This window comes from Megalops cyprinoides, chromosome 5 (assembly GCF_013368585.1).
Source record: "Megalops cyprinoides isolate fMegCyp1 chromosome 5, fMegCyp1.pri, whole genome shotgun sequence".
Taxonomy (NCBI): domain Eukaryota; kingdom Metazoa; phylum Chordata; class Actinopteri; order Elopiformes; family Megalopidae; genus Megalops; species Megalops cyprinoides.
In genome coordinates this window covers 40,528,308-40,600,396 of record NC_050587.1, presented here as the reverse complement: position 1 = coordinate 40,600,396, position 72,089 = coordinate 40,528,308, and the positions used below count along the sequence as shown (strand labels likewise).

General features: G+C 48.1%; 1 protein-coding gene across 1 annotated transcript; it reads left to right on the top strand.

Moving 5' to 3' along the window:
• The first annotated feature begins 29,932 nt into the window (after positions 1–29,932).
• Positions 29,933–53,993, top strand: LOC118778475 (GDNF family receptor alpha-2-like). The gene is made up of 9 exons (XM_036530008.1): positions 29,933–30,423; positions 32,513–32,827; positions 40,801–40,884; positions 46,452–46,830; positions 49,851–49,960; positions 50,274–50,414; positions 50,780–50,961; positions 52,728–52,778; positions 53,844–53,993. Exons 1-9 carry the CDS (start codon positions 30,384–30,386, stop codon positions 53,991–53,993), a joined length of 1,452 nt encoding a protein of 483 aa, XP_036385901.1. The 5' UTR covers positions 29,933–30,383.
• The last annotated feature ends 18,096 nt before the right edge of the window (positions 53,994–72,089 follow it).

Below are 72,089 nucleotides of genomic sequence, written 5' to 3'. Positions count from 1 at the left end.
GCGTAGCTTAATGACATTATGTTTAATCAATGTTACAGCGACGTAAGTCCTCCCTTGGATAAATCAGAGTGGGATATTATCATACATCAGTTTGTGTTCCAGAAACTACGTGCAGCTGGCTAGCTGTCTAGCTAGCATTAGAGTTTTTCCTCTGAAAACTATCTGCATCAGGACTCCATAATGGCTTCACAACCAAAATCACCTTCAGTATTACCTCTGAACTGAAAGGTCATACTGGTGGACAGATTCCACCGGTCCACAGATCCCATCCATTCCGCATTCCACTGTCCAGTTCCGATAGGATATTAGTTACCACCTTGAATCTGCCCACATGTGGGATATCCATTACAGTGCTGCTTCAAAATAACATGCAAAATATTTCATGGTTGTTTGATTTATGGTTTCACCATTTGAAAATGCGTACAGCAAGGAGTGTTAATCAGCTTGATGTTTTCTTGCAAAAACAAAAGACGAAATCAGGAAAAATCACAAAGAGTAATGAGGGAATAATAAAAATTTCATGAAACTGAACAGCAGAATTTATCTGTAATCTGAAAAGCATGTACCTTACTACTTCTATAAAAGCAAGGCAATTCCAATTCTAAGTTGTGGCCGAACAGAAATACTTCGGAATGTCCTTTATTAACACCGCAGTTTCTGAACGATGTCTCTTTCAGGTGCAGCTATCGAAGATACGCAACGTTACGTCTGTTGTCCAATCCAAATCCAATTAAGCCTCCAACATTCCTACCCCACCTATTCTGTGTGCAGTGATTGCCTTCCGTGAAACTTTAGTCATAAAAGGAGAGCTATTTCATCTTTGATTTTCAAACAGAGTCAGTACACTGTGTCTGATTGCAATCACTCTGAGTTCTCAGACATCACACATACACACACACACACACACACACACACACACACACGCACACACACACGCACACACACATTCACTCACTCACTTTGTAAAGACTAGTCCTCTGAGGATAACTCTTAAATCCATCTTTTTAAAAAGACTTTCATGGTACTGCGACAGTCTGAAGCCGATCCTGAGCAGTGAAGCAGGAAATGGGCACCACGCGTGTGACTGGCTGTTTTTCCTCAGTGTAAAGAAACAGGTTTGATTATGAGAGCAGTATCTGTGGAGCCCGGTGCGTGCTGTAAGCCTGTGTCTCTGCTGCAATCCCGGCCCCCAGCTCCAGGGCAGTGGCGGGGTGGTGTCAGCTTATTGGCGTCTCGCTGATGGACAGCTCTGACTGGTAGCGCAGGCACGGGGTGTGTGCCGGCTCACACAGGACCGATAATCCTGTCAGGCAGGCTGGGTGCATGGAGACAGGATCAGGGGGTTGGGGATTGGGGAACATGCCCACTCTTGTTCCTGTGGGTCTCTGGAGATGGGATTAGGAGGGACTGGGGTATTGCGGAGGATCGGGGGGATTCGGGGGGTATCAGGGGGATTGGGGAACATGCCCACCCTTCTTCTTGTGGGGTTTCGCTGCTACATCCTCCCACCTGGTTGGACAGCAGCCCGGGCAGGGAGCGGGGTGACCAAGCGCCTGCAGACCGCACAGCAGGTATGACGTTAGCATCGAAAATAACCTTTCACTTGTTTTGCTTTTCAAAGAAAACCTCCCTGTCATTCCCAGGTTGTAAAGGTACTAAAATTGCCACGCTTGTTCCAGTCACACTAAAATTTGGATTTGATTATGTGTGTGCGTGTGCCATTTTTTCTTAAAATAAATGACACATTCAAAATGTAACTCAAATTGTATGAATACAGGAAAAAATGTAGCAGTCCCTGTGGACACAGAAATGGTAGGGCAGGTGGTGACACTGCTGACAGACACACACATGCTTCTGCCACTGAAATGATTTCCACTTGTGGTCTCAGACCATTATGTACTTTAGAGCAAAGCTAATGCACTCTGTCCTCTAGCAAAAGCAGTCAGCAACACAGCGCTGTCAGATGAAACGCAGTTTACATTTAAGATTATCGTCATCGCTAGTCTCCTGGATGGAATTTATAACTGCGTAAATACAAAACTCATGAGAATCAGGAGACTCTGCAGGACAGCCCGGCACTGTGCCGCTGCCCAGCGAGCCCCTGTGAAATGAGCACTGGGGCTGAATGTGGTGTAAAAGCAGACTGAATCGGACGGGGAGCCCTCGGTGGGGATGGAGTCCGTGCCTGTGACTGTGCTGTCTTTCCCAGCACAGCTGCAATGTGATGGACGAGTGTCAGGTCCTCTCTGAGGCGAGCCAGGAGATCACTGAGAGACGAAACATGCTCAGGTGTGTCCTGCTACATCAGGGACATCTAACTGAAGCCCTGGAGGGCTGTTTTGTTGTTGTTGTTGCTCCAGCCAATTACTCTGCCTTAATCTCTGTAGTTAGTTCATTACTGGAACTGTGCACATGTACACTCAAGCATTTCCCAAAATGCAATGCAGGAAAACACTAGGCATGTGAGAGTTTTCAGCTAAAAACACATTATTTCATTTCATCAAATGAGGACAAACAGGTGTGAATCACTGGGTTGGATAAGAAATTAGCAAAAACTAACAGACCCACAGAAAAAAAAACTTTTTCACAATAACATACAGGAGAAACCATCTCACACACACCATACACACTAACATACACACCAGGAGACACTCGCGTGCACACACACACACACACACACACATATCAGCTTTTAAAGAGGTCTGTCTCCCCTGAGGGAGGCTGATTCAGCTCACTGTGATTGGCCTCCCAGCGGGGATTACCAGACTGAGACATGAGAGGATGAGCTACATCAGGCCACAGAGAGACAGCCCTGAAGTTTCACTGCGCTTCCCTGGAGACGCTGCAAACAGGTGTGTACAGGTGAGAGGTCTGGAATGCTTTATGCCATAAACAAGCACAGGTCCTAGTCATTATTCATCAGAGATGGAGCAGGTGAAGGCTGCATTCTAGTTGCTTTTACTCCGTATTCTGCCTGCAGCAGAATGCATCGGCTTGCCTTCCGTCCTGACCGCGCTGTGAGAGGGTTTAGCGGAAACAGAAAGTCGCAGGGACTCTGCACAAACGATACGCCCCAGCCAAGCAGGACATGAGCGTATCCACCCGGTAAATTAACTCAATTCCACAAAGACTCGCAAGCACTTGATCCACTAAAAAGCCCCTGAAGTAAGTTTCAGTCAATACCTTTTGACATTTAAGTGCCCCGCTCTCGTTTAAGCCTCAGTGCATCGGCTTGCATTTAAATGAAGGCAATTAAAATGTCAACAGCACACATCACTGCGAAATGTAATAAATACTGATGTGCATCTGAAACAGGAACAGCAAATCGAACAGCTGATGAATGAACAGTCTCAACAGCAGTACATAACTGCGTCTGCTCTGCACAATCTGCTCCCCTCTGGAAGGTCATGTCACAGTTTATCCATCTTACATCTAACAGTGTGTTTTTCCAAATAAGCCCTGCCCTTAAATATCTTCTCATGAAAACACAAGCTCATAACTGCTCTTTCAACCAGACACTGACAAATCATTTAATGGATAAAATAATACATAAGAACATTTTCAGATCAACACTCTAATGGTCAATGACTCATGTCCTTTTCACTAAAATGGCCAACTAAACACTATCCCTGGTGTGCAGGTGTACATATTTATTTTGAGATCTTTTTTAAGACAGTTGTAAAGGGAAGTTCTGATGATTTTCCTGAGAGCACATTGCCTTTCACAGCCTGGCAACAGCTTGATTATGCACAGTAACAGCATACTTTTGCTTTAGGATAAAAAAAACCCCTGCTTTTGACAAAATTCAGTTCCACCAATTACTGTCAATCACATGCTCGTGTATCTGACATAGAGACTGTTCCTGAATGCAGCCTGCTGCGATGTGTGAGTGGTCCGTAGAATAGGATGTCTGTGGATCCTCAGGTGAAGCATTTGATCTCGGGGGCCTGAGCTTTACCCCGCTATTTCCCCCTCAGACCCTCTGGTGTCCTGCTCACACATCCCGCGGTAAACAACCTGCCATGTTACGTAACGCACACAGTTATCGATCACACTCCGCTTGTTATTGACCAATAAAAACAAACACAAACCACCGCCACCCCTCTGCGAGTTCATTCCGGTTAGAGTCGCTGTGTTTCATTTCCAGCTGCTGTGTGTGTGTCTGGGGGAGGCATTCACTCAGGCATTAAGTCAAAGCAATAACCAAAATGGATGAACAGCTCTTTCAGGTCGGAACCACTCTGTAATTCTTCTTTGAGGGTCAGCGCTATCCAATTCAGCTAAATCATGGCCAGAATTGATACGGTCTCACACATGAGAAGGGCATATTAGCAGGATTCAGGCTTAGTGAGCACGGCCTGTCTGATTCTGGTGTTACAGCGCTGCCGTCCGCGCAGCTCCAGTGAGACCGGAGCGGCTGCGTTTTCGGGCTGAGAGAGACAGCGCCGGAGCAGACTGGCCTGTTGTGTCCTGACTGTCTCTCAGTTGTTGTTTTGATCTTCCTGCTGTTTGGCCTCATCTCTCTCTCCTCTCGCTAATCCAGCGCCGAGCCAGGCGGGTGTGCCGTAATGAAGCAGAACAGCTCTCGGTGTGAGCAGCGTTTGGAGAGGCCGCAGAGACGGCCACTCGACACCCCTCTGGCCCTCACTGCCACGTCCCACTGTTCCTCCGGCTCCCACGCCCCAAACCGCCAGAACACAACCTCCCCATTAAAATGCAAATGTGTTTACTGCACAGCTCTGCGGCCCGACGCAGTACAAGCTCAATTACAACTATAGTAATCAAAGCAGAACTCGCCAAGATCACGCCACCCTGCAACGCCGCTACCAAACACATCTGTGCGGCTCATCACAGGAGTAAAACTGGGGGCATCAGGTGGGAGAAGCACGATACATACGGCCGAAACTCTGAAGCTGTCACGCAGAGCTGAGCTGAGCTCAACGCAAACTGACACTGGCTTCTGCCATCGGATACAGAGACCTTCGCATCTGTATCAGGAACCACGGCTTCCCCATCATCAGTCACAGTTTAAGAGAGCTGGTTCAAAACCAGAGGGTTACAGTACAAAGGGAGCTGAAAGCACTGGGGTCTTAGAGAGTGCCCCCGGCCAGTGGCTGTCTGAGAAGAAACAAAACCAAAATAAAACTACTTAGGGGCAACAATATTCCAGGTAGACAGTGCAATGTGTCATATTTTACACTATTTGACATTTTTCTGATGAGGCTGATGATGTGTTTGCTTATTAATAATAATAATATTGATAAGTGATGTGTCACATTTCTCTCTGTCCCCCACCTCATTTTAAAAGGACATCCTCTGATTCTCTGAAGGTATTCCGTTGACAGATCATAACGTGACCAATGAAATTGTGATACAAGCATTAATTAATCACTGAGTGACCAGTCAGAGGGCTTGTCATATCTCACCAGCATGACACCTTTGTTGACATTCCAGTCATGTCCAAACCTTAGATTCCCCTGCGATAACGCGTGATGCTCCTGGTGACATTTTCACCAGGTGAAGATAAACACCGCTATTAACAGCGCTGAAACAGAAGATGTGATTTATCTGCTCTGTATTTTTTTCTCTCTCCCTCGCCTATTATATTTGAGCAAACTCAGGTCTGCGCGTCCGTAAATTAGCACACAGCCCTTAAAAGCTGGGTCTGAATTATAATTCCATTTAATCAGGCCCTCTTTCCAGCTGCTGAAGGCAAAGCCAGCTACGCTAATCTCGCTGCTTAATCAGGTATGCGTTTTTTTATTCGGTCAGCAGTGATTTGGTTATTTACATCTGTTTTGTCACAACTCATCTGCAGTTATGGATTAATCACAGACAAGCCTTCCCATCCGGCTTCACCACCGCTGATCCAGTCTTCCAGCAGTGTTCTTTCAGCACCAGATGCAGCTGTTGGTGAACTAAGGCAGACCGTGGAAATCATATCCACCAAGCTCATCTTTCCATAACTTCACTCGAGAGCACAATCCACTCCATCAGGTGTTTTCACATTATTATTAACAGTATGATTCTTAATTGCTTGTCATTCTTGCTTTTAAGGATGCACAGTCTTACATCACTGTACTGTACACATGCTGCCAGGTAGCCTTCAGTCATCAGCGTTGCTACGGAGACACGCTACTTCACCTTGACATTTTCCTCTCCTGTCATTTAGGTGAGATCTTCCAGTGACAGAGTGGCGAAAGGACAGACTGCCACGATCCGTCTTCAGCTCATAACGAGGATCACAGAGAGGGGGGGGGGGGCAAAGTGGGGGTGGGGTGGGGGGGGGTTGTTGAGACAGTCACAGCCTGGCCATTGAAAAGGACAGAGAGATCCACTTCCTTCTAACAGGTAATAAATACTTCCAAGCAAGGGTAACATTCATTAAAACATCACCACTGTCCTGTCTGATTTCAAAAAGAAGACAAATGCTGGGAAATTTCCAGGGGAGGGACCCAGCTCGATGCGTGGCTGTATGCAGAGGGTGTCAGCTGCATTACCTGTTCTACAGAAATCATGACTTCCTCAATATTTCAACAGTTTTACATTTCCATGGACTGATGGATTGTTAATTGTTGCTTATAAATGTACCTTTTTTGTATGTATTTATGTTTGTCCTTTACTTTCAATATATGGACAGAAGTATTCGGACGCCTGACCATTACATTGTAATGACATATAGTCCTTGCTTTGTGCACTGGGGCACAGTCATGTTGGAATAGAAAAGGGCCTTCCCCAAACTGTTGCCACAAAGTTGGAAGCATAGCATTGTCCAAAATGTCTTGGTATGCTGAAGCATTAAGATTGCCCTTCACTGGAGATAAGGGGCCTAGCCCAAACCCTGAAAAACAGGTGTGGCCAAATACACTATATGGACAAAAGTATCTCTATATCCTTGTATGTATGTTTTCTCTGACTCTACATAGCTGCACTTAACATTGTCAATGATGTGGCATAAATAATAATTTAAAACTGTTTACATCGTTGCTTTGGCAACACTGCTTTTGATTGTCCAACCAATAAAGCTGCATAGAATTTAACTGGACTCAGTAATGAAAGAGAGAGAGGAAATGAAAAAAGGGAGAGAATGACAGAGAGAGGGAGAGAGAGAGAGAGAGAGAGGGAGAGGGAGAGGGAGAGAGAGAGGGAGAGAGAGAGAGAGAGAGAGAGAGGGGGGGGGGGGGGAGGGGGAGAGAGGGAGAGGGGGAGAGAGGGAGAGGGAGAGAGAGGGAGAGGGAGAGAGAGGGAGAGGGGGAGAGGTCTGAGGTCCTTTTTTCACTGGAGGTGAAGCTGGAGATTATATCAGCAAGGCCAGTCTTGGAAATGGCCAGGGATGCTCAAAGGCAGAGAATGCAGCTCCAGGGAGACAGAGAGAGAGGGAGAGGGAGAGGGAGAGAGAGGGAGAAAGAGGGAGCGGGAGAGAGGAGGGGCTGTTTGATTCTACTCTGACACCACCTGAGAAACGTGCACCTGCGGCTGCAACCCACTCAGGAAGAATTCTACACCCTGAGCATTCTGAGAAACTGATTCCTTTCAATCAAACCCAAGACAAGACAAGCATCTCTGTGCTGGTCTTCAAAGGACAATCTTCAGGTTATGCTTTGTACTAGCTGATTTTTCTCTCATCATTCAAAGAGTCTGACTTCACTAACTTACCTCCAAGCCTTCAAGACTTGAAAACGTTGAATTATTGACCACACTGAATTATTTTATTTGAGGATATTGACCTAGAGCATTCAGAAACTTTCTTCAGCTGCGGTCTGCAGTCCACCTAAAGGAGAAAACCTTCAAGAGAAATAGATTTGGTCTCATGAGGATGGCTCACGCATACCGCTTTGTGCTGTGGAGAGCTGACCCGTAACAGATAAAGCACCTGATGAACTCCTCTGTGGTGGCGGCACAACAAACAATAAATCAAATAAAAATCTACTGTCTGGTCATGCTGCTCTCGCCCGTCGCTCCGAGCGAGAGGCCAGCAGCAGATCATCATCTGACGGTGCAGGCTGGTGGAATACAGACTGTGTGTCTCTGAAGTGATGAGCTTCGTTAGGAGAATATTAGAGGGAAGGGAGATGAGATGGTAGGCCATTTTTACCATTTACAGAAGTATGGAAAATGAGTTGACACTTTTCCACTGTAACTCTGTATCTGTAGCATATGTATCTCTAGCACATAAAATAATTAAATAAATAGCACAAAAAAACTTTATAGTTCATTTTTTTCTTCCAAGCATGGTGCTCAAAGAGATTTCCAAATAGAAAAGAAAGGGGATAGCTTTAAAGAATGGGAAAAGATAGATGGATTTTTAAAAACTAGCGCTGAATCATACCAGGGTTTAATACATGTCCTTCTGAGTAAAATGAAGTGTGAAAGGGGTGGGACTGTTTCATGGGGGGCGGGGGGTAGGGGGTCATTAATAACTGCAGGAGTTTAGGCCTTCTCGGATTTGTAGACAGCAGCTGAGATTTCCTTGAAGACGGATTTTTCCAGAAGCAGGGAGCTTTGATGGACAGAGCAGCCCCTCTCACTTGCTTCCTGTTGTCTTCATAGCTGTAGCTCAAAGCCAGCTGAGTCCAGGAGCATCAATTATCTCCTCCTGTCAAAACATACGGGAGCGCAGTTACCTTTCCTTTTATTCAGGATGCTCTGTGCTTTAGGCCTGGGGTGAAATATGCTCCAAAAACTGGAGGAGGAGAATATCTGCGTATTCTCATGTGACAGAATGGCCCCAAGACACACAGAAAGAGCATTTCAGTTCACAGAATTAAAGCTACATAAAGCTATAAAGTACAGTTCGTAAGCCCTGTATAAGACATTCATAAGAAATAGACAACCATTACAAAATGCTTACCACGGAGCAGTGACACTACCATGACATACCGGATCAGCATGTCTGTGTTATGCTACTTATGACATGCATTTTGACACAGCACACTTCACGACGATCTGCACTGACATGCAGCACTTATGAATGTGTGATGAAGGGCTCATGAAGATTTTATGATCTTCCAATGTAAGGCCCTTCACAGGAAGTCTACTCTACAGTCCAAACTACATTAAAATACTTCTTCTTGGAAGCATGGCTGTGGTAGGTCACATTTCACATTTCATCCACGCTCTCAGCCACCACTGCCAGAGACACACACCAAGTTACATTTGGCAAATAGTGATACATGTGCTGACAATAAAAAGGTGTGATGAATGTACACATCACAAACAACGGTGTAAATGAAAGAATCTCACCAGGCAAATCAGGAGTGCTTTGAATAAAATTAAGGAGGTGAGAGGTGAAAGGTCAGAGGTCAGGTGACGGCTCAGAGCTGTTCTCTTGTCGTTTTCCTTCCTGCCACAGGCTTAATGTGGAATGACTAGCAGCACGCCTGTGTTTTGTCAGATGAAATAAAAGGGCAGACATGAGTTTCTGCATCCACACATCTGCCTCTCAGAGCTGCTCACAGCAATGCTGCTCAGGTGTAAAACCATCGCTGTGAATACTTTATCACACCGAAGCTGCACTGCTTATTTATGCTGCGATCTCACTGTCCGAGCTGGACGTACTGTGGGTGTTACAGCATGGGGGGGGGGGGGGGGGGGGGGGGGTGGGGGCACTAGGGAGTGCTATAGCTATCCCTACAAAAAGCTTAGCCACAACATAGCAGTAGCATAGTAGCGGCAGTGTAGCATAGTGGTTAAGGAGCAGGACTCGTAACCAAAAGGTTGCCGGTTCAATCCCCCCTGGGACACTGCTGCTGTACCCTTGGGCATGGTACTTAACCCGCAGTTGCCTCAGTAAATATCCAGCTGTATAAATGGATAACATTGTAAAGAACTATAACCTATGTAAGTTGCTTTGGATAAAAGCGTCTGCCAAATGAATAAATGTAAATATCTTTTGCATAACATTGAAATTTTCTATGTATTAAAAATACAATAGAAAAATATCAGACTAAATTTATTACAACCTTCATTTAAGTGATCAAATAAGATTTTTCATGTAGATTCCACTGTGGTTTTAGACCCCAGCCCTCTGGCCCAGGAATAGCTGATATTCTACATTAAAAACATCTACAAACAACACATTGTTTTATGAATGAGAGGAGGTCATTTTCTTCTGTCAAGGTTTAATGTTGTCACCTCAAAACAAGCATGCACGCACGCACACACACACACACACACACACTCCACCCCTAACAGCTGAAAGCCAATCACCGTGTCGAACGGGGAGGGGAAATACCTGTTTCAAGGGTGTGCAGTGTGATGTCACAGCGACCTGCTACAAGCAGCAATAAGTGCCAAACAAAACCAACCAGACAAACAGACAGAGCGTGTTCGTGTTGCCCTCCTTTTCCCTCTGTTAGGGTTAGCCATGTATGAACAGGGAGAGCTCCAGGGGAAGCCAGGAATCGACCCGGCCGCTTGGCTAGAGAGAGACCTCGCTGCTGTGAGCACAGCGACATAACATACCCTACTGTAACCTTGACTGGAGCAAAAAACAGCAAAATCAATAGAGAAACCAATCAATCATATCACAACACACACAATCACAATGACCCTGCGGAAATCAACAGCCAATCACACGACCCTGTGGAAATCAACAGCCAATCACACAACCCTGCAGAAATCAACAGCCATCACATGACCCTGTGGAAATCATTAGCCAACGAGTCTCCAAACAAAGGAGTCGAGTCCCTGTCTCCACAGGGGTCTCTGACATGTGTGCCTGTGGGCATATGTGGTATATCACACTGGGAAGATGTTAATGAAGTGTTTATTGTACTAAAGCCCGCACAGCATTCAGCTCCAAACGAACATTAGTTTTCTTGTAATGTACATAGTGATAACACTGAGAGAATTCACAGTACAGTCTAAATGCCTCATTGTGTAGAATGATTCCTTTTGTGGATATGATTTATGACCTATGATTTATTTACATAGAGCTGTAGAAAATCTCTGTGTGGAGAACCGTGTGAATCTCTCAGTCTGATCGGCAAGAATCCATGCGAGAACATGCAGCCAGAATAAAGTATGAAATATGGCCAGAAATATACCGTATTATTTATATCATACATAAATAATACAGAGAAAAACATACTCACTTGGCTCACAATGAGCAATTAAAAGAACATTGGATATAACAGAATTACAGATGAAAGCACTACCAGCCTACATCTGAGGTAGAAATGATTGGCTGCTTATCTGTCGGGGGGATGAGGACAACCAGAGAGAGCTGCTCGGAGGATGCTTTGGGTGATGCTTTCTTTGGCTCCAGGTGTGAGCTGAAACAAACAAAGGCCGCTCTGGGTCACACAGCAACTTTAGTGCCCTCAGTGTCCTTTCCAAATGTCGGGCTGCATAGGAGAGGAGCCCTTATTCTGCCCATGACCTTTCACCTGGGGCACTGGCATTTTACACCGCTGCATGTGACTGTCCTGTTGGTTATGCTTTTGCAGCTTTGCAGGGCCAAAATATGAATGATGGAATTCAGTGAGATGTTACTGTTTTGTGCAGGACGATGTGGGCCCAAACTGGAAGAGAGAGAGGGGTGGCCCTGAAAGTGAGCAGGTTATTTAAACGTGATTATTACCTCCTAACTGATTTCTATTCAGTGCAAACTGCAGTCGCGGATAAGGGGAGAGGGATAGAACGGCTCTTTTAGCTCTTAAAGCTCTATAAAGTCGGAAATCAATTAACAGCATGACGAGCTTAGACAGAAACCTTCTTAAGAAGCTGTATGATTAACTACTTCAATGCAGAACTGCCTCTACAGGCAAAATTAGAATTCAGTATCTTTTGGGGACACAGTATAATACGATGAGTCCCTTAAAAGGGAACTCGAAATGAATGCACAGCCTATTAATTAATATTAGTATTAACATTAATTCTGGTTAATTTAAACACACAATGAAAGGGCGGTGGATGTGTTCTTTGGCAGGAATTCCTGTCTGAAGCTTTGACAGCAAAGCAGGTGTGACAGCAGTTGCTGATTCTGAAAGATATTAATTCACATTTTTCATATTATTCTTCTCATGTTTGGCCACAATGATAAGTGAGCTACGAGCCCACACACTTAACAGCTGTATTCAATGAAAGTTGGAAACTCTGGAGATTAACTCTTTAACAATTACAATAGAATTTTTTTTAACCTTTTTTTTGCTTTTTCAATGTGTCGATCATTACCGAGGGTGAATGCATTTTGCATAAAAAAGCTTAGGAAGAAAAGCTTATAAAGTCTCCAGCGAGGATCTGAGCTGGGCCTCTCGGTTCGGCTGAGCGCGGGCGCATGATGATGGGGTCGCGGCCGCCGCGGGGTCGGAAGCCCCGGCCCCTCCAGGCCGCCCTGCCGCGGAACGCGCATCACTTACAGCGCGGTAATTAGCGCTGTAGCATTCTGCATTCTGCATTCACCATAACGGTGCTTCTGGAGCGCTTCCTGGCGTTCAGGGCTTTCAGAGGAGACGGCAATCAGAGCCTTCTGAATGTGAGGTCAGCGTCTCTGCTCTCTGCTCTGATTCCCAGAACTGGAGCACTACCTGCAGTGTATTAATTATTAGTGACCCCAGGTCTTTGCAGAGGAAAATGCCATAAATGATAGACATTATGATTACATTGTGTGCTTCCGAGAACGGTTTCAGGCACGGAACCTCGTTATGCACCCCCCTGGCAATGTCATCGCTCGAGGATGCTGTTTCTAATTAAATCTGACTGATTGTTGATTGTTCTGTCGCAACGATGAAGCTGCCTTGGGGTCAGACTGTCATTTATATGTATAAACCTATATATAGTTTTATAGTCATTTACATACCTCCATCAAAGCCAACTGACGCTGTAGAATAGGGCCACATTCCTTAGTCTTTGTTTGTGCACATCACCCCCATCTCTCACAGACCCTTTCAGTTGAAACCTGCCCAAACCGATCCTGCTGCTCCCCTTATCAGCAGGACCCCTGCAGGTAACCCGAGGCACAGGCACACCCCCAAGGACGACCCCCAGGTCACCATTTGTCATCTGACCTGTCTGTATCCTTTGGCCACCAATAAGAACCCCAACAGGTCCAAGGATACGGGACAATATAAAAGTAGTGGTGACCTCCCCCGCCTCAGTACCGCAACAATACCTGTGGGGTGAGGAACTGGGGAGACCAAACCCTTGGTGACCGAGTATTGTGTTGTTGTTGTGTGTGTCTGTGTCTGTGCCTAAGTAAGTATTATGCCTGAGTTCAACTGGTTGTATTACAGTTGTCTGTAGATAGAGAAGGGTGATATGAATTCATATCCAATGTGTATTATGTGTGTACGTTAAATAAGATCATGTTTGTCCTTCATGTGTAAATGTTCTTATTGCCATTGCCAGTTCTGATTTATTGTTCCTCCTGAATCTTTGCAGGAAACCACACACACAAACAACACACACACATCCACACATTCCACACCCACTCCATGAAAATACTCAATAAAACTCTGAACCTGGAACCTGACTCCTGTGCCCTGACATGACACCCCACTGTGACAGCAACATTAGCCTGAACCCAGTTTACGGGTGAAACAGCCCCTTCAGTTTCAGATGCACTGGTGGAATACGGACAGAGCGGCCGTTATTGCGGCTCGTCAGGTTTCTCCTGTCAGTCAGACCCACGACGTCGTTTTGCGTTTACATCACGGGCAGGGAGAGCGCGTGTAAAAAAACTCTCCGCGTCGTAATTGCCTGCTCAATTTGTACCTCCCGCACGTAGTGCTTTTTATAGCGAGTTGAGATTCTGTTCAGGGGGTCAGGTTATAAACATGTGTGCTGCCGGTGTTCTCCGCCTTATCTGTAAGATCTCAGGGATCAATCTGCCCATACGAACGGCGCCGGGCGATGTGTGCAGCCCTTGAAATATTTATTGTTTCCACCACTGCTACGAGCAAGGTGTTGCGTTTGCCCCAAACATCATTCTCTCTCTCAGACACAGAGACATTAGGCTGACAGGCAAGGACAGACAGAGTGCACTGGGAATTATTTTACACACACACACGTCTATGTATATGTGTACATGTGTGTGTGCTTGTGTGTGTGTGTGTGTATGCAAAATCATTACGGTATGCTGCTGACTGCTGCTTCCTTCTCAAAGCAGATGGCTCAATTAGAGCTGTGGATAACGCCAGCATATGTGTGCAGTGTGTGGAGAGGTCGCAGTGTGGTGCGCCTGTAACCAGAGTACCAGGCATGGGATGGCAGTGTGACAGGGCTGTTTTCCCTGCTGACACATTACACTACATCCCTATAAAGCTCTAACTACATCACCCCATCGCCACGGGAACGGCGGGAGATCCTGGTGCTGTAGATGTTTCACTCCTCTTGCCTTTTCTCTCCTTTTCTCCTTTATCTGTCCTCCTGCGATCCTCCTCATTCCCTGCCTGCTGCTGTTTCCCCATCATCACACTAAGACCTGCACAGCACACGCAAGACAGACCTTGACAGGTTTATTGTTCTATCGCTTAATTTGTTATTTTTTAAGAAGCAAATGTTCATGTATTTTAGTTCTTTTTTTTTACTAAACCCTTATCAGTGGCATGTTACCTGCTATTTTACCCTGCGTCCCTGTTCTTGCACCTCTGGTGAGCACTGTATGTATCTTGTGATGACAGACTTGTAAGCCTTTCTGGATCAGAGTGTCTGTCAGATAAATAAATAAGTAAATCATTGTTTTGACTGTGTGATAAGACATAAGAGCACCAAGGCAGGACACATTGTGATGGGCATTAATTTAGCTTTCATGTTTTTGTTTGCCATGGCAACAGTGTTTTTTCCGGTTTTGCCTCTAAGTATCGTGTTCCCAGGCTTTCGCTCGGCGCTGTCTGCGGCTCGGCTTAATGAAGCTCTTTTCATTGCAGGGATAATCTCCTGTCTCTCTGTGTGCCAGCGGCTCTGCTGTTTAACTTCATGAGAAAAACACATCATCCCCAGAACAACAGCAGCTTCTCCTCTGCTGTGATTAACACGTTAATACTGAAAACTGAAGCTAATGGAAGCTTTTCCTGGCTTTTAGCTGCTGTTACAGCGGCTCTCGATACGGCGGTTGACCGATGAGCCGAGAGCAAAAAGTAACAGCTAAACGGTCCCTCAGCCTTGAGGTCCTGGATCCTCATGCGCTGGCGGCCATTCCAACCCAACTCTCAATTCATTAGATTTTAAATTCTTTCAATTTTGTTGTGAGAGACATGTTTGTACTTATATGAAGATAAAGTGAAGCTGTTTGTGCTTAATAACAAATTCTGCACAGCTGTTTCATTTAAGCATAACTGAACTGGTTCTAAGCCTCACGGAACACTTGCTCTTGTTTGTATTACTAATGTGTTGAAAAGATTCACATAAACAGAAATAACTGACATAAATACATCACACCCCTCTGTCATAAGAAGCCACATTTCCAGCTACCAACATCTGGAAAAGCAATAACAGCAGGGTGATGTCAAATGAGGACCAGCCTTCAATCACCAGCTCAATCACAGAGCTGGAAGCTGCAAATCTGGAGAAGAGCCAGGACAGAGGCTCCCGTGCCCAGGGTTACTGCTGGGGTGAGATGCATCGCTTGCCTTTCTTTTAGAAAACACAGCAATGCAGGTTAAGTATCTTACTCAAGGGTGCTACAGCAGTAGCCTACCAGGGAACCTAAAAGCTTCCGATAAACATGCGTTTTAATGTAATCACTACACATTGGTACTTGCAGTGCTATTACTTGTAATATAATGAGAGATTTTTATTCACTTTGTGTGCTAAGGGTTTCAGCCCGCCCTATTTTCCAAGGTTAAATTGTTGTATTTAGATGAAAGAGGTCTCGTTTTTTAAGTTTTAAGAAAGTTCATTCTGGTCCAGCCAGTCAAAGATTTTTTTTTTTCAACTAATCAGACTGCTGCTTTATGCAGGGGACAGAGAGGCTCCTACATGCAAAGATTTAGCAATCATTTTATTTCTGGGAAGTAAAATGAAATTCTGAGATGTAAAATGAAATTCTTGCAAACGTCCACAATTGTTTTCATTCCATAATCACTTGATGATGTAATAAAGGGAAAACACCGCTGTAAGCTGCTGTTTGTAAGTGCAGATCCAATTTAGGAGTGTGTGCATAGCAGCGAGCTGAGATTTTGTTGAAGGCTTGGGACAGGCCCACTGTGGCCAACTCAAAGATACACCTGCTGGTGGGGTTTGTCTTTCTTCATGGCGAATAAGAGTGAAGATTTGCAGCAGGTGGTGTGCAGCACAGAGGTGAAGCCCAGGCTCAATGTTCTTCAGTCAAAGCCTGCATCTACACAAGCAGCCAATCAGAGCCAGTCATGGGGTCAGCAGTTTAAATCAGAGGGGGGTGGGGCTGATGAGTGTGTGATCTCCAGAACAAAAGCTATGCTGTAAAGAAAATGAAATTTTAATTGCTTTGCCGGCCTTTTTAGCGTTTTATTATTCGATTGGGGGCAGTTCGAAAGTTATTGGAGATGGAATCATGGTGCTAAATCATGGCTTAGTGTTATAAGGCACTAACACGGAAGATTTCTTAATGAAAATATTAAATCATATTGCATTAAGAATGGACAGTTATGAGCTATTAGAATAGAGATTTGGATTAAAAACCTTTCTTTTTTCAAAACATATTCTCAAAATGACCAGTCATTTAATCAAATGACAAACTTTTTACTGCCAGAATCAATGATGGGCAGGGAATTAGTCAATCAGAAATGATAAGCCATTTAACGTGTCCATTCAGAGGAAAGAGCCTATGCCATTTATTGCTTATCCATCCCATAAAAGCAGCCATTTACTGAATCTTTATTATCCTCTTTATGCAAATGGAAGCCATGACCACTGTGGAAAACCCCAGAAGCTTTTCTCAACCAGGAAACGGACTGGTCCAGGAGTAATCTGAGTGAGAATGATTCTGAGAAAAGGCCTACTGTCCTGGAGGGCCGCGGAGTCTGCTAGTTTAATTCCACCTCCTGCTGAAGCAGTTTAAATGAAGTCATGATGTTCCAGGACAGCAGCGTTGTGTCATGGTGAGGGGCAGGACTTCTCCTACTCTAAGGTTACTGGCCTGATTCTCATTCGAGCCACTGCTGTGGTGCTCCCGGGCAAGGTAGCTATCCTGAAAACCCCCCATAAATACTCAGCTGTATAAATAGATGTGCGAAATAAAACTGAAAAAAAACTGTACCACAACAAAGAGGAATAAGCAGAGAAAGAAAAGCATTGACAGAAATAAAGTATTAATATTACTTAACCTTAGTGAAAGGTTAAGTCTTCAGTTTAGAACACTGCACTGCTGAATCTGTTGGACTAAAACACTGAAAGTTTTAGCACAGACCACTGAGTTCATGCTGCTGAACCATATCTGAACTGGAGTGACCGCGGTCACAGGTCCTCCAGGAACTCAAACTAGACTAACCTTTCCAGTTCGAACAGGCTTAACGTTAAGGACAGCCAGTCCGGTTTTAGTCTCGTAGTGTAATTGCCTTTGCCAGGCAGAGCAGGTTGCTGTGCACGCCGCTATGAGCTCGGACCTGCAGTCTGGTCGGTGGCAGCGAACAGGATCTGGCAGCAGCTCCTCTGTACCCAGCTGGCACGGCTGCGTTGGCAGCAGAGATGCCAGCCCTGCACGACCAGGCTGTTCACTGGCACCCAGGAGACTCCGATCCATCATATTACAATGCAGGTTTGAGGGAGGAAAAGGGCGAAAGAGACAGGGGGAGAGAGCGTAGCCGTGGGTGCGGGGGGTGGGTGGGCACCGGGCAGGGGGTGAATGAGGCCTGATTACTGCCAGCCACATCGTCACTCCCAGCGGGCACAGAGCCCTGTTTCCACTGCCATGGAATTAGACACTCTGGCGTCACAGAGACCTCAATGTCAGCAGTGTACAGAGAACAGAAAGGGATTAGTTCATCTTAACCCCACCCGTTATGTGAGAGAAGCAGAAACTGACCTGGGGTCAGTGCTTCAAGGCAGCATGTAGAGGTAGACAGGTGGTGAGTGTGGCACAGAGTGGGTAAATCTAGCACAGCATGTTCTTTAGTGTTATCCCAAATCCTTTCAAATGTCATCATTACATACCCCACGGCCATGACCCCAGGTCCCCCTACCATGTGCTGAATTTCCGGAACACTACATGTGATCTGTGTTACATTTACATTTATTCATTTGGCAGACACTTTTATCCAAAGTGACTTACAAGTGAGGTAGAGTACAACACAAGCGAAAAAACCATACAGAGTCAACAATATTACAGGCGCTGCAAGACCATGTTTCCGTGGTTAGCCACACAAAACCTTCATCATCTGTTGCTTCTCTGCAATGGCGGTATTGCTTAATTATTCCAGAGAAAACATCCACAGTTTGAGAGACACTGCTGAAAGCATTGGAGTCCATTGCCAGCAACAGTTTCTAAAACCTCAGGATGTAGTCTGACCATCACAGCAAATCGAACTGTAACTCAGATATTCCTACAAACACATGCAGTTCCAGTCCCTGATGAGGATGTTTACCGTAAGCGCTGGACCTCAAACATCCCAGAAGGCCCCTCTCAGAGTCCCAAGGCCACTTTCTTGGAAGTGTTGGAAAAGTGTTTTCTTTAAGCCTGAAGATATTAATACGAATAATTTGCTGTCTTCACTTGCACTTCTCTTGTGTTGGAAGTCTCTCTGGATAAGAGCATCTGCTAAATGAATGTAATGTAATGTAATGTAATGTCCTAGTAATAGCTGTAGCATTGCGACAGGCTAAGCCCCATGAGTTGAATGGCAGCCCAGATTCTCCAAAGATCTCAACTTTCAGTGACCACATTCGTCACAACCGAGCCTTCACATCATTTCAGGGCAGTTAGAGATACAGTTTTCCTCTAACATCACAACATCAGTTTACAGGAAGAAGATCAAATGGGGGAAGAGAGGTCCCACAGGCGACATCTCAAGAGAAATAACTGTCTCTGAGAAACCAGGCAAAAAAAAACAGGATAAATCCTGTTAGACACTCAGAGGCCATGTCTCACACTCACTCATATATGTGCTTCATCATCATCATCATCATCATCATCATCATCACCATCGTGACAGGATGAAATTGTAGTGATATCTGGTTGGCACTAACCTACGGCCACCTCTCTTTCTCAGATAAGCACACACCTGTGTTTGCAGAGAGCCCCATTACCTGTGCGGTGACAGCCCACTGCTCAGCCTCTCCCAGGCCTGGGTTTCAGGCACACTGTTTCCACCCTCCCTGACTGTGTGTGCATTTGCTCTGTCCTGTTCGCGCTCGCGCCCCTCCTGTTTGCGTTTCTAAACCAGGATGCACGCCGGCCGAAATGAGAGCTGGCACCCGGGCGGCCGGCGTGCGGCACGCAGGGAGCCCTCAGACCGCATTGGGCTGCGCAGATGTAGCGTGAGATCACTGGGACACCGCGAGCAGCCTCTCCCGCGTTCTGCAGAGCTAATCGAACTCGACGTGAATTCCACTCGGGTGCCGACTGCTCCGTGACAGCTGTGTCATTTCATATTCAACGTGTTGAAATGGGGAAGTTTTTTCTTTCCAGTTTTTCAAGGAAAGTTTTGTGAAATGATTCAGCTATTTTTTTGGATTTACCTTGTTTTGCAAATGCTTGCACTTTATCTAATCTCTCAAATGCTTCGTTTTTGAAAAACAATACTCAAAATTTTATCATGCTTATTTTTGATTTCTCACTATATATACATGTTATAGATTTTATGCATTTGGGACAGAAGAACAATAACCTAACAGAGGCGCATATGGTGATTGACTTTGTTCTTCTAATGTACCCGTCTGAAAAAGCGTTCTGGAATCTCAGGACTTCTACAGTACGTTGCATTACAGGCATTTAGTAGATGCTCTTGTTCAGGGCAACTGACGTAGTTTACAGTTTTGTATGTTGCCCATTTGTACAGCTGGATATTTACTGAGGCAATTCAGTGTTTGGTACCTTATGTAAGGGCACAATAGCACTGCCCCAGCATGGAATTGAACTGGCAACCTTTCAGTTACGAGCCCTTACCACTATGCCACACTGCCGCCGTTGAATTATGGGTCTCCACTGTTCCTCAGCTCTGAGATGGAGAAAGGCTCTGTGAGGTGTGCAGGTGTAAAGCGTCCCAAAGCGGGAGCGTTCCTGCTCTCCTGTGACTGGAGCATTTACACACCTGCTGCAGCGCGGTGCACACCGGCCCCAGCGAGCTGCCGACTGCAGCTTAACATGTGGCAGGGAACAACAGCGGCACCTGGGCGCAGCACCGCTTCCCCTGCGAACGCAGACATGGTTGTGGCGGTAATCCCGCGGATGCTGGGTGTTTGGGGGGGGGGGGGGGGGGTTGCTCAGCAGGTAGGTGAACGTGGTTTAGTTTTGTTCTCTCCTGGGGAGAGTGCAGTGTTGGAGGACAGATGGGCCGAGCCAGGCGCAGTGTCATATTTCACAGGCGGCTCTGGTTCTCTCGCTGCTCTGACATTTTCAGATGCATCGCCGTGGGAACGCACAGTGGCGTGACAGACCGGGAGGTGTGCGGACCGCTGTCTGCGCAGACGCACGCCGCGGCCATTTGCCAGACTCTCACAGCGGCCGCCCCACGCTCTGTTCTCCTCGGGAGGCCTCCGTCAGATCCCTACTCACAAAGGAAATCAAAAACTTACCAGCTTCCCATCAAGAATTTGAATTTGATACTGCTTTGTGCTGCAGCGGGTATCAGGTGCTTTCATGTGCAAACATTCTGATCTGCTCTGTGAGCCTCGAAGCCAAGCCTCCTCCAGCCAGCCCAGTGACCTGCCATGGAACCATGGAAACGCAACCATGGAAACTGAAGAAAACAAAACCATTCTGCCACCTCTCCTCCTCCTCCTCAGGCAAACAAGCTATGCCACAGCAACTTCCCTGTCTTTGGTCATATTCTTCTCCCAGCACCGCCACTGAAGCACAAGAGCAACACTGTGCTGACTATGAACAGACAATGTGCGTAAGCGAAATGGGTCAACATTCCACAACAAATAAACACACCTGCCTCAGTTCTCCATACTGCCCTTTGGCCACATTTGGAATTACATCGGACAGCGACTGAGTGAAGCTTGCCTCTCTCTGGGCCAAAGTGTTCCTGGAGTGTAGTTAGGGGTGATACAAGCCCCGGCCACACCCTCGTCCAGCTGAATCCAGGCTGGTGTAGACCAGAGGGCACCAAGCAGAGAGCACAGACAGAACTTCAGGGTTAGACAGAGATCTGGGGACGCTGCTTTACAATGGGTTTAAAAAGTAAACCACGCTAACAGGTCTATTCGTCACTTACTCTGAGCGGGAGTAGCATCCTCTAAGCCAGCTTAGATGCAGCTTTGACACCGTAATGAGTGTGTGTAATGCTGCGTTAAAGAGCATTTTTAAGCTGTATTGCATCCAATGAAAATGCAACTGTGCGTGAAGCCCAGGAGTTGCAGGGCGAGTTGGGTGAGCTAGCGGGGCTAGCAGAGGTAGCGGGGTGAGCTCGGTGAGCAGGTGGGGTGGGTGTGAGTGGATTAGCATGTGGGTGGTAGCTTGAGGGTGGAGAAAGGGGGGGAGGGATGGGGGAGTGTTTCGTTATTGGCAGCCGGAGGATATAACAGTCAGAGGAGATGAATGCTGTGGAGCTGCCAGTGCAGACCTGTGAGAGCGGGAGCAGGGGGCTGTTTCCCCGAGGGCACGGTTCACAGCCACAGACCCACAGAGCTCCTGGGGACAGATCAAAGCTCCAGCCCCCGGCAAAGGCACTCGCAGCCAGCCACGCAGCATACGCAGGCAGTGAGTGACGCAGCATACGCGGGCAGTGACGCAGCATGCACAGGCAGTGAGTGACGCAGCATACGCAGGCAGTGATGCAGCATACGCAGGCAGTGAGTGACGCAGCATACGCAGGCAGTGAGTGACGCAGCATACGCAGGCAGTGACGCAGCATACGCAGGCAGTGAGTGACGCAGCATACGCAGGCAGTGAGTGACGCAGCATACGCGGGCAGTGAGTGACGCAGCATACGCAGGCAGTGAGTGACGCAGCATACGCGGGCAGTGAGTGACGCAGCATACGCGGGCAGTGATGCAGCATACGCGGGCAGTGAGTGACGCAGCATACGCGGGCAGTGAGTGACGCAGCATACGCGGGCAGTGAGTGACGCAGCATACGCGGGCAGTGAGTGACGCAGCATACGCGGGCAGTGAGTGACGCAGCATACGCGGGCAGTGAGTGACGCAGCATACGCGGGCAGTGAGTGACGCAGCATACGCAGGCAGTGAGTGACGCAGCATACGCAGGCAGTGAGTGATGCACAGCGGCATGCAGTCACACGAAGCCACACAGCCCCCCGCATGCTGCAGCGGGTCAGCCATCAGGCCATTCCATTACACTGCGCTGCACTGCGTAGCTTAGTGTCAGTATCATTTTAGCATTTTAACTGCAGTTGACTATATCAGGATAAACGCATATATTGAATGAATACATGTTTATATGGAGTGAGAGTAAATTGCATGTTTAGGAGTGCTTCCTCCTATGGCAGTTACGGCTGCCAAAACAGCATTTGCATAAATGTATTTCATCATGGTGAATATGACTAACTGCCCCACCGCCTGTGATAGTTTTAATGATGCCCTCATACAGATGTTCTTTTAATAGGGGACAAATGAATGACCAATAATCTGTTCAAGATGGCTGCATAATAATGCACTGACTTCCTCAGCTCAGTAAAAAACTCATCATTATTTTAATTCATGATATGATCATTTTTCACAATCCTGTCAACTTACTGAGAGAAAAAGCGGAGTAGATCATTCTGTTATGGTTGAGATCATATGACCCAGTTCCATTAACGTGAGCAAACAAATGTCTCTCTAAAACTCAGAAAGGTGGAGAAAGAGAGAGAGAGAGAGAGCAGGAAGGAGAGAGAGAGAGAGAGAGAGGGATAGCGAGAGAGAGAGCGAGAGAGAGAGAGAGAGCGAGAGAGAGAGAGAGAGAGAGAGGGAGAGAAAGAGAGGGGGAGAGAGAGAGAGAGAGAGAGAGGTGAAACCGCATATAAAGAACACCTGTCATTAATCTGAATTTACAGGCTGTGTGCACAGAGCAGTCAGTCCCACAGGAGTTTTGCACCCATTCAGAGTCTATGCTGACCAGAAATACTGATCCCTATATCACCTGGATGGGCATAGAGTGAACACTGCTGATTAGACTGGCACATCCCCATCCCTAGTATTAGTGAATCTCTGCAGCATCTGCTCTAAACTGAACAAGAAGTAAATGCTAATGGTCTGCATTGTAAGACACTTGCAGTGTTCATAATTACCAGCTGTTAGCATACCATGTAGTATTCTTGTTTTTATCCTCACTCATCTTCAGGAAATGTCCATAATGCATAAATGAGGGTGCTTTTAACTTTCAATAGCCCCTTTAAAATGTATTAATGGCACTTACTTTAATAAGAACAACATCATAATTTACACCGTCACACCATCACTTACTGTCAATATAAGAAAATGTGTTGGATATCATCTGTGCCGATAACAAAGCTGTGCTTATTAAACACTTGCATTTATTTTGAGACAATAGAATAGTCAGCTGTGTGTTCATTTCTCATCCCGTAATCATTTCTCTGTGGCATAATTAAACAGCCACGCAGGTGAGAAGCAGGAGAGAGAGGAAACACATTACCCATCCTGCCTCAGACCACCACGCTGTGTCCTCCTGGTGCTGTGAATAACCTCAGGGACTGTGCACTCAGAAGGAAGCAGAGCTAATTCTTTTTTGCTTCATGATGCTGGTTTCAAAGACAGATTTATCCACGATTGAAGCAGTACTGCACTTTCAAATTTCTGGAAGGGTTTTTATAGAGTTTAATAAGCACACAGAGCCACAATGACATCATTTGCCTGCAGTAACAGTCTTATCTTACCCAGGAAATTTACAGTTACAATTACACATGCTTAAGCCAGAGACACGCCTGGCTAAGAACAGGGGCAATTGAGGTCAAATGCATTACACAATAGCAATAATGGATTTGAACCAGCACCCTTCTGGTTACAGGGCCACTTCCTTCACTGACTCCTACACACACACACACACACACACACACACACACACACACACACACACACACACACACACACACACACACACACACACACACACACACACACACACACACACTCTCTCTCTCTCCTTTCTGAAGCACATGAACTCAATCTCAAAACCTGTTTTTACAGCATGTGGAATGCACAGTGTGTCTAGGGATTAGGCATGTTACACGTATGATTTTACATCAAATTAAGAGATAGACCAGTTACACCTTTGTTCTGCAGCTTTGGGACTTTTAATCGCATCTTTTCTCCTCTCCGGCTCTTTTATTCATAAAGTCAACAAGCGCATTTGTTTAAGCTGTCATCCACTGAGGAAAACAGAGGAAAACAAACTGTGTTTATATGATGTGTTTATGAGCAAAAATGTGTTTATATCCCAGCGTTGGTCCCAAGAGTGAACTACATTAAAAAGCACTTTGAGGGGGAGTAGTTTATTTTCCCCAGTTTTACGGAAACTGTACAGACGCGCATATGAATTGGTCTGCGAAACGCGCGCGATGGTGGTGATGAACAGGCGTCTGCGCGCGAGGCGCTCCGTCGCGGAGCGGCTGTAAGTGTCGCGAAAAGAACGGAGTAAATTTCTGCCAAGGACACTGTGCAGCCTGACCGGCCGCTGTGCTGCCTGACCGGCCGCTGTGCAGCCTGACCGGCCGCTGTGCTGCCTGACCGGCCGCTGTGCCGCTGTGCAGCCTGACCGGCCACTGTGCCGCTGTGCAGCCTGACCGGCCGCTGTGCAGCCTGACCGGCCACTGTGCCGCTGTGCTGCCTGACCGGCCGCTGTGCTGCCTGACCGGCCACTGTGCCGCTGTGCAGCCTGACCGGCCACTGTGCAGCCTGACCGGCCACTGTGCCGCTGTGCAGCCTGACCGGCCACTGTGCCGCTGTGCAGCCTGACTGGCCGCTGTGCAGCCTGACCGGCCGCTGTGCTGCCTGACCGGCCACTGTGCCACTGTGCAGCCTGACCGGCCGCTGTGCCACTGTGCAGCCTGACTGGCCGCTGTGCAGCCTGACCGGCCACTGTGCCACTGTGCAGCCTGACCGGCCGCTGTGCAGCCTGACCGGCCGCTGTGCGGCCTGACCGGCCACTGTGCAGCCTGACCGGCCGCTGTGCAGCCTGACCGGCCACTGTGCCGCTGTGCAGCCTGACTGGCCGCTGTGCAGCCTGACCGGCCGCTGTGCCACTGTGCAGCCTGACCGGCCGCTGTGCAGCCTGACCGGCCACTGTGCCACTGTGCAGCCTGACCGGCCGCTGTGCAGCCTGACCGGCCGCTGTGCGGCCTGACCGGCCGCTGTGCGGCCTGACCGGCCGCTGTGCAGCCTGACCGGCCACTGTGCAGCCTGACGTGTGACAGAACAAACTGTTGCAGCCGACCGGTAACGCGAGAGTGATGCGTTAATACCACCTCACCGCCCCCTCCGCGAGGATCGCCACTTCGAGAGGCTTCGTGACCGCCTGCGCGTGCCGGTCTGCGCCGCGATCAGTTCGCGATGCCCGCACTGTCACTGTCAACCCTCCTCCGAGAAGCACGTGGGTTACTCATCCGGCTTCGCCGGACCCCATTGATGTGCTGATTCGGGGCCGTTTCAGTGAGGCAATGAGAATTGCGTTTTTAAGGCTACCATGGGCTCTTTTCATGGAAACAATCATAAAAAAAACTATGTTACAACGTAAAAACGTTGCAGCACAGCTTTCACAATTCTGTTAGTGTGCAATATGACAATATGTTTGGATGACTGATTGCATGTCAGATCAGAGCTTGTAATAAATATGGCGTGGAAATTTGATTTAGCATGTATTTGAAAATGAACCACAGAGAAGGTGTTTGGTTGGATGAAGAAAAGCACTCCTGACATTAGTCCTCACAAAGCAGACTTGCATACAGTACATCCAACCAAACTCTGGGGTTGACTGTAGGTGCAGAACCACCTTTGCTGCCAGAAATACTGGACTGACCTAAGAAGCTCTGTATTTTTTCTGTATTTTTTGTTCTTTGGCATAATGGCAGGACAGCAAATTACCCTGGAGTCAATCAATCACTGTTCTTAAATATGACTTACAGAGAAATGGAAATGTGACTTTTTTCAATGCAAACACTTTTTATCATTAGTCGTGGTACTGGAGTGCATGCCGGCTCTGGCCCTTCCACACGAGTGCTGGGTTTCACTGATTAATAGCTATTGACTTTGTGCACAGCTAAAATCATTTTGCATTATCAACATTTAAAAAACAATGCTTCTGAAATGGATCAGCTCAGAGATACCTATGAATAATGCATGGCCACTCGCACATACACAGATTACTGCTTTCCAAGGATGACACAGAAAACACAATAATTACAATATCAAAGTCAAATCGACCCAAATCCCAGCACATATCTAGATTCATGAATTATTTAAAATGTATTATGAATTCCATTAATGGTACTTCCTCACCTAAATTAAACTGTGTGTGTGTGTGGGTGTGTGTGTGTGTGTAAGTGTGTCCTCCTGTAAACGTTTTTATCATTAATGGTAGTTCAGTAAAACAGGATGCCAATGCAATATGACGCTACCCTCTTCAGTGTATACTGTGATTGTAGAGCCATGTGTACATTTTTAGGTCACCACTGCTTTGATGGTCATCTATCTTTCTTCCTTCCTAATCAGAGAGGTTTCTGACACAGGTATCGTGTTACATGATTGTGCTGCATTGCAGTAATCTGCTTTAACTCTCAGCTGTGGGACGCACCCTCTAGTTTTACACTGAGCAGGTGAGGACCAGTCTGTATAAGCAGACGAAGGCCCTCCGCTCCACTCTGAACCCTATGGTCTGGTGTGCTGGCAGCAGTGGTCTGTAACACACATCTGTCACTTGTACAAGCTTAGCAGGCCAACAGTGTTTTGGGTTTGTTTTGTTTTAGTTTGCTTTGTTATGGTTCTTGGTTAGGCAGGGGTGGGGAATTTCAGACTGGCCTCCTGTTGCAGGGAGGCCCGGGTTCCTCCTTTTCACTCTTTTATTCATTTGGTTGCTGCTCAGCCATGCCATTCCACTGAAATTAACACTCACTGCTGTAAATAAAAACAATTAGTGCCAGTAAAAATTACATTTTTTTTACATTTATTCATTTAGCAGATGCTTTTATCCAAAGCCACGTACAAGTGAGGCAGAGTACAACACAAGCAAAAAAACCATAAGAAGTCAACAATATCAGAGGCAAACATAGCGCTTGACTTTTTTGATTCAGGTTTTTCTGCCAGGTCTCTGATTATACAGTCCATTACTGCTAAAAGTCAATTCTCTGGTTGCTGCAACCTGGATGGTCTGGGGCCACAATACTCACCACCACTACATGCAGCCAGGGGAGAAAACACAGTGGAGGAGAACAGTCATAGTTAAGTAGCCGGGGTTGTGTTAGGTTTGATGTGTACAAACATCCCTGCTGACATGTCTGCATGGGGGAGGGGCCGGGAGTCATGTGATCTGCCTCAGGAACTAATCAAAGAAAACTTGCATGCGGTGCCATGTTTCCACTTTTCAAGTTTAATTGTTTTACCCCTCATTAATGATTTCAGTTACTGTGGGAGAAATGAATTGAAATAAAATGTTTTACTGTGGCTAAAATAGACATTCAGCAATTGTTATTGTTAAGAGGAAATTCAAATGTTCAGCTAATGTTACCATTAAGAGGAAGTTTGAAAGCGCGGGTTTCATGGTGCAGCCGGACTGGTGTTCGGGAGCTGCGTCACCAGCCCTGCGTTTTCCAGCCTTCTCTCTGCCAGCCAATACACAGCCCGTCTCCAAATGCATTATTTACTGCACTGTTATATGTAAATGCTGTCCTCATTTTAGCCCTCAGCGTCCTCATTTAAATCACCAACAATTTACAGCTTTCCCCCCGGTTCTTAGTCTCTGTGCGGAGGAGAACAGGCGAAGGCGAAGGCGAGCGATGTTTCTATATTACTCTGAGAAGCGTATCTTCCCGCACCAATTTATCATTTGCTGTCAGGAGACCCTGGGTGTCGCGAAGCCCGGAGAGCCCAGTGCGAAGGGAGAGTCTGGTCTCCAGGTTTGCTTTCAAACGCTGCTCAGTATCGGCCGCTGCCACCTCTGCGTCCTTCACTCCGTTCACAGCAGGGGCGCTTACTCAGACTCCTTTGAATCTCACGGCTGGCCTCCGCATGGCTTATATGCACATGCTCGATAGCATCCGAACAAAATGGTTCTCGTTATTTCTGATTCTCTCACTGACTGCCAACGGTGCTTTGCAATTTTCCCTCGAGCCTCTCACATTTATCACGCGTGCTGCTGATCCACTGGATCGTAGAGTGGAACTTTGCGCGAGGGCAGTGAGCCACGTGCTGCTTGTGAGCGCGGTTGTTTTATTCAAATAAAAAAAAATCTCTCATTTCGAAACTCACCAGATTTGGGAAATTGAACGTAAATGGTAAAAAGCCTGGCGTGCAGCTGGAAGCAAGCGTTTCTCTGTGCAATGTGGGACTGCCGACCACAGGCGAGGCAGCGCGCCACGCAACGACACCACGGTCAACCTAAAGCTTTCCAACTGATAATTCTGAGGGTCGACACATGACTAACAAGCGATTGGCTCCCTGGATGATTTAAACCAACAGGCTGCACTGCTCAGGCATATCCGGAGCAGTCTCCGTGGTGAGGCAGAACGCAGGTGGCTCGAGGCTACGCGCGTTGTCCAAGCCAGCATTGCTCCACCACGAGACACTGTATCTGCTGTCGGGGGTCCGTGACAAAGCCGGTCCTGCAGCCCCAGCCGCGCCGATCCTCCAGCAGCGAAGCGCACTCTTTACCCCGGAGGGTCAGGTCTGTTCAGCGCGCGCTGAAAACCTGCCCCATCAGCTGGAATCACAGCGCCGGACGGCTGATCACATCACCACGCCAGTCAAAGTCAACGTGACACGTTTTAATCAGTGCTGACTAACACCGTGCTGCAGCTAAATGGTGTCAAACACGTCACCAGGAAAACTGTAGTTAGTAAAAAGCAGGGCTGGTGTTTCACAATTTGTGTGAAGTAACGTCCTTCAGTGTTTGAAGGGACGTCCACTGCTGACATCCTTTTGGCAGCACGCGGATTTTAGCATACTTTGTGCAGTCGCTCTGCTAGCGCGTGCCATGCGCACTTTTTGTTTCTGCACGCGGACTTGCTCGCTGAGGGCAAAGCGCGTCACAGGTAGATTAGTGTAACCCCCGCATGTCTGTTGACGTTGCTTGCGCCAGTGCACTCTGGGGTATGGATGCTATTTGTTCATGTGAAGCCGAGCACTCCTCATTTCGCTTTCTCTGACGTGGATATCGGAGCCAAGGGACCGGGGCTTCAGCTGCTGCCCGGGAGGGAGAAACCGCGCTAGATTCACTTCACGCAGGGAAACGGAACGGATAGCAAAGCTTAACAGAAGACAGAGCAAACTGCATTTTCCTGCAAAACGGTTAACTGCCTTTACAAGTTAATGAATATAAGTGAATAAAAAAAACGCTTCCCCTGTACGCGTAGCAGGGGTGCGCGCAGCACGAGGACGGCACGACTTTCTGAGTGAGCGAAAATGAAAAGAACCGGATTAAATTCCGCCTCGAATTTCGCTTTCTTTGTGGATGCTTGCATTTCCTAAGGAAAACTATTCTCTCTATCCTGTGCGCTTTTGATCATTTAAGAGAATTTCCCTCGCCATAGTTTATTTCCCAGTGTGTCTCAGACTAATTACGGAGCCGATTCGATCCCTTTATTCCGAGTACATATAGGAACAGTGAGGAAAATAAAGTTTTCGCCTTCAGCGGCAGCCGCCTGTTTTCCGTGCCTCTGCCCATGTAAAAGTTGGCTGTGTTGGGGATATAGGCTCCAGCCTGAGTGATCTCCCTTCCGTGGGGACGCGCTGAGCGGCGAGCGACGGAAATCCGGGCGCAGAACGGAACGCGCGCTTTTACATGTTGGAGGCAGCGCGTGTTTGTAGTTTGGAGACCCGCGTTCGCGCCTGCAGTGGAGGGGATGGTGCAGTTTATCCGCTGCGTTGCATAACGCTTCTCCTGGAATTGGCCATTGCACGGGATTGCTCCTTTACTCGACGGTGAAGTTTTCCCGAATTGTGGATTACAGCAAGGCTGCGACCCACAGACCACCACAGGAAACGATGTGGAGGTGTTCAGACTTGCATACCGTCGGAACCGCACCGGGGTGCTAACCAAGCAGCGAAGGCAATCACAATTCTATGAACGAGTACGAGTTTGGAAAGGGGCGTAATTGTTTCCAGCTGGCCGGACTGGAGTTCTCTTTGGATTTATCATGATTGTTTTGCATTTTTTCAGCGTCCTGGTTATATTAGGTGAGTGGGGCTTCTATTTATAATGAAGATAAAATCCCATATTTGTGCAACATAGACCGAGAAAATAACTCACTTTCACAAAAAGGCATCCATTCCAAAAAAAAAACCTTTTCCAAGGTCATGTGTATTTAAGCCACCGAAAGATTTCAGTCCCGTTTGACGCTGATTTATGATTAAAACAAATGTAGTAAAGTGAAGAGAACATTTTCTTGCGAGATGCCAGTGGTATAGTACAGTCACACACGTTGTGCTTCAAACTATCGGAGTACACAGCGAAGTACAGACGTAGTGGTTTAATTGTAGGTTAATACCTGGAAAACACATTTATCTACTCGTCCTTAAAGTCTGAATTTTAATCTCAAACCGCTGCTTGACGGTGTGCGTTTCACTTTTTTACGTGGACCCTAGAATAATTTGTCGGAACACGATTGTAGAAAACGCTGCTACGGAGCTCAGACGAGGCTGGAAGTGTCCATGGTGCTGAAAAGTAATACAACGTTAAGCAGAGGACGTAGGTGACGGTTTTTACTCGGCGAGGAGCCCTTTCTTAATGAGACGACAGAGACATCCTTCTTTTGGTCACATTCAATTGGGCAGGCTCACTTTTCACAGTACCAGTATTACTCAGAGGACTCCCTCTCCCGTGTCTGTTCAGGGCAGGGACCCGGGACAAGCGGCTCTCCGAAACCAACAGATTGTGACGTAGTTAGTATTCAGCTCCGCCTTGTTCTCTCACACACACACACACACACACACACACACACACACACACACACACACACACACACACACACGCGCGCGCGCGCGCACCCCTGCCTTATTTGCCCTGAAACTCACACAAAGCGAAACAGCCAACACCAACATCCGTGCACACATACACTTTCACCCATACACAAGAAAGCGCGTTCACACACACAGATTTTTTAACAGTTTCCTGGAATACATTTGCATTACATGCATTGCGATTAGCTGTTTGTTTTTCTGAATTAGTGCTGGTAAATTCTAATGTACCCCAGTGATAACTCCACGACTTACAATCTTCAACAGTTCTTTTTTCAGGCTATAGGTGGCGCTCACGCCCAGCTGGTGGTCTCTTAGGATCCAAGGAAAGGCTATGCCTGACCAATATTTGAATCAACATGATTCAAAGCCTTTTTTCATATTATATTGACTCTTTAATGACAATGATTGGTGCTGATATAAAACTCTCTCTACAGTATGCCAAGCACAAACACGGATGAATGCATGGGGTACGTTTTTATAATATTTATTAAGCATCTCCTGAAAACACTTTTGTGCCTCGTCTTCTGCCAGAACAGGAGTGGGCATTTGATTATGTAGTTTCTAATTCAGAGCATATGAATCTCAAACCGAAACACCTCTACTCACAAATCAGACTTTAACAAACATCCTCTGAATATTTACCAGCGTGTAGCCGAGTTCGGTCTCACTCTGCGCATTCCATGTGAGATTGCTTTAAGCTTTGCACTCTGTCTTGTCCTTTGCTTCTTTAGCACAGATTTCAGAACTGCAGTGGAATTCAGTATTCGAACAGACATAAAGCATCTGGTCCAGGAGCATTTCAGTAATTACGCTTGTATTTCTTCCCTGTCATTCCATATCCCCTGGAGGACATGGTCTCCATCTTGCCTGCTTTGTGAAGTCTGAGCGGAGCTTCTCAGCACACATCTCCTTCTCACAATAAGCTATGTGATGGACACAAGACTGGGGGCTGTGGTCCATCGGAATCACCGAAACCTGTTTGTGCTGCTGTACTGTTGATCAAAGCCCATCTTGGTTTGATGGTGATGAACGGCACCCTGATAGTTTGTTCAGGTCAGAATTAATGAGGCCCTCTCAGGCATGGCTGGCTCTGACCACCACATTCACAGAAAGAGGGCAGACCCTGTTCCACTCACTCACAGCTGCTCTCGAGGACCCCTCCCAAACTGGGATGCACAATTCAGGAGGATACATTTTGCCTGCCATCCCCTTGACTCCCCCCTACCAACCAACCAACCAACACAAAATGACACATGAAATAATGTAGCCTTTGTAACCTAAGCTGTCACTTCTTCTGCACCCCCAGGGAAAGCGGTACAGTCCATGGCCCCCTCCTCTGCCCTGGCGGTGGAGAGCACCCAGGGCTGGCGGGCCGCGGTGGACTGCGTGCGGGCCAGCGACCTGTGCAATCAGAACCCGCAGTGCAGCTCACGGTACCGCGTCATGCGGCAGTGTCTGGTGGGCACGGACCGCGCTGCCATGCTGGCCAACCGCGAGTGCCAGGTAGCGCTGGAGGTGCTGCAGGACAGCCCGCTGTTCGACTGCCGCTGCAAGCGCGGCATGAAGAAGGAGCCGCAGTGTCTGCAGAGCTACTGGAGCATTCACCTGGGCCTGGCTGAAGGTAGGCGGGGCGGGGCGGGGCGTGTTCACCTGGGCCTGGCCAAAGGTAGGCGGGGCGGGGCGGGGCGTGTTCACCTGGGCCTGGCTGAAGGTAGGCGGGGCGGGGCGGGGCGTGTTCACCTGGGCCTGGCCAAAGGTAGGCGGGGCGGGGCGGGGCGTGTTCACCTGGGCCTGGCCAAAGGTAGGCGGGGCGGGGTGAGGCGGGGCGGGGCGGGGCGGGGCGGGGCGGAGCAGGGCGGGGTGTGTTCACCTGGGCCTGGCCGAAGGTAGGCGGGGCGGGCCGGGGCGTGTTCACCTGGGCCTGGCCGAAGGTAGGCGGGGCGGGGTGGGGCGGGGCAGGGCGGGGCGTGTTCACCTGGGCCTGGCTGAAGGTAGGTGGGGTGTGTTCACCTGAGCCTGGCCGAAGGTAGGCGGGGCAGGGCGGGGCGTGTTCACCTGGGCCTGGCCGAAGGTAGGGGGGGTGTGTTCACCTGAGCCTGGCCGAAGGTAGGGGGGGTGTGTTCACCTGAGCCTGACCGAAGGTAGGCGGGGCGGGGCGTGTTCACCTGGGCCTGGCCAAAGGTAGGCGGGGCGGGGTGAGGTGGGCCGGGGCGGAGCAGGGCGGGGCATGTTCACCTGGGCCTGGCCGAAGGTAGGCGGGGCGGGGCGGTGCGGGGCAGGGCGGGGCGTGTTCACCTGGGCCTGGCCGAAGGTAGGAGGGGCGGGGCGGTGCGGGGCGGGGCGGGGTGTGTTCACCTGGGCCTGGCCAAAGGTAGGCGGGGCGGGGTGAGGTGGGCCGGGGCGGAGCAGGGCGGGGCATGTTCACCTGGGCCTGGCCGAAGGTAGGAGGGGCTGGGCAGAACAGTGCAGGGCGGGGCACGTTCGCTTGGGTCTGCCCGAATATAGGAAGGGTGGGGAAGGGCGATCATGTTCATCTGGACCGGGCTGAAGGTAGGGAGGAAAAGCAAGCAGGGACCGGGGGGAGCAGGGTATATGTGTGAGTGTGTGGAGGGGCATTGGGGGGGGGGGGGGGGGGGGGGGGGGGGCATGTTCACCTGGAAGTGGTTTTACTGGGGGAGCACAGTGCCAACAGGCCCTGCTGAAGTACAGCAGGATGTAACAGAGTGAAGTGGGGAGTATAGCAGGATAATGCAGAATATAGTGGAGTATAATGGCATATACCTGAGTACAGCGGAATGTGCCACAGAGGACGGAAAGGTTGAACCATGATCTGCTTTATCACTTGAGTGCAATCCTGAGGTAAACAGCCCCACAAAATGGTAGCCTGTTATTTGATGCATTTAGGCATGTGTTTGTGTACATCATTGATTTACTGTGTGATTAGTGGGGCAGGCTGATGTAGCCACAGCGACATTCAGAACTCTGATCTGCTCCATTATCTCTGGGCGGGTCCCTCTCCCCAGAGCTGCCTGTGAATAAGCTGCCTCAGCCCCTGGGAGGGTTAAGCACACATTTCAAGCTTATGGACATCAACACAATGCAGTAAGATATGTAACCATCAGCAACCACAACAAAAGACCCTGGTGATACAGCTATCAGAGAGAGAAAGAAAGAGACAGGGAGCAGGGGAGGGAGGGGGAGAGAAAGAGAGCGCGAAAAGAGAGAGACACAGTGTATGAGAGAGCAAAGAGACAGAGACAGAGAGAGAGGGAGAGAGAGAGAGGGAGGAGGGAAGAAGGGAGAAATGGGGAGAGAGAAAGCAAGGAGGACAGAGAGAGTGAGGGAGAAAGAGAGGGAGAGAGAGAGAGAGAGATGGGGAGAGAGAAAGCAAGGAGGACAGAGAGAGTGAGGGAGAAAGAGAGAGGGAGGGAGAGAGAGGGGGCTCTTATGGCTACCTCTCCTCTCAGGCTTGGCATTTCAATGAGGCATTGTGGCCGGTCTGTGCCCACTCGAGGGCCTGCTGCGCGAGGAGAATGGAAGGGGTTTGTCTTCCCAGCGAGCTGTAGATGCACAGACTGCGAGTCCCCTTCATTAGAGGTGTGTTCCCCGTGCCCGGCGGCTGAGGGCCCCTCCCCCCTCCCCCGCTGCGCCGTTCCGGCCGGCCCCGCTCTCCTGTCCTGCTTTCGGCAGCGGCGCTGTGGCGGCCGGCCCATTACCGCGCCTTCCTGCCGGCCCTTTGTTCTCCAGCCCGCTGAGCGTGTTTGCTGTGCCAACACAGAGCTTAAGCCTTCTGTCTGCAGTAGCAGCAGCTCGCGTCTGAGCGCGGGGGGGGGGGCTGGGGGTTGGGGGGGGCAGTAATTATTCCTGCTTTTGCGAGGCTCAGCCACCTCACCAAACACATTCAGAACACAGTCTGCACAAGCCACTTATGGGTGGTCTGTGTGTGTGTGTGGGTGCTGGGTTTGGGTTAACAAAAGTTTCATAAGTCCTCTAAATTAAATGCAGTAAAATGTAAAAACAGCTTTTTAAGACCTGTGTTTTGGTTTTGTTCACATTTTTGTGAAATCACAGGAGAGGATGTAACTACTGTGCACAGCCATCTGCAGTGAGGACAAGAACAGAATGTCATGCCTGAAACAGAAATTTACAGAAAATGTTTTTTCCCCTTTTCTCAGAAAACAAGTTACAACTGCTTAAAAATGTTGCTCACAGTTAAGCAAAGAAAGCTCTGTGCTGAGAGTTAAGCACAGAAAGCTGTGCTGAGGATGAAGCTGCCTGCCTGCTCAGGTCGACAGCCCTGCATGGAGCCCATTCCTGGGAGCCCCCCCCCCCCATTACTGAGGGTTACTGTGGGTTACTGAGGGTTACTGAGGGTTACACCCCATTACTGAGCTCTGCTGGGAGAGCCAGGTCTCACATTCCAGTGTTACGGGTAGCATGCCGCGCGCTGCGTGTTTGGAAAATAGACTGCAGCCAATTGGCGATTTGGCCAGGCCTGTGATCCTCCACGACCTTGTGACCGACCTCTGGTTACCTTGCACAGTCTTAATTAAACCATCAACTGGCACCTGCAGAGATCAGCTGACTGGATTTCGGCAAGGAGGGCTCTGTTCGTGGGCTTGCAATTTAACACAGAGAACGAGGGAGTTTGGAGTCTCCCACCTGCCGTAATTCTTCTGTTTTCATGTCTCACTTAGTCTCAGCTTGTTCTCATCCTGCATGCTGTTAATGCACCATCTGTGTATTCACAGGGAACATTGTCCCTTTCAGGACCTCCATTTACAATAACACAAACAGCAAATCCACAGATTAAAACACTGGTATCAGCCTTCAGATCCGGAGGGATGCTTTAATGACAGTCATACAGGCCTAAATAGTCCCTGTAGACAGATGTTTTTTCAGCATTATGGATTCACAGAAGCGGAAGAAAACACCCACTGCATTTCTGAATCTCTGCCAGCAGCGGCATTATGATTGGGAGAGAAGAGAGGGCCTGCACAGTGCGAGATCAGAGTTGGGGTTGAATGGGAATCTTGCAGGAGCCTCTGTTAGCCTGTGGGCCAGCAAATGGTCCATTAGCCCAGACCTCCCAGCAGCCTCAGGGAGCATTAACCCTCTGTAGAGCAACGTCCATCAGATCACATTACAGTCTCCTGCAGACTTTAGTCTCTGTCAGAGACGCTGACACAGAAACACCCAGCAAACGCCATGCTCATATGATGGTGTGATAACACAGTGCCAGTGAGACTGAGCTGCTGCCACAAACCTGTGCCTCCTGACCCAGGTGAGACCAGACACCATAAACCTGTGTCTCCTGACCCAGGTGAGACCAGACACCATAAACCTGTGTCTCCTAACCAGGTGACACCAGACACCACAAACCTGTGTCTCCTAACCAGGTGAGACCAGACACCACAAACCTGTGTTTCCGACCCCAGGTCCGATGGCTGCAAAGCGCATGGATAGAGCTTGACTGAGCTGTTCACTCAGCAGTAGTCTGGGTTTGACATCGTTATAAACCCATCAGCTATTATTGTTTTGTGAAAGTAAAATGCCTGATGTAGTCCAGCTCTGCTTTTCCCACCCCCTCCCCAACCCCCCCAGGCCCTCAGCCATCTCCCCTCTACTTCCTCCCCGCCCTGGGCGACTCAAATTAAGTCTTAGTTATGGCTGAAGAAGCAGCCAGGACAGAGATACTGAGTCACTCAGAAAGAAATGAACGTTAATGTCAGGAGCACAGTTTGGATTCCGCTCCAGGCTTCCTCTTCAGCTGGGAGGGAGGAGGAGAGGTAGGGCCTGCCTGCTGATCAGCAGTTTACTGTCAGTTTGATTTCTGTCACACTCAACACTGAGGCCCCTGGGAACAACACCTGAACTGCTAACATACCTCACCCTGAGCCACACGTGCTAACGGACACATTCAGCGATAAATACACTCTCCCCTAAGCGCTAACGGACACATTCAGCGATAAATACAGTATCCCCTACGCACTAACAGACACATTCAGTGCTAATACACTCTCCCCTAAGTGCTAACAGACACATTCAATGTTAATACACTCTCCCCTACGCACTAACAGACACATTCAATGCTAATACACTCTCCCCTACGCACTAACAGACACATTCAATGCTAATACACTCTCCCCTACGCACTAACAGACACATTCAATGCTAATACACTCTCCCCTAAGCGCTAACGGACACATTCAGTGCTAATACACTCTCTTTTACAGAGCATAGCAGAACATTCCCTGTTCACACTCAGTCCTGCCCTTGGTGGAATAAGATGGAGCTGAACAGAAATTACCCCATTTTAGTGAGCAGGTACCGACTCTAAGGACAGGGTGGAGTCCAGAGAGGAGACGTGAGAGCCAAAGCCTGTGTTTCACACACAGGCGAGCTCGAGCTGATGACCCGCACGCGAGTAACACTAACGCCGTCAGAAGGGACTTGCCGATTTAGCGCTGCTGTTTTCACACGGCCTCCGACCCGGATGCGAGAGAGAGAGACAGACCCAAACAGGGGGTGGGGGGTTCAGGCTCCCCCAAACACACCAGGGAAGCAGCCTCCTGCTCCTGCTGGGCCCTTCAACCTAATCTCTGCAGACGCCCTCTTCTCCAGCCATTTATTAATTCATTTATTGACTTTAACTTTGTTCACTTGCTAGCCAGTTAATGAGCTGCTGATCTGTGGCTGCCGGCCAGGTTAAGCGTCTTGCTGAAGCGCACAGCTGCAGCACTGAGCTCTGAAGGTGACCCTGCTTTCTCACCTGTGCCGGGGCAAGGAGAATTCCTGTTAGCCTCCGCACACGTCCTCACGTCCTCACGTCCTCATCCCCGGGGGCAGAGCCGAAAAGGAGCAGAACACGGCTCACAAAACAACCGCGGAGGGCCCCAAGACACCGGGCACAATTTCTTACTTCTTTAAGGCAATAATCAGGCGCGCGGTAGCCGTGGAGATGGGATGGAGAGTGACAGGAGCGATGGATACGTGCGTTTTCACCACTGCTTATTACGCGCTGTCAGGTGATATGGATGGCTGCAATTTAAAATGTAATAAAAAGCAACTGAAATTGCTGCTATTCTCCATGAGAGAAAATGTAATTTGTTTCTGCGGGACATTATCCACATCCAGAGGAATGCTCACTGTTACATGCGCGCAGGAAAAGAAAAAAAAAAGAGCAGAAAGATCTCAGGTTGCACTTTGCACATAATCATAGACTCCCAGAACCAATGCACACAGCTTGATAAAAACGATCTGGATAAAATAATCCCCCATAGCTCCAAGTAAGACTGCATAACTACTCATTTAAATGAAGAAGAAAGTGCTGAGCTCACAGATTGATTACCACCCTCCTCTCTTTACTGCTAACGGTTTCAGTTTCCCGCTCAGCTGTGGGAGTGAGACAGGGAGTCGTGCTTTTAATGTGGACAGCAGAGAGAGACATCTGTGCATTCATACATCATAAGCAATGAATGTGTTCCAATTTCAGCACGTATTACATGTACATTAAAATAATATATGTAGGCTCAGTGATACCTACACTGTGCTTTTAGCTGTGGGTAAATTCAGAAGAAATATTTATGAAAATGTATACATATATAAAAAGTTCTAAGCTTCCATAGGGATTTTCCTTAATCCTTCCCAATGCTATTATAAGTTACACTTTACTAATCCCTTTAGCGTTCCAGTCTCCTGTAAAGGCAAATGGAGCACTAAGCTCCTTCAGAAATCTCTTCATTTTTCTATCCTGCATTAGAGTCCGTTTCTTGATCCTGTAGAGTCTTTTTTTAATGCAGTCAGCACAATCCTCTGCTCTGTTGGGGTTCAGACCCTCAGAACCCCAGCGCAGAGACGCCCGACCGCCGTGGCGGACACACAGTCCCGACGCGTGAACCCTCAGCTAACCGGAGCAAAACGCAAAACGGAACGAGAGCGTCGCTCAAGGGGCTGTTTCGCCATCAGGTCGTTTCTGCCACTCACAAGCCTAATGGATCACGTTGGAGGTTCTTTAACGCATTAAATACGTTCCACTGAGGCAACACATCAAACAGATGTTTTGCTTTGGCTAATTACCTCGTTACAAACAGAGTGGCAACAGCTGTAAACCTCGCATCTCTCAGATGGGAGGAGTGCAGATGCTGCACCACAGACAGAAGAGCAGTGTTCAAACACATTAACCAGCCCAGTCAGGTCTGGGTACCAACACGACCAGTCTACCGGGATTAAACAAACACGTTTTCCCATGATGCACCACAAACACATCAATTCTGACTGATGAAGTCCACTGAAAGCAGCCCTTTCCCTGTTTCTTAGTAACCATTCCCCGACATTCTGCTACCTCTCCCCAGCCCCCCTCTGGGCAGACTGAGCCGAGACTTTAACGTTGACATGGTAAATGGTTGTTCAGAGGGGGGTTTTGATACTTGACTGATAGCCCCAGTGTTACACGCTCTGTTCTCAGGTTAGGCAGTACCTTTGCACACTCGGTCTCCCCAGACTAATACACCAATAAAGAATGTAACAGACTGCTAAGGCAAAAGGAAGATTTAGCATTTAGCTGAGATCTCTCTGGCATCTGTACCTGTGGAGATGAACAGGTCTCAAATCCCTTTAAGACCAATGCTGCAGCCTTTGCAGCTAATGGCAGTACGGAACATTGTTACTAATAAATAGAACTGGAAAACAAAACAAAAACAAGGCAATAAAATCAAGCAATGAATCGGCTCTCCTTAAGATGCATCGCGAGAGACCTCCTTCAGGGCCTACCCTGCGAACGAGAGGAACTCTCTCCACTGAGTTTGTGTCCCCGTCTCTCCAGAGGAGGAGGAAACGGAGAAGGAGCGATCCTCTCCCTGGAGTGCAGTTTCTGTGTGCTGCGCCGTAACTCCTGCCAGGCCTGGCTCTCTCCTGCCGCAGGTCAAAGGGCAACAGAACGCTGTCGCAGGAAATGAGTCCATCAGCTGCAGACTCGGCCCCGAGCTCGGCTGAGGCTGCTGGTTTCACACGTTAAAGGCCTTGGTCTCCGGCGAGCAGGACAGAGACGCGGCAGGCCATGCGATCGAGCAGGAGTTGCCACAGCGTTGCTTAACTGGCCTGCGAGTCCGAGGGAAGCGAGAGAATAATATTCATCTGAGCGACCTCCGCAGCCCAGCAGAGCTTTGACTGGGACTGTCCGTCTCATCCCTCACGCGGGTGACTGATTACGCCAAACGATAATCAGCTCGTTCCCCGGGAGATGAGGCCACCAGACAGGACCTGACTGCTGTTTTCAGGGCTGTTCATTTCTGTTAACACGCAGACAAGGAATCCAAAGGATCGTTCTACTTATTAAAGAAAATTCATCCACCGATCAAATGTAAGAGGACTTATAACAAAAGGCACAGTCACACAGAGGTTCAGAGTGCAAGTTAGGATACAGATGTGCCACGAAGTGAAAGATAAGGGCGATGAGAGGAGGCCAGAAAGCACATGACCCAGAGCGATGGTAATAAAAATAATGAGAAGTCTTTCCTTCAGGATGCACTCGAATGTGAACACACAGCTGTCCTAACACAACGCTCAGCAGCTTCTCTCTCTCTTTTTCTGCAGAAGAGGAGTTCTATGAAAACTCGCCCTATGAGCCCATGACTGTGCCCCACCCTGACGCCTTTCGACTGGCCTCCATAATCTCAGGTAAGCCCCACCCACGGAGACCGCCGCCTGTGTGGAATATTTCTGAATATCATGAAGCACATGTGCAGATAACCTCACCATAAATGGTGGCGACACCATGCTAATAAACTGCATGCTAATAAACTGCATTATACTGCATTATGAGCAGCTCCTCAGAATACATTGTATCTAAATATATCTAAATGAATCAACTATTTATGTACAATTTAAGTACTGCGTCCTCAAACAGACCTTGCTCTCAGCTGAGAACTGTCTCATTGTGGAACTGTACACATCCTGTCCCCGTACTGTCGCTGTACCTACTGTATGCACTTTTGTAAGTCGCTTTGGATAAAAGCGTCTGCTAAATAAATAAATGTAAATGTAAATGTAAAAAATATATATATCATATTGTGAATTATCAGGGCATGTGCTTACATGTAGCTATAGTATATGCAAAGCTTGTGTGCAAAGTGTTAAATATGACCATTATAACAGCAGAGTGTACTGTGACACACAAGAAGAATTTCCAGGGTGCAGGACTGAGTGCTGCTGATAATTAAGCAGGAGGGCATTGTGGGTAATCTGCACAGGGGCATTGTGGGTAATCTGCACAGGGGCATTGTGGGTAACCTGCACAGGGGCATTGTGGGTAATCTGCACAGGGGCATTGTGGGTAATCTGCGCAGGGGCTTCTGAAGTTAGTGCTTTCAGTCTGTTAACATCAGCATCTCTGAAGCATTTCATCATTTCAGAACCACCGTGCACAAGCTCAGGTATAACTACCGCTGAAATTAAAAGCCACAGACTGGAAAATTGACGAGCTGGGTGAGCTTTCAAATGCGTGCGCTGGCTCTAATTCTTCTTTTAAAATGCAGTCAGTCTGTCTGTTCGCCGCCGGCTCTGTAAACATGGCACATCGCTAAAAAAGACTGATGCCCCAAGAGGCACTAAAAACGCCACGCCCGGAGTTTTCAGTGTGCCGCGGGTTTCCAGGTGAGCGATGAGAGTGTCTGAGGAGAGTGTGAGGGATTAGAGAGGCTGTGACCAGCGCTGAAACTGCAGACACCCAGGTACCGCTGTCTGCTCTAGAAGAAGCGTCAACTTAGATACATGGCTGACCCCCTCACTTCCTTCAGAGACGCTCTGCGGCGTTAGATACGTGGCTGACCCCCTCACTTCCCTCACACAGAGACGCTCTGCGGTGTTAGATACGTGGCTGACCCCCTCACTTCCCTCACACAGAGACGCTCTGCGGTGTTAGATACGTGGCTGACCCCCTCACTTCCCTCACAGAGAGACGCTCTGCGGCGTTAGATACGTGGCTGACCCCCTCACTTCCCTCACAGAGAGACGCTCTGCGGCGTTAGGACAGACATGGATGATGCGTGTGATTGGCTGTCCTCTGGTCTCCCAGCAGGGCTGTGGAGTCAGCCTCAGATCCTGACACTCGGGTCTGTGAGACAGCAGCTCTCAGCTGCTCCACACAGCCTCACACAGAGAGTGGCTTTATATTACAGCATGTCAGAGCCATTAGACGGGTAATTTCCGCAGACTGTCATTTCCAAAGCTGCGCTTCACATGAACAATTCCAGCACCAGAGCAATATTTCCTCCGATTTGTTTTTCTCTACATCATCCCACCATAATCACTGGTCAGCTGGTGTAGATGTTGTTGTGGCTGCTTTTCCTGTGTTTGCCCCATGCGGGTTCCAGGTGAGAATTCCCGAACAGGGATTTGGTGCATGTAAACGCTCACCTGAATGAATCTGTGTGGCACGTCTTGTACCGGTGAATGAAAAAATGTGATTTTTCACCTTCACACGTCCAGAGTCCACCGAGACGTTCCTGAAAAAGGAAACTCTGAAAATATTTGGTCAGACAGGCCAGGCGTGCTGGAGCTGGAGCTGGAGTCCCCTGGGCTGCACTTTCCTAACACAGTAAAACTTTCATTGGACTCACTGACTTTGTTATATATACTTTCATATGAACCTGAGTAGCTGAATGCCTGTGCTAACAGTAAGGTTAAATGTTGCCCTTGAAGACGTGTTTTTGCTCTCATTAAGCCTTATCAATTGTCCTGCCTCACCACACCTCTGATTAATGAGATCAATAACGCAGGAGCGCAAACACCTCTGTGAAATCAAGGCCACTGATCGCTATTCAGGTGAAATCTCATCCCGCAACTTTGTCTCCATCAGCCTTTTGTCCTGATATCAAAGGCGCGGCCTTGGTTCCGCCTGTATGACGAGCAGGCTGCGAATATGACAGACTGCTTATAGCTTACCCTGTGAAAGGTCCCCATACCTCTGTATAACAGTGTGGTGCAGAGTCTTCCTTCAGAAGATCTGGGGTCAGGAGAAACAGCAGTGATGAAAGAGAATGGAGAATGTGTGGAGGATAGGGGCGAGTGGGGTGCCCTGGAGATGAACAGAGAACATTTCCGATCGATCACTGAAACCAGAGGAGGACAGTGAGCATGGACACTCTCCGGGCGCAGGGGTCAGAGCCGCCTCTGATGGCATTAAAGAGAATCTGGAATCAGGACGAAACCGTCTGCAGTTACACTGAAACAGAGCTTTGGCTTTATTTATATCCCTCCATGCCGCCAGTTTCTCTGCCCATTTCAGCTATTAGAACTGTGCTCCATTCACCACTGTCATCCATTCCTTATGTAACCAAACAGAACAATTACTGCGCCTAAAAAGTCAGCTTTCAGGCTAAAGGTGGACATTTCCAGGATGTGTCCTGGTTGATGGCAGAGGGCAAATTGATGTTTATGGGACATTTGAGGGGAGACAAATTTCCCCAGAAGCATTTCCTCATGACTGAATGATTGTAAAAATAAATATCAAATCAGTAAAAAACAAAAATCCAAAGGAAAAAAGGAAAAAAATCAAAACCCAAATATATACTTCACTTCCATTTTACGTTTCTTTCACATCTTCAAATATGACTGTTCCTCTAAGGAATTACATAACCACAGAAGATCCCAGGAGAGCTCCAGGAAACAGACTTGCAGTAATTCTGTGGATAGGTCTGTGACTGTGACTCTGTAGTAACACTGATGATGATAGGTCTGTGACTGTGACTCTGTAGTAACACTGATGGTGATAGGTCTGTGATTGTGACTCTGTAGTAACACTGATGATGATAGGTCTGTGACTGTGATTCTGTAGTAACACTGATGGTAATAGGTCTGTGACTGTGACTCTGAATAAGGATAAGATGAAGACGAAGGGTAAGGTTAAGAGTAATGTGTGACCTTGGGGGCGTGGGGAGGGTCAGCTAACGCAGCACTGGGGGTGTGATGTGTATGCTCAGCACCGCATGGCCCTTGAGTGCAGCAGGGGCGGACCAACACCCATCCACTCCTGTGCACCCCCACGCAAACAGGCACCCCCAGACGCCAGCGCCCAAAGAGAGAGCAGATCACAGCTCCCGTCCAACTCCCTTAGCTCAAATGAAACATATGTGAGAGAGTGTGAGATGCAGCGAAACAGCGTCTGTCAGGGAGATGAGGGTCTGGCCCTGATGCAGCGAAACAGCGTCTGTCAGGGAGATGAGGGTCCGGCCCTGATACACCGCTAATTGGCCTCAGCATTCGCTTACAAACAGAACGTGAATCACTGCTGGCGCGTGGGAGGAGACCCGGGGCTCGGGCCGTGTGTCCCCGGGACGGCCGTGTGCTCTGCAAGCTGGGGCACGAGCCGAGGAGGAGTCTGACAGCCAGCCCGAGGGCGAAGGCTAAAGAGCCCCTAACGAGCTTGCACGCGGGGCGAGATTCAGCCAGGACTCGGACAAACACGCTCCTGACAAACGACACCCCCGATTCCGATGGCCCGTCCCGGTTTGAACCTCACAGCCTATATAAACGCAGTCACTGTGTGTGTAACAGAGCAAAGCTCTGCATGTTCCTGTGAGTCTGGGAGACAAACATCATGCATGCAGGAGCCCAGCCGCCTTAGCACAAAACACCCATTGCATTAATCAGAAACAGCTCTGTTTCACAGGACAGACTGCGTCTGCTGTGAGGGGAACTTAGCCATATCAATAACGGAAGCAGGGCTACAACACAAAGCACACACTAGAGCCCAGAACACAACAGCCCAGTTTGTCAGAAATGACCCCTGCTCACCCCCCTTTCCTTTCCTTCCTCCTGGGCAACTTCCATATCTTACATTACATAACTCATCCATTTCCTCCGCTGCAGTATTAAGGTTAGGTGCCACACAGTGGATTTGAACCCGCATCTCAGATCCATCATGGCTATGCTCCACTGTGGCCCCAGATTCAGCCTGTTTCCTGATTATGGTCACACCGGGGAAGAGGCAGCATAGGAAATACGCTAAATGTCTGTTTAAGATTATGTCCCGTTTCCCATTTCCTTTTGGAGTTGCTGCGTTGAATGTTAACGCCAGTGTGTGCTTTGAGGGGGGGTTGGGGGGATGAAATGAAATCAGTTTAGAGGAGGTTGTCCGACACGGTGCTCACAGCTCTTTCCCCGCGCCTCGGCGTGTTCTCTCCTCCCTAATTACAGCAAACCCTGGAACGCAGCCTAATTATGTTTCAGGTAGAGGCTCCTGTCTCCTCTGCCGGGCTCGGCCATCTGTCTCAGCCTGCTTCATGCGTAAATTAACCCTGGGAGGGTTTCATTAGCCGTCCGGATCCCTCACGACTCCCCGCGCATGAATATCAGGCGCCAGCGGAGACGGCGGGAGTCTACGGGGAGCCCCTGACCTTGCAGACCCGCCTTTCAGCGGGTCTGGGGAAAACTGCAAAAACGCTTCCCGTTCCTCTCCTCGGAGGATGTATCCGTTTGCTAAATTCTCCACCTGCCCCCAACTAAAAAATGCGATTTATGAAAATGAAACGCTACAGTGAGTGCAATTACACAGCGGCATGCTCATCTGTATTCTCGCAGAGAGATCGGCAGGACTCTCAAGGGTACAGGGGGTTTTTATAAAGAGTGAGTATTCAGAAGGAGGTGTGAGATGACTTTATTTATGACTTATGCATTATTGGGCCCTTGACTGCACTGAGTCACATGCATGGAGCGTTACACTGTGTAGTTAATAGTGATCTAAATAGCCTATTTTGTAACTTCCTGTTTTTATCAAGTCCTGTGACTGCCGTGTGCCCCATGGGGGGCCTCTTTGCTACTTTCTGATCCCTCTGAGGTTCCGTAGGTGGGAATCTCTCCCTGCCCTTCAGCACCCTCAGAGCAGAAGGCGAGCTGTCCTGAGGCCCTCTCCACGCACTCAGACATTGCCAACCGATTCCACGAGAAGCCAGGCTCTGCTAAATACTTCACCAAGCTGCTTAAACTTCTGTGAAGCTGCATTAAGATGAAACCTGACACCCATTTCAGACATGTGTCAGTCACGAGCAGCTTGACTTTACAAAAGAGATTCATGAGTGTAGTTTTTAAAACAGCCAAGAACGTGAAACTCATGTCAGACCCCTGGATCTGCTGATGCGCGATGTCAGAATCTCACAGCCTTCCTGCTGATGCACCTCAGTTTGAAACGCTGAACAGGAACATGGTCAATCTCACGCACCCTGCCCCCCCCCCCCCTTCTCTGGCAGGTATGGACCCAGGGAAAGGGGGCCACTGCATGGATTCGGGGAAGCCCTGCAACCCCTGCCTGGACGCCACCAAGGCCTGCAACCTGAACGAGGCCTGCAAGCGGCAGCGGAATGACTACATCAAGGCATGCCACCGCGGCGCGGGCCAGCCGCTGCCTGCCGAGCCCTGCTACCGCAAGCGCTGCCACCGCGCCCTGCGCCAGTTCTTTGACCGCGTGCCCAGCGAGTTCAGCTACCGGCTGCTGTTCTGCACCTGCCGCCACCAGGCCTGCGCCGAACGTCGCCGGCAGACCATCGTCCCCGCCTGCGCCTTCGAGGAGAAGACCCGCCCAAACTGCCTGGAGCTACGCAGGGTCTGCCGCTCAGACCTGCTCTGCAGGTAGGCTCACCTGTCCTCTCTGTCCTCTCCCTCAGGGGAGCTGGTAAGCCAATGCCCGTGTTGGTCAGCGGTCTCTGCGGTTTTCAACACCTGTGGACAGGTGAGGTCACGCCCAGCGGGTTATCTGTGGTATTATCTGCCAGTAAGCTTGTGTGGTAAATTTGAAGCAGTATGTACTGCTGTTTCACAGCCAGAGAAGAATAGACCGTACTTTACATGTATTCTAATTTTGCAATTACACAGACTGCAGTTATACTGTAAAGCATACACCAGCAGGGCCCCAGCAGGGAATCCAACCAGCAGAATCTCACCAAAATCACACTTCCAGACTGTAGATTTACTGTAAATCACAGACCTGCCTCTGTATCTCTGCCGGGAGATTCCTGCTGCATCAGGAGGAAACAGTCAGAGTGAGGAGGCTGCCTGCCTGATTGGGAAGCTGGTGTTTCATGAGGCCGAGCGTTACTCCGGCTTCACATCACAGCATTCCCGTGTCCTTCAGCGACACACCTGCCTCTCAGTAACCCGCGTCTTCATCACAGCCGAGCAGAGAGAAACGCAGGCAAACGCCCGGAGATAATTGGCTTGTAAGTGTTATTGTGCCAGAGTACTTCAAATACCTAAAGTGAGTATGTTCAGCTGTGTCGCCAGCCAATAATTGGACATTACTTCTTGAGGCAGTTTGTGAAGATACAGAGGAATATTTTTTCCTGTTGGCACACTCCTAAAGAGGGATTCCTCAGCCGAACAGCGTGCAGCTGAACTCCTGGAGTGGGTTTACACACCGAGCGGAGCTGGGTGTGTATGAGAGAGCGCATGCACCTGGTCTTCGATTACGTATAGTAATCGAGTGTATAAAGCAGTTCTCCACCCTGTCAGGAGCTTTCTTCCTCAGCTCCCTCCTGACAGCTCTTTGCTTCTGGCCTCTGGCATCCTTGGAGACGCTCTGAGCCTCGCCAGCTCCTCCCCCCGGACTCTGCTGTCTGTGCTGATCTGAACCCTCAGTGAACCCATCAAGACTTTCAGTGCAAGCACTGCTCCGCTCAGCCTCCTACCCAATCACAGAGCCCAGGCTTAGCCCCCTACCCAATCACAGAGCCCAGGCTTAGCCCCCTAACCAATCACAGAGCCCAGGATTAGCCCCCTAACCAATCACAGAGCCCAGGAGGACAGGAGGACCTGTCCTGTGTGTGCGTGTGTGAGAGTGTGTGTCTGTGCGAGAGTGTGTGTGTGTGTGTGTGTATACGCGTGTGTGTGCGTGTGTGTGTGTGTGTATGCGTGTGTGTGTGTGCGTGTGCGTGTGCGTGTGAGTGTGTGCGTGTGCGTGTGCGTGTGAGTGTGTGCGTGTGCGAGTGTGTGCGTGTGCGTGTGCGTGTGCGAGTACGCGTGTGTGTGCGTGTATGCGTGTGAGTGTGTGCGTGTGTGCGTGTGAGTGTGCGCGTGTGCGTGTGCGTGTGCGTGTGAGTGTGTGGTGTGAGTGTGTGTGAGTGTGTGCGTGTGTGAGAGTACGTGTGTGCGTGTGAGTGTGTGTGTATGCGTGTGTGTGAGTACGTGTGCGCGTGTGAGTGTGTGCGTGTGCGTGTATGTGTGTGAAGGAGATGCGTGCACCGGCCGTTGTGTGGTTCATCATTAGGAGGCTGCACCGCAGAGGCCCTCCCTCCTCTGGAATGATGAGAGAGAACATGCGTCTCTGATCTCACTCCCTTGTGTGCAGTGGTGCTGCATGCGAGGCATTTTTTGCCGGTCATGAAAAAGATGTTGGAATTGGATTCCCTGTTTGCTGTGGTTGTAATGAGCACAGAGAGTGATTGACAGCTCCATTAACAGCCTGGTATGCAGCGACTGCGGTCAGCAGCTTCAGCGTAAGAGGTGCTGTCAAACACACACGACTCACACACACACACACACACACACACACACACACACACACACACACACACACTCACACATACACTGACACACACTTACACCACACACTCGCGCGCACACACGCACACACACACACTCGCATACTCGCACACACACACTCACACACACTCACACCACACACACACTCACACCACACACACACTCGCATACTCGCACACACTCGCATACTCGCACACACACACTCACACACTCACACCACACACACACCACACACACACACTCACACCACACACACACTCACACACACTCTCACACACACTCTCACACACACACACACACTCTCTCACACACACACACACACACACACACACACACACACACACACACACACTCTCACACACACACACACTCTCACACACACACACACACACACACTCACACAGGCTTTTGATCGCTCCATGGTGAGAATATAATTGCAGCTGTCAGACTGCAGGTGCTGTGATTGAGCAGGACAGACAGACAGGGGGCCGCAGCAGATGGCGATTCTTTGTTCTCTGTGCGCGGTTCTCTGTGCGCGGTTCGCTGTGGGCGGTTCGCTGTGGGCGGTTCTCTGTGTGTGGTTCTCTGTGTGCGGTTCTCTGTGTGCGGTTCGCTGTGCGCGGTTCTGCAGACAGCAGAGCTGGGACAGCAGGATCTGCAGACTCAGACAGACAGGGCCTTCCTGACCTGCCTCACAGACACAACATCTCTCTGAGTCAGAATACCCAGCACAGCTCCAAAACTAACAGGAGGAGCTTTTAAATAATGGCCCCCTCCCATTCTCTGGGACGTTCAGAGAAAGACTCCCCTCCAGCGAAGCCCTGCACACTCTGGTTTGTGTGGTAGCGCAGGTGTGAGGGATCTGGATTTCTGACCAGAGGGTTGCATGGTTAAACCGGGTTAAATCAGGGAACAATCCAGCAGAGATGTGTTCGCTTCTGAGTGTTTTAGGCCTCGGCACTGTCCACCCTCACCCCACAGATCGCTGTTCTGCTGGTGTTTCTCTGTATCCATGTGGACTCACAGATCGCTGTTCTGCTGGTGTTTCTCTGTATCCATGTGGACTCTCAGATCGCTGTTCTGTTGTTGCGTTTGCCTTTATCTGTGTGCAGGTCAAGACTCGCTGATTTCCACATGAACTGCCAGTCCACCCCCTACACCATCACCAGCTGTCCCAACGACAACTACCACGCCTGCCTGACCTCCTACGTCGGCCTCATTGGTACGTTCAGAAGGGGATTTACTTTCTCCCGTTAATGAGTTAGCTTTTATTCAGAGGTATGTGCTTCACAGTGCACAGCCGCAATGGATCTGATTAGATTCACACACTCTGAAAGCACACTGTCTCTAAGTGAGAGAGAAGCCCTTCACTGGCCTCTCCAGGGCTGCAGATGTGTGAGCTCTCCCTCAGAGAGGATGAGGAAGTGCTGTAACGAGCGCTTCACAGCAGCGTAAGAGTGAGCTCCTCGGGACCTGCGCTGATCTCTGCTGTGGGGTCCCCTCGACACCCCTCTCCCTCCTCTCTCCCCACACAGGAACCGATGTGACCCCAAACTACGTTGACGCCAGCTACACCAACATCAGCATCTCCCTGTGGTGCAGCTGTCGCGGGAGCGGGAACCATGAGGAGGAGTGTGAGGCCTTCCTGAGAGACTTCAAGGACAACAGCTGTCTGAGTGAGTGTGGAGACCGCCCCCTACTGGCCAGTGCTAGTCACTCCCTCATCACTTTACACACTGCTGTCCCCTACAGGCCAGCACCAGTCACTGCTTCATCACTATACACACTACTGACCCCTACTAACCCAGAGACGCCAACATGCTACAGGCACATTCTGCCCTTCGCAACTGATCCTGGATCAGAATCAACTTTAAATGGTAGCATTTAGACATGTAGGTGGTAGAGCTGATCTTAGACCTGCAAAGGGACAGGCTCAGGACATTTATCGGTTTAAATGTAAGTTTTTAGGTGCACCTGTCTCAGGCTCATGGGCTTTCACAGGTGTGGTGAGAGGTTTCTCTTTTGCCACGTATCCTTGCAGGAAACGCGATCCAGGCCTTCGGTTACGGGCCCGACGCCCTTCCCAAAGTCACGCCCCCACCAGCGGCTCCCACCACAAGCGCAGGCCTCGTGCCAGTGAGTGTCTCCAAGCAACCGCTCAGCTCCAATGAGGTGAAGCCGGGTGGTGATGCCTGTGTCCTCTCCACCTGTGCCAGCCTGAAGGTAAGCCTCTGTTATACTGCTTTTATACACCTCTTATACCTGTTATACCCATGTTATAACATATGTCATACAGCGGTTATACATCTATTATACCTCTCTTATATGACAAGCAGACAAAGCCAGCACTCACAATGCCTGGATTATTATATTTAAGATTTCTGTGAAGAAAGGTCTCACTATTATGCATGCATGTTTTGGGAAAAAATATGTGGATGGACAGATTTCAGATGCTGATTAAATGTTTCAGGGGTCACCTGGACTCGCTGAGCACCGGTCTGACCATGATTACATAAGCACCACATCACCTCTGTAATCAGAGGAGGGCAGACAGAGGACAGAGAGTGAGTGACACTGATGAGTCTCAGCCTTGGAGAAAATCACACAAGAAAAACTCAAAAAGGAACCAACGTGCACTTATCACTGTACCCCTGGGGCACTCCCAGGTGTCATTTCACTGTAGACACTCCTCGCAACCTGCAATCAGTCTAGCAGTGAGTGCAACACCGCGAGTCATAGCACCTCAAGGAGTCTGAGCACCTGGAGGAGTCATAGTCTCTCATCCAAATCTGGGTATTCACATGTACCATCCCCGTGCTTGCTTCTGAAACATGCATAGCACTGCGTTCAAAATATCCGTTTCCTTAAGATAAATACAAATAAATGTTCTCTCCCTCTTTCTCTCATTATACACACAAATACAAATACATATGTGTGCATGATTGTGTGTGTGTGTGTGCGCGCGTGTGTATGTATGTGTTTGTGTGTGTCTGTGCGTGTATGTGCATGTTTGTGCATGTGTGTGCATGTGCGTGCTCATATGTGTGTGTGTGTGTGCGTGAGCATGTGTGTATGTATGTGTGTGCATGCGTGTGGTGTGTTCATGCGTGTGTGTACATTGTGATGCAGCTCATTACCAAGTCCATGGTAATCAGCGGGTGTGAATTATTTATGGTCTGCACTCGCGTGTGTGCTGTGGAACATTAGAGGCCTGCAGTCATTCCAAACAGATTCCCCAGGCCGCATGTGAGGCAGGCAGGGAATTGCGGCCTCTTTCCTTCAGCCCTTACAGCCTTAGATAAAACAATAATCACTATTCCATAAAACACAGTGTACAGTCATGCAATATTCAGAAAGATCATCGCACACAACAACTGATGCTGTTCTTGGAAAAAATAAACATGCGTAACTGGAACTTGAAATCTTTCATTTTATGGGAAAATCAAGAAGGCCCTGAAAATGCATCCCAAGGAAGGTTCATAGTTGGGCCCCTTAAAATACACTGTCAGTTGTGTCATGGTTTTATGTTTTATGTTTTCAAGACGAAAGGATGTGTTCCTTTACCAGAAATATCCAAACCATCCCATGTTGTGCTTAACTGCACCTCAAAAGATGAAGCGATGCCCTGATTCCTGAAGATGAATTTGTTATTGAGAAAGGGCGGTTTGCTCATCAGAGCTGGAGGGCTGTCCCTCTCACGCAGTCACTGCAGACATTAAAAAGAAGGAGTGCTTTCTCCTTGATGGGTACGGTATGCGGTGATCACGCAGGTTGATGAATGCTGAAAGAAACCCGCTGTGCATTGTGCCGCGCATCGCAATGCGGTCACGCACACACGGCCCTGAATGCGAGCGTCGCAGGTCATGCGCTCCTCCCGCTCTTTCAGAGAGACGCCGCCGCTCTGAGAACGCAAAGCCCTTTACCCCCCCGTGATTCCTGCATGCTAATGGCCGTCTCCTAACAGGCTTTTGTCTCTGTGATTTATGCAGGAGACTGGCTCAAAGTGCAATTCCGCCTCTGGCTCCGTGTGTGAAGACACGGTAAGCAATGAGGAATGCCATTCATACAAACACAGTCCAATCATACAAGCACCAATCACTGCACACAGCGCTCATCATTCACCAATCACTGCACACAGCGCTCATCAAGCACCAATCACTGCACACAGCGCTCATCAAGCACCAATCACTGCACACAGCGCTCATCAAGCACCAATCACTGCACACAGCGCTCATCAAGCACCAATCACTGCACACAGCGCTCATCATTCACCAATCACTGCACACAGCGCTCATCAAGCACCAATCACTGCACACAGCGCTCATCAAGCACCAATCACTGCACACAGCGCTCATCATTCACCAATCACTGCACACAGCGCTCATCATTCACCAATCACTGCACACAGCGCTCATCATTCACCAATCACTGCACACAGCGCTCATCAAGCACCAATCACTGCACACAGCGTTCATTAGCAGCTCCACTTATAATAGCAGTCTTTGAGTCCTGTTCTTTGGCTAATTCAGCCTGAACAGCTGCAAATGACGACTGTGACGTTCAGGTATAGGTATAGCTACAGGTGTAAGCCTAAATACAGATGTAGGTGAAGATGCAGGCTTAGGTGTAGATACAGGTGCAGATATAGATGCAGATACATATAGGTACAGGTATAAATACAGGTGTAGCTGTATATGTAGGGACATGCACGGATGTATGTCTTACAGGAATCCACTGGCTGGGAAGCATGTGATTCTGTTGAAGGGCATCGCTGTTAACAGAAATCCTGTTAAGGATTCCCATCCCATGAGCCAGACTGCCACGAGAACTGGCTGCAGACGGTTTCCTCAGAACACCTGGGTCAGCAGCCTGACACACTACATGCGTGTCCATGTACCGGCTCACATGCACCTCACACACGCATGTACCGGCCCACATGCACCTCACACACGCATGTACCGGCTCACATGCACCTCACACACGCATGTACCGGCTCACATGCACCTCACACATGCATGTAAACGCAGCTCCACCACAGGATGTCTTCCCTGGGGGCTCTGCTGTGGGTCATTTCTCTCACCTCTCTCTGTCTGCTTCCCACACAGACACTACTGAGGCCCAACATGGAGAGCTCAGAGTCCCGGGGGTCCCCTAAAATGGAGGACGAGGAGGAGGAGCACTCGTCCGGCACCCACCTCTGTTTCCGAGCAGCTATGGTGTTCACGTCCAGCCTGATGGTCAAGCTGGCCCTGTAAAACCTGCCATGTTCCCAGGACTGATCGCCGGGCAGGGGGGAAATATTCTAAAAATGTAGTCATTTTCAGGAGCCGTGATATCACTCTCCCGCTTTCGGTCTCCAACGCTGATAAAGACAAAAAAAAAAAAAAAAAAAAAAAACTCGGACAACAACAACACATGGAACATATCTATCAAAGCCATCTTTAGCAAAGCTGCAGCTGTGGACGAGAGAGAGAGAGAGAGAGAGAGAGAGAGAGAGAGTGAGAGAGGGGGAGAGAGAGAGAGAGAGAGAGAGAGAGAGGGAGAGAGGGGGAGAGAGAGAGAGAGAGAGAGAGAGGGAGAGAGGGAGAGAGGGAGAGAGAGAGAGGGAGTGAGAGAGGGAGAGGGAGAGAGGGAGAGAGAGAGGGAGAGGGAGAGAGAGAGAGGGAGTATGAGGGCTCTGGATTATGCTGACTCCATAAGCGGAGACGTACACGAAAGATTGGAAAGGACTTCCATTGGCCTCCTTCCTGACTGCATGGATGAGCAGTCCCTCCTACCCCAGGCTGAGGAAGTCCTACTCCCGTCTCCTCAAAGGAGAGCCCGCTGGGGCAGGAAAAGAGACAGGCTGTTCTACCGGCTCCTTCCCTAACACACACACCTGCCCTGGCAGATTCATCTGCTTACAACCACGCAAGCCACTCTTCACCTGCAACACTTCTGTGGAGTTCACGCTTCAAAGCGACCACTCTCTCTTCAGAAATCCATGCTGACATTTCTTTTCTTCTCTGTTCTTTGACTTTTTCTACCTGTAAAACAGACGATTCTAAACGGATAAGGACTGCTTTTTTTAGTGTTCAAAGTACAAATCTTTATTTGACTGCAGTGTATAGAGTGTATAAGGACTGTGACTCCATGAGCACAATGTGGGACTTTGTGTGTTTTTTTACCCTACCTCTCTAGTTGATAAATTCAAAAAACAACAAAAAAGAAAAACAGGTCAAAAGAAAACCACATCTTTAAGAGAGTAAAACACTGGAAATGTGTCCAGGCTGGAGAGGAACGGGGTGTGACTCGCTCTCAGTGTGTGCAATCTCATCTGTGAGCATAAACAGGCAGCATCTCCCTCTCAAATGTACAGCGCTGACCTCTTACGCACTTCGGAAAAACGGGGACTCGTGAAAAGTACAGGAGTGGAGCGAGGCCCCCCCGGACAGGAGCAGGGGTGGAGCGAGGCCCCCCCGGACAGAAGTAGGGGTGGAGCAAGGCCCCCCCGGACAGAAGCAGGGGTGGAGCGAGGCCCCCCCCGGACAGGAAACGGACAGTGTCAGTAACGCTGGGCTCACGCCGTTACTGTGTGACTGTTCCTGCAAACACAGGCTTCAAAGGAAATGTTCTCCTCTGTGCTGAGAGCAGAGAGCTTCACTCACGCAGAGAGTAGATGTATTGATGTATTTTACAGTGTACAATCTATCACGTGGCCTTACTTTATGACCCTTTCCTTGTTCCTTTTCTCCTCTGAAACAGCACCGTGCCCATCTGGTTTCAAACAGAACCTCAACATGGTGGTGCAGAGGTTTCCTTCTCATCTGGTGCAACTTTGAGTAATTTTTTTTTTTTAAATTTGAACTCACTAGTATTAACATTCCAAAGCTGAGAGGAAAAAACTGAAAAACAGGTCCAGATCATACTGCAACGTCTTTTGTCATTAGTCTTAAGTAGTACACTTAAGCAAATATTTTACATTTATTTCATTTCCGCACTTGAAGTTGAGGGCAGTGGCTCCGGCAGCAGGGCACTCGTCTTGAGGGCAGGCTGGGCTGTGTGGCTCGGGTTCGAATCCAGCCATGTAATCCGTCAACAGCAACCATGAGACCACAGTGGTGGAATGAAATGGCTTTGTTCTGCCAGGACAGGGGTGAGTAGGTCTGGATTGCTTATATCACTGCTCTCAGACACCCTGTAATTTGCCAGTCACCCGCGAGTTCCTCCTATGACATCAGCAGAGGAGCAGCTATCCTCCAATGGGTGCCTGCTTCACTGTGGTGTGGTGTGTGACTCGCAGTATGAAAGACAGCCATTGGCTGTGTGAGTGTACTGCAGGATTCTGGGTGAGAACAGAGGCTGTTGCGGCAGGATGAGCTTTATGTACAACAGAGGTGAATAAAGGAAAAAAGTACAGAAACATTCAGGACAAATCACTTTGCGGCTGGATCTAGGACACTTTGCATTAAAATGTTCTAAAAAAAAGGAAGTGGGTTGAGTAACATACTTGTTACATACCTTGTTAGTGGACTAGCTGAATTTCAGTGTCTGACCTTTTGCTCAAATACATCTGCTCCTTGTTTATGTGATTGAATAAAGTTAAATAAATGAAACAGTAAGGTTATTATCCATATGATTTATCTACACACACTACTCATGCATTTATTATTGAATTACCTCGTCCTTGGAGTGACTTGCCCCAGGAGATACATATGGAAATTGCTCTACAAATTATTACATAAACAGTACTGCATGCCAACGCATTTACAGCAAATGGGGAAATATTACTCCATTATTAAGGAACTTAATTCTAATAAGGCAATCGTGTAAGTTCTCCATACATTTATATACTTTCCTGCAGCTAGCAGAGACACAGAGCAAGGCTAAGATTAATGATGTTATAAAGAGCACTGCAGACTCTCTCGCTCTCTCTCTGTCCTCTTGTTCCCCTTCCCAGTATCCACACACAGATGAATTCTCTCTCATCCTCTTTATTTCAATCTTCCTCCTCCACTTCTCCCTTTTCCCACCTCCTCTCTCCTTCCTCCTCCTCTCTGTCTTCTCTTTCCTTCCCAATGCCGATTCTACCATGATGTTTTTCTAATGGAACCTCAGTTAAAGTCTGAATGTTACTCTGAATGTACAGGAAAGTGTTCTGACCAATGAAATGCTGAGTAATGACTAAGTCACATGTTGCATCCGCATGCCATTCAAGGTTTCAGAGCTTGTGTGCAGTCCCTCCACTCTCTCCTTTAGAGGAGACCTGTGACTCAGAGATATTAGACATGTTAAAGAAAGGATAGTCAGTTACCTGGGGAAGAGACACATGAACCAGAACAATTATTACACTGCAGGAAAGGCAGTACACGTGTGTGTGTGTGTGTGTGTGTATTTATTTAGAATAAATATGCATTTTCACATCACAAAGCCATGCTTTGAAACTTTTCTTTCAGAACAGTCAGGCTAAATTTGGGAGCTGTGTATTAAACAGACAATCTATCTTTATAATAAAGAAAGAAAATTATGGAAAAACCCTAAAAAGGCACAGATGATGTGAATTTGTGTGTCAGCTCTCTGACTGCAGGCGTAATCATGGCTCCTCCCAGCTACGCTCACTCACCCTGGCTGCTGTCACAGAAGCAAGCAGGCAAAAGCGACCCCGCCCCCTTCCCACCGCTCCCCACCCTTGACAAATCTTCACCTCATCTTCACTTACAAAGAGACACTTGTGCCAAGAACAAGCAGATAAATTTACCAGCATCCTAAAGCACGGTGGAGACCTGCCTCTGTGAGGATGTGTGCCAGGATTTCAGGCAGTGAGCTGGAGGCTCCGCTGTGTTGGCGGGGGTCAGCGCAGATTTAAACCTGTGCTGGAATTAGCGCACAGCAAGAGCGCTGTAACCGTGCAGCTGCCATGTACCTGCAGGCTGTGGGAGACATGCGCAAGTCCTGAAGGCAGAGGGGTGTACTTCCTGTTCCTCTGAGGGCAGACCGGGGGGGCGTGGGAGGGAACAGGTCCAGGGTAAATGTCACCCTCACAGGAAGAAGCATTTTCTTTTCTCAAATAGAAAGTTATTAATGTGCAGATGTCCTTAACAGGATTCTTACAGGAAGCAGAGTGTTGAACACCACGATGGCAGATGTGCTCTGTAGGTAAAAATTAGGTGGGCCTAACGCCCCCATTCCTCAGTGAACTTTCTAACAGTTCTATACTCTTTATAATAAATAAGTTTACATTTTCTCATGTTGGGTTCGTGTTCATTACACAAACATTGTTAACTGTTGGTCGTGAGGCCAAAGCTTTGTGTCTTCTTACAGTGTGGACACATTAAGACACGTGTGAACCTAACAGTGTCTCATGTTCAGAAGGAATGCAGGGTTTTTCTCTCTAGGTTTTTCTAGGTATAAAATACAGCAGTGCTTGTGAAGAAATAAAAAAATAGAGAAATCAATATCTGCTGTGTTTTCTTCTTGCTGATAATAAAGAGCCTCTTTGGAATGAAATCTCTGGCTTTTCATCTCAGGGTCAACTGTGATGTATCCTGCAACATTAAAGAGCACCATTCATGCCCCAGGGACCCACGGATAACAAAAATCAAACACACTAATGGCCTGGTACCACGGCAGAGTGAGTGTATTCACTTAGGAGATGCATTCTGTGCAGCACGAAGAGGATGCAGGACAAAACCCGTGCAGTGAAAGAGGAAACAATGTGGTCATTCAGACTGACAGGCGCAGTGAAGGTCTCCAGCACCTTCCTGACCAACACAACAGCTGGCCTTGTAAAGTCAAACATTCGGCTGCAAGTGTGAGACACACCACGCTCCCTCCCCAGACTAACGGAGAGGAGTGTTAGCACTCCTGCATGTCCCCTGCAGCCTGTCAGCCACGTCCCCCCCCCTCCCCCAGGTCTCAGCGCAGCCCCCCCCAAGCCTCTGTTCTGTCAGGTGCATGTAATGCGACTGGGTCAGAGCATGCTCCTCCCCCCCAGGTCATGTGATGGGGTCAGAGCGATTTAAAAAAGAAAAACTGCGATTTTATGCTTGCGGTGCAGTAGCAGTGCAACAGGCTAGCTGTGTGCAGGACCCGGGGGAGAAGAGTGCGCTCTGACCCCATCGCATGACCCGGGGGGTCTGACCCCATCGCATGACCCGGGGGGTCTGATCCCATCGCATGACCCGGGGGGTGAGGAGCTCTTCTCCCCCGGGTCCTGCACACAGCTAGCCTGTTGCACTGCTACTGCACCGCAAGCATAAAATCACAGCTTCTCTTTTTTAAATCTTAATGTGTGTAAATATTTTGTGAAAAGCTGAAGAGTGTAATTTACTGTCAGTTTCACTCCCCAGATAAAAACATCAAATAAACATAAAAATGTAACAAGCAGTAGCTACATTAGGAGTAGCAGTGTGGAGCTCTCTGCTCTCCCCAAGACTGCACCTGTGTGAAATGCAGATCTAACAGTGTGAGAATCACAGCGGGCAAAACTACACCAATAGAAAACTACTGTAAACATCCAGATCACAAAAAAGACTGGAAAGTCACTTGAGTCCTCACATTAGCAGGATGGTTATCACTGGTCTGTTATAACTGAACTTATGGAAGCAGCCAACCAACAGCATATCCAGTAACGTTATACATTTTAATAACCTGCGTTGCTGGTTTTCCCCCCACCACTGATACATAAATGTGCTCTTAAGCAGGAGACCGGCATTGCTCAGTAGGAACAGCATCAGGGTACAATACATAGTGTTGCTATGATACGCTCCTCTCAATACTGCCCATAGCAGCTATCTATAACAATAATGCTCCATTGATACGGGATACTTCCCAGACACCTACAGCAGACTGTCCTGGGCTGTGTAAGGGAGTACAGTGTTTATTATAAGGCTCAGAAATGTAGGAGTTAGAGAGTTAGTCCTGCAGTAAGCCTTCTGCTGTGTATGCGATAGACAGACAGAGGAACAGGCATGACTTTACATATAGCAAAACATTCCACAGTCTGATAAGCGCTGTGATTGGTAGCGGTTCTCAGCCAATCGGGACAGCTTTCAGAAGCAAGAAGATGAGATAATTATGATGTCACAGCAGGTTGGGAAATCTAATTGAAAGAGACAGCAAAGAGGGAATGAAAGAAGGCAAACAGATCAGTCACAGGTGAGGTGGTTTTATTTGGAGGGAGGGGTTGCACTGACTGATTGCAGGAAAATGACTGCCTGAATACCTGACTGCTGGCAGGTGCCCGGCACACTGCGCACTCCGCAGCAGGGGAGCACCGTCTTTCATGTTGTGAAATAATTAAAAGCCTCGACTTGAACTGCTACCTGTGAGGCTCAGTGAATTCCCACAAGCCCCCTGAATAATGACGGCAGAACAGAGAACTATCCGCTCTCTTCCCAGCCGCAGACAGAGAGCAGAGAAAGACTGAAAGAGACGGCCATATGAGCAAGATAAGAGCAGGTGTCTGCTCTCCTGCAGCGATACTCGCAGGGTTCTGCAAGGGGTACCAGCACACGTCAATCTCCAGCTGTTTTTTTTTTAACCATAAACTCCTCAGCTGCTGTGAATGTATTCGGGAACATGAAGCCCAGTGCAGTGAATAGCCAGTACTGGTACACAAGAGAGGGAAATTAACGGTGGATTCCTGACAGGTAAAGCAGGTCGAGCTGGCTGCCGAGGGGTCTGTGCGGGGAGAGGAGCCGTGCACCTTTCCCAGGGAGTCAGATTCCTACCTGTTGCTAATGGAACTGTACAATCGCCAGGCAACCATCACATGGGGACTAAACCAAGGACAAAACAATGCCACTCCACAGTAAAACATCCAGCGGGAGATGCACTTTACACCAATTACTCTCTAATGAGGAAAAATCACAGGTAAGCGTCAATGCCAGCCACTGAGAATGAGCGAGAGAGCGAGGCAGCGGCATTTCCCAGAAATCTCTGAGTGATTATGCTGCGCGTGCCAGATGTCCAATGGCATGGGACGGAGTCGTTTTGATTCGTTTTTGCTTCACAGACATAAATGCAATACTAATATGAAACAGAAATGCAAAATGAGCCCTTGAATTGCACTGGGGTTTGTTTTTCTAAACACAGAATACATCTACTGTGGAAATAGCAGGGGGTATTCTGCAATGCACCCTGGGATTGCTCAATAACATGCAGAGTTTGCACTGAATCAGCGCAAAGGTTCTCTAAAGATACTGGTGCTGATTATTTAAAAGACGCATCGCATCTCTCTGAAGACGTGAAATGATTCTGATTACTGCATGAGCCAGAAACAGCAGTCCAACAGTTATTATCATCATTATTATTATTATTGTTATTAATAGTTTAATTATTAGTTATTTAATTATTATTATTATTATTAATATTGAGTCGTGATCCATTTTAATGCACTCACTGTGGCTGCCTCATTAACGATAAGAAAGATGAGCAGATAACAGGGAGATGGTTAACGGCACTCCGACAGCCAGCCACCCGAACCAGCGCATGGCAACAGCCACCTCACTTCCTGTCGGGGCTCGGCTAATCCCAGGAGGGCTTCCTGTCGGCTAATCCCAGGGGGGCTGGGGCCTCTCCATGGCGCCAAACGCAGGTCCTTCTGAAAGGAGCCCAGCGGTGTCGGGGGGTCGAGGCCCTGGGTCTGGTGTTGAGCGCAGCGTGAGGTACGCGCTCAGCCCGGGGTAAAAAAAGCGCCAGCATGAGTCACGCTACACTCCGAGCTCACAGCTGTGACTCACATTACGCACTAGCAATCGCACCTAAATGTCAAACACATTAAGCACACATTAGGCCATCACACATGCCTAAACATACCCGATACGGCCAACCAGACGTCTTCCCTCAGTTTTATTTAGCAAAGAGCCACCCGAGGCGGTCATGCAGGAGGAGGAACACACCCCAGGAGGGGTCTGGTTTTTCAGCTCCAAATTAAAGCACAGTGTTTCACCCGCCTCAGCAGCCAGAAACGCTCCCCCTGCTAACTCACCGAGGAGGAGGCAGCCTCGCACCTCCTGGGCCCAAGCCAGCCGCATCCCCTTTGCAAAATATGGATTAGGCTCCATATGCTGAGCTGTGGATCAGAGAACCGACCCCCTGCAGAGCAGCCTGGCCGCAGAGAGAGGCGAGAGGCATCTACCTGCCGTGCTGCAAACAAATGGTGGTTTAAAAGAGACTGCATGCGCTCTTTGACCAGACGTCAGGATGTTCAGAATGTTGGAACTGATGTTGGACTTGGCGCTGTGTCAACCTCAGTTTAATCGTTTGCATCTTTACAGATGCTAAATAAAACCACCTGGTGAGAAAATGCCAGATTGCTTACTGGGAAGCTCCAGAGAGCTGCGATGATCATGTCTGCTCGGCTCTGCAGCCAAAGTGTGGTAATGAAACAGAGCCAGGGGGAGCAGAGCTCCAGCAATGAGCTCGACTGCAGGGATGCGAGGCAAACTTCACTGTAGGAACAGTGAGAAGGACAGCTCTGTCGCTCTGAGTCCGAGTCCTGCCTCCTCCTCCTGCCATGTCTGATTTCTACAGAGTATTACTTACATGTAGAGTTCTTACAAAATTCACCTGCTGAAAATCAAAGTTACCAATGGTACGCACACACACGCATACACACACACACGCACACACAGGCACACACACACACACACACACACACACAGGCATGCACACACACAGGCATGCACACATGCACACGCACAGACACGCACGCACGCACGCACACACAGGCGCGCACACACACACACACACAGGCATGCACACACACACACGCACGGACGCACGCACGCACAGACACACGCACACATACGCACACACACACACACACACGCACACGCACACATACACACACACACGCACACGCACACACACACATACTCTCTCACAAACACACACACACACACACACACACACAGGCATGCACACACACACACACACACACACACACACACAGCCTGTCAGCCCTAGCACAGCTGGTTCTGTTAGCGAGTGAATGTTTTAAGTCCCAACACAAGCGTGACACTCACTGTGCAAGCATCTCTCGGTCAGCGTAATGCACCCATATGTCCAATGAATTAAATATCATTTCAGTTAAAAGGTTCTAACGGCAGAGACTCCAACTGCACAAGACTTTCCTTCCAAGTTAAATTGTATGGATTGTTGCAGGGATCGTTTCCATGGTGAAACTCATTTTTCAGACTCCAGACTATACTTCAATAATAAAACATTATATATACTATATTATAATAAAACAGCATTTAGCAGGTAGACCCTGAGAACAGTCAGGTTTCGGGAGAGTGCATTACAGGTTTCAGACTGCTTTAGCTGGGCAGCCTGGCAGCTAGAGATATAAGCTTCCATCTACATCTGTTTCTGAGTTTGTGTTACTGACTGTTTCATCGGCCAGCACAGACAGGCAGCATTGACAAATGATAGCTAATGTATGAGTTTATTTCAGCTCGATGCAGAAAGCCCTGAGCACAGCTGGTCTACAGAGCCGGGGAAAAAGCCCAGGACACTCTGTCACATGTCTCTTTGAAGCCAAAGCCAGAGCAGCTGTTGAGAATCTTAATGATGCCTTCATTTCAGACACTTACAGTCTGTTTTTATTGTTGCTTTTTCAAAAAAATAAATAAATAACATATCTACAAGAAAATCTGAAACTTGCAATTTTCTTTTCAAACATAGCAGCAGTGCTAAAGAGTGTTTAAAAATTGACATTCCAAAAGAATGACAACATAACTACCTCTGAATCAATACACACAGAGTTCTTTTAAAAACATTGACATAATCCATACCCTATCCATATCCATAATCCATATCCATACTCCCTATTGGCCAGCATCTCTCTGAGTATGAAAACTTTGTACACGTGCCGTCTGAATCCTCTGAATCTATTACTAAATCTGGACACCCAGCCTGCTTTCCTGAAAACAGCCTTCCTCATTTCTACAGTGCTGCAGATGAAGTCCTGTATGAAGGATGAGGAGTAGCTCTGAATCCAAGAGTGGTAAACAGTAATTTTTTTTATTTTAGAGCCATGTAATTTTGTCTGTAATGCTGATTGCATTGCTGGTGCTCTCCAGGGTCCTGAAAATTCCTCTGGTGCTGTCCATGGTGCTGAACCCATTCTTCCAGCGTGCCACCCTGCTGAAGGAAATCCTTCCTAGCAGTGATGGACCAGAGGCAACGAAGTGTTAAAACATATTTCTGAAAAGTATAAACATAACCCTGACAGGAACTGAATATGACGACAGTGATGGAGAAGGCAGTGATCGGATGAGACTGCTGAAGGCCTGTCTGTCCCTCTCACACTGGCTGGTCTCGAAACCTCCCATCGGGGAGGGAAGACGTGGGTCAGAGCCGTGTGAGGGAGAGCACACGCGGGGGGGGGGGGGCACAGGGTCCTTCCCAGGCTGCTGTCTGTGTGCACAAACACGTCTGCTACCACAGAACATTTAAAACAACGGCCGATGCAGGTACACAGCTGAAGAGCCCACCGGAGTGAACAAGATTGTTTTGAAATTCTTATTTCCAGGAAATGGCTTGGATGATTCACAGACTGTTTGTGTTTCTGATCTTTGGGGACTTGCCTTTAAAAATCTGTTCCAGCACTGAGCTCTGTGTTGAGCAGAAGCAGGTGCTCATGTAATGGGTGGGATCTTGCGTTGTGTTCAATTAGATGTTGTGTGGGTCAGTGAGCGAGCAAGTTTCGAGCCGGGGTTCTCGCTACTCACTGCCAACCCCTCACAACCAGTGTCGTTGCCAGGTGAGCTAAAGGCAAATTGCCCCCAGCCTGTCAGCAACAACACTGGTTAACCAGGTCTCAGGGAGTGACGTAGCCGCTGCAACTGCTCGGCTACCTGCTACTCGCTACCTAAGGCTTTACGCAGGACTCACACGAGCAATAAACTTCAGCTCTGCTACGCTCAGATACACGCAGACACTCAGATTATGGAAGTATGCCCATAGCACACATACTGCTACAAATAATACTAATAATAATAAAACTAATACCACTACCACCACTGCTATTACCACCACTACTACTAATACTAAAATAATAATAATAATAATAATAATAATAATAATAATAATAGCTTCTGGTACTGGGAGTTGGGCATTAAGATAAATAAGATGACCTTTAGTCTGTGTTTGTCAGGTCACTGTTGCATGAACCATATTTACGGAGAGGGCGGGGAGAGAAAAAAAAATCTGAATCACTCTGTCTCAGAACGTCTTAGAATACAGTCTGACTGACAGAAAGTGCACTTTCCATCACAGCACAGAGCTGCAGAAATGGGATGGAGAAATGGAAGCGGTGCAATTAGGGACCCCATCTCCTGGAGGGGGCACAAAAGCCTGTCACACACCCACAAATTCATCCAATCAAAGTGTCACCAGAGAAAGACGCAAATTCACCACTCCTGAGAGCCGAGAGCCGTCTGAAGCAGGAGCCAAACCTCAGTCAGTGGTAACACAGGCTCCCCTTTGTGAGCTATGCCTTCATAAACCCGCTGTAATATTTAAACCCACAGCCTCCAGACTCACAGCTCTTTACAATGATGCAAAGTACATAGTGATAAGGCCAGTTATTCCTGGGGAACGGACACCTTTCCATTCTTAACCTTAGTGACAGAGCGCTGAAAAATCACATTTCCCTCCAAAATGTGCAAGAGCGCAGATATTCCTTTAAGAATGCAAAATTAAGCCCTGCTTTCCTGATTCAAATTTTGCTGTTTTCACAGGACCGGGCTGGAAGAAAGGAGGAAATTTTAAAAAAAGTAATGACGAACATGAGGACAGCCTCAAGCGTTTGAGTAAAAAAAAAAAAAAACAACCTTTTATGCAAATAAACCTGCCTCAAATGTTCCAGAGCGCCTCGGCATTAAGCGAGAGAGCTTAAGGTGAAGGGGATGGAAGAGCGGAGGCAGTTTGAAGAGAATGCTGAGAGACAGCTCCGCCTCTGAAACAATGCCTTTGTGTGAGAAAGCAGAGGAGAAACGCGCTTTTGCCATTCTGTCTGAGACCAGTCACTGCCTCTCAGCATTGTTCTTCATGGCCTTGTTGTGCAGTTGTGCGTTTTCAGGTGGGTACATAGTTTAGTTTCTCGTGTTGTACTTCAGGAAAGCCATACTGCATCATCAGCCTACAGTGAGCCAGTGAAGTTGATTTTGATTTAGCGTTCTTAAGGAACATTCACTGAGCACGTTGCAGATCACATTCTGTTTAGACACTTCATGTGACGACAGCAAAGCTTCTCCTTTTCAGAATTATGGAGTAAAATTCAAATGTAACCGTATTTCTTTCAGTACATATACTGAAAATCCCTCTAGAGCAACAAAGATAATATTGTTGTTTGTTAAGTCACATTTCATTTCTGAATCAATTTCCCATGCCTGGAATATAGGAATTGCTTTTATTGGATATGAAATAAAGCTGTGCCCTTTGACCGTTGCCTTTACTGGAATGTCCAGATTCTTTAAATAGAGAAATACAGCAGAGCATGTCCTAATGGGCTTCTCCTGGAGGCAGCCAATGCAGATGGGCAGTAGCTACCTGACCTTTCTGAGACTGAAAGGGGAGTATATTTCATTTAAGCCACATAAAGACTGAACTAATGCAGATGACCTTTATCACCTGGACCAACAAAGGGTCCAAGTACTAATAGAATAATTTTTCACTGTGCGAAAAAAATCTATTTATATAAGGCTGTAATTGGAAAAAATATATATATCAAAAAGGTAAGAAATTAAAATATATTTTTCATTTTAGCATTTTTTCCAGTCCTGAACATTTTGAACTGTCTCTCTCACTTGCTTCCTATCCTATTAACTTTCTACAACAAAGGCTGTTATCATTATGATTATGATTAATAGTAGTGGTATTGTTGTTGATGATTTTTATTATTATTATTATTATTCTAGAGAGGTGGAAATGGCTTGATTCAAGATGACACTATAGAGTCTAGAAATAAATGTTTATATCTGATGTCTACTTGCCATTCTACATGCTATAACGCAAACCTTGACATTTGTTTAAACCTTGACATTTCGAAATGAAATGAAACATGAAATGTTAAGCACATTCTGCAGGACTTTTTTTAGCTGTGGAGTCTGGGATTTTCACAGGAAAAGCATGAAGCGCACTGTTTGCTGTTGGATTATTGTTGGTAGAAAAGTAAATCAGAAGCGCAGAAACGAATTTCTGTGAGACACTGCAAAGCCTCAGTCACATGGAGAAGGACAACAGTAACACAAAACCATAAGCAGAGGTGTGTGAGTTAGCTCAGCTGAATGGATCTGATCACCCCACCACACCGACAAAAACCACCCTGAACAACTATTACTGGGGTCACTTTCTGAGAGATTTTTATACAGTGTTCCAATGATTTATCTACTTGTCAAAATAAAACATATGGAGACACAGGATTCAGACCACTGGCCCGACCCCTATGCTCACGCTGATGAACTGGCAGACATGTTTTCTGTTCTATGAATGTGAGGCATTTGCTTGGACATCAGCAGTTGGAAAAAGGATGAAAGTTCATGCAAAAGGGCCTCCTACACTTTTATTTTCCTCATTAAATATGGCTGTTTTGGCCACAGCACTGAAAGATGCGCTGAGTTCTGACAGACGTCCCTCCATTGAAAGAGGTGTTTAAGATCACTACGTCTCTGCTGGGCGCTTTCCTGGTTGTGCTGTAATGCCAGCTGTCTGCTCCTACATATGTGCAGAGAAGGCCCCACTGGGAAACAGAGCAATGCCAGCTCGAGAATATTTCCAGGCTCAGAACATTCAGCACATTAAACAAGTCTTCAGTGTCTGAGACAGGTTCCATTTCCCATAACGCACAGGGGATGTTTCCAGCGTTTGACAAAACGCAGTCCGGTGATCGCTTCAGAGGGATGCATTTTACCGTCTGTGGCGAAGGCACAGGCTGAACCAAAAGCGAAGCGGATTTTTCTTCCTGTGCGTTTACTCACAGCAGGTAGCGCGACAGGCAGGGGGGCTTTGGATCTGCTTTCGTTTTCATCTGTGAAAACACATCAGGTGGAGTCACGCTGCACTTTGCAGGGAGAGATATTGACTTCTGTGCCCACCTTTCAAGGCCCAGGTGACTTAACTTGTCTTCAGCAGCAGTGGCTACACTGTGCTCCAGCCACTGTGGCATAGCCCTAGCGCAGTGGCTGGTTTGCGGGGCCTACACCCACACGATAAGGTCTCCTACTGTTAATACCGCTAAATCTGTCCTGTGTGTGTCATGCTGTAGACTGTAAGCCAGGGATGTTTTCTCTGCCTTTGGATTTTAATTCCACACCTCAAACCCAAATCAATAATGCCGTACATTCCATTACACTACATTACTGTGTACTGACGCTTTTATCCAGAGTGACTGTCATAGGTTACGCTGTTTATGTTATCCATATATACAGCTGAATATTTACTGAGGCAATTCTCTTTTAGGTACCTTGCCCAAGGGTACAGCAGCAGTGCCCCAGCAGGGAATTGAACCAACAACCCTTCAGTTATAAGCCCTGCTTCTTACCACTATGCTACATTACCACCACTAAGTTGCTTTGGGTGAGAGCATCTACTAAATGTTCTAAAATGTAAAAAGCACTTTAATGTGCAAGTTTAAAAGGATGGCTTTTCAATATTATCTTTTCAAAATAAGATTCTTCTGAAAGGCTTTCAACAACGGGACAGTGGCATTAACTCTGTGCTCTTTAAAACTGGGTTATTTTGGTCTTAAGAAATAAGTATTATTTGAGCTGGGAAAAAATCCTTAAGTGATGGAAAGCATTTTATGCGGACTGCAGGATCCTTACCCCATGCAGAAGTCGCCTGTGTCATTTGACTGGGAGGAGAAGTTAACTGAGTGGAGTTTGCGCTACAGCCCAGCCCGTCTGCCCGCGTTAGTGAGGAGAACCCTGGGAGGAAACATATGAGTGGTGATGGGTACAGTGCTGCTCTCAGGGGCAGCTGCTGGAGGAAGCAGCTCCAGAAACAGCAGAGTCTCTCACCCGCTGCCGGACTGGACGGGCATCTCCCGCCGAAGTAATGACAGTACCTTGTTTTACCACTGAGTTACAGAACACCACCTGATCCATGTACCCATTTTCTTAAAAAGCTCTCAATATGACTCTAAAAAGCTGTCCAGACACAGAACTGAGACAGAGGATCACGAACCAAAAACATCCTGCCATTCTGTGGTCACAGGAAGCACAGACAGCTTCTACACTTCCTGCCCTGAATAAGGGAAGAACCTGAAACAGAACACCTGCCAGGTGCCACCTGACACCAGTCAGAAAGCACTTCAAAAAAGGAGTAATTGCGGAACATGAACAGGCAGGAAACGATCTAACCCGGCCAGGGGGCAGAAGGTGTTTCATAACTAAAGTAAAAGGTGTCAGCCATCTTGGCTCTTCCTGCACCCATACAGGAGGAGAGGGAGGCTTCCGGAAGCCAGGAAGGGGAGGAGCTACTGTACCTCACACCGTCAGACTGCTGGAATCAGTGAGTCACTGATGACACAGGATCACTGCGACTGTTTCCGATGGACCCGCATGGTATTTTCAAACCTCCACAGCGCTTCAAATCTATTTAATTGATGGGAAAGCAGCGAGAAATCGTCTTGATAAGTCTTAACAGAGCAGTAATTATGGAGTGGGAGGCAGAGCGGAGCTGAACTCCGAAAGAGCACCCCTGCTGTGGGGGTGCTGGGGAGCCCTCTCCACGCACGCATGGCGACGGCCCTTCATCTCATTAGCATGGACCCCGCCGCCTCCCTCCGGGACACCCCGAGGACCTTGCCCAATCAAACGTTGCCTTTCCGTCCTTTAAAACACTCCCTTTCATTCAATAAGAACACTGATGGAAAACCGCAGAGTGAGGTCATTTTCACTCACGTCAATTATAACACATGAGCAGAGAGAGAGAGAGAGAGAGAGAGAAACCAGCTCTGGGCAAAAGCCAGCCTTCTAAGATGATGGATTATACAGCAGAGATAATCCATTATCACCAGATAATACATAAAATTGCACATAGGAAAAATATACAGCGAGACATTGATTGATATTCCTTACAAACATGTCTCATGTATGTCCTATTCTGCGGTTACTGAATTCTGCCCTGAGCTGAACAGCCGTTAGCACTAAACTCTCACTCTTTTGCATTATGCTGAATATGAATAATTATAAGGTCCATGCCCTTAGACAAAGTTCTTTTCACGATACTTTGCATCAAAACTGAGTGAGAATGTGTTGAGCAACTCACAGCCCTGAGCGTGCTTTCATGTAAATGGACCTGACCTGTAGATTGTGGTAATTTCTTTCCCTTCACCTTTAAACACAAACACACTAAAACACTCACCCCACACACACACACACACACACGCGCGCACACACACACACACACCCCAGATGCAGGGTCCAATCACTCATCCTAAAGACCTGAATGAGTGGGTGTGTACACTGCATGATTGCTGCACTTAAACATACTATTCAGCTTAGCGTTCAGTAACTGCCTTACTGATAATAAATATAACGATACAAAACACTGTTGGTCGAATTGCTTTCCCCAGCGTAGTCTCAAGCACTAGACTGATTGATCCAGATCTGGAATTATGACTGTCCAATGACAGAGAGTAGAGAGCAGAGGCGGACTCCACTTCACGCTAACATCTCACATAAAGAGCTGAGGGGTCACTGCAGCTACTCTTACCAGCAGCAGACCCATTCCAGCGGAGCAGCGCCTCTCGGCTCTGCCTTCACTGCAGTCTGTCTCCTCACCGTTACGCAATGTGGCTCCGCTGAGCTGATGCTGTAAGCTCTCGGTTTATTTATGCACTTTCCAGCAGCGGAAAGGACAGACAGGCGGGAAACCAAGGGAAAGATTAATGATTCAATAACAAACACTACGCCGTGTCTCTTTCTCTCCAATTTGATTTGATTTAATTCAGTGAGCTTTATTGGCGTGATAAACCTACATTTGTGCTGTCAAAATAAAACAAACATTCCTATTCAGAATGCCTGAGAACACATGCAAACAGTAAAAGACAAAAAAGAAAAGGGTGTCTTTTCTCTCATTCTCTCTCTTTCCAACTCTCCCTTTCCATATCTCCTTTTCTTCCTCTCTCTCTCACTCTCTCTCACAAACACACACACAGGTGCTCTCAAACCTGGACTCTTCATGTAAATGTTGTCAAATGAAGGTTTGCTCGGTGTCCCTGAAACGTTGTTATATCAGTTTTTATTTTGAGTAATTATGCACCACTGTGTGTTTAATGAGTAAATATTTAACACTATTAAAAGAGAATGTGAAAAAGAGTCAGCCTCTGGAGCATTGAGACACCAGCATTATTTACCATCCAACAAGTGAAAGAACAGCATTGTTTAACAGTTTACCTATGTAATAAATTATATAAACCATACCTTATATAATATATAATCACATGACATTTTTATTGTAACACTCATCTCAACAGAGCTCCACAGTTATGTGTTCAATATCAAATACTGATGTTTAAAAAATGAAAACCGTGTATATTCAGTTGATGGTCGTGTGCCTGTGTTTCTGGGGCCACAGACAAAGATAACTGCACCAATGCTGTCATCCAAAGACCAGGCTGTGTGGAGAACACAGGTTATTTTCCCATGGCTCTTTGCTCCCGTTAGCTAAACCTCGGGTGTTCACACACCTGTGGCAAGTCTTTCACTCTCTACTGAACAGTATAACGTACCGGGGAGTCAACATTACATTGCATGCATTTAGCAGATGTTCTTATCCAGGGATTCAGCGTCAGACCAGCCAAAACACACTCCCAGACCGATAAGTGTGAGTACAACACCACTGACTACAAGCATTACTACAAGTTAGCTTGTGGTAACCTGAAACTCAACAGCCTAGAAAACCAAGGAAAATCAAGTACACGCTCTAAAATATATCTCAGTGTCACTAGATCACAATATCCATAATACAGACTGATACTACAAGTACATGGGTGGTAAGTAATACAAGTAGCAGGTGTTAGGGGGTGGGGACTGAGGTGGAACCAAGTTTCAGTCTGTGTCGGAAAATGGCCAGTGATTCTGCTGTCCTAACCTCCGTGGGGAGTTCATTCCACCACTGAGGGACCAGGAGAGACAGGGATCATGTCTGAGAGGAGTGATCCTGTCAGGAGGGGGGCAGTCATTTGCCCCATCGCTGCAGAGCACAGCGATCTGGCTGGTGCATATGGTTTGAAAACTGATTGGACGTATGATGGGGCTGTCCCATTCACCGTCATGTGTGCCAGCTCCAAGTTTTTGAACTTGGTGCAGGTGATATCAGGAAGCCAGCAGAGAGAGTTGGAGGAGTGTCACTTG

Excerpts from the sequence above, each read along its gene's own strand:
- LOC118778475 (XM_036530008.1), top strand. The coding sequence starts at position 30,384 with ATGATTGTTTTGCATTTTTTCAGCGTCCTGGTTATATTAG. Across the intron at positions 30,424-32,512 it reads CAGCGTCCTGGTTATATTAG|GGAAAGCGGTACAGTCCATG; the intron begins GTGAGTGGGGCT and ends CTGCACCCCCAG. Across the intron at positions 52,779-53,843 it reads GCTCCGTGTGTGAAGACACG|ACACTACTGAGGCCCAACAT; the intron begins GTAAGCAATGAG and ends CTTCCCACACAG.